The following is a 72,089-nucleotide window of genomic DNA, read 5'->3' on the forward strand; positions in this document are numbered from 1 at the left end:
GTTTTTGAAGCAGAAAGTGTCGCCGAAAGTGACTGATTGGCAGAAAATTGATCGAACATCACAAGAGGGCAAAGAGTCGATACATGCTTATTATGAGAGGCTGTTGAAGGCATTCAAACACTATAGTGTGACTGAGGTCATAGAACCGAATGACATGAATCACCTCGTGTTCAGGTTTGTTGAAGGGTTGAGACCAGAGATTAGCCAGATGATTGAGAATCATTTGATCTGTTGGCAAGCGAAGCCGATTGATGAGGTGTTGCAGTATCCGAAATACTGTAGCGATGAGATTGAATTGAAGCAGAGAAAGCTGAAAGAAACGGTGATGGTGATGCAAATTAAGGCAGCTCAGGCAGGGATGCAGGGACATGGAGTACAGCAGGTGATACAACAACAACCGCAAGGAAACGGATTGTTTCAGATGCAACAAAGAGGCAGAGGTTGAGGAGGTTTTGTGAACCGTGGGCCAGATTTGAATACCGTTGTGGTTCAAAATGATGTGCAAGGGATGAAAAAGGTGTTACCATGTCACACGTGCAGGGGCGTGGGAAACTGGAAGCGGGAGTGACCAATGATGGTGCAGGATGGTGTTGTTCAACAAAGCAACGATGTCGGTACATTTCAAAATGTGAGGGGTCCAAGAATGAGGGGTCAAAATCCAAACTTCCAGAATAACATGGTGCAGATGCAGGGTCTCCAGCCTATGCAACAAATGCAAATGCCACATGTTCAACCAGCACAGATGCAGCAGGTACAACAGCAGATTCCCATGGTACCTAGACAGCAAATGCAGTTACCACTAGCTCCAATGGGACAGCAACAGGTGATGCTTTCTCAACAGGTCACAGGTCAAACAATGAGTCAAAATGATACAGTACAACAGTTCCCATTGCGTGGTGAGGATGGAATAAACGATGAATGGTCGGATGATTGCTCAGATAGTGAGGAGTGCCGGCTTGCAGCGTCCCTAGAAGTAGATCAGAGGGGACCCTATGTTCAGGGAAAGGTGATGGGTCATAAGGTTTTGTTCCTAGTTGATACAGGAGCTACAAGCTCTACAGTCAGAAGTGCAGAGGTTCCAAAATTGCCACTTTCGGGGTGTACCATAAGGGTGGTAGGAGTAGCAAATCAGCTCCTGACAAATCCGATTACAGATCCGGTCCAAGTTGAGATTGGTACCTTCCAGGGATTACATAGATTTGTAGTTTGTGACTCGTATCCTGTATGCCTACTGGGAAGAGACTTACTGTGTAAGACGAGGTGTTCGATTACCTGTTCTAATGGGCAAATGAGGAGTACCCTTTGGTAACCTTCTTCCCGATGTTCATATTGACTGATTTACCAGCCGAATTACAGGGAACAGTGACAGAGAAAGTGTGGGACTTGACAGGAAAGGAAGTGGGATTAATAAGAAGAGTAGAGCCAGTCAAGGTAGAAGTGAAGTCAAAAGCAGTGTTCCCCCAGGTGCCGCAGTACCACATGGCACAAGATGTTCTTATACAGGTGACGCAGATAATTACAGACTTTGTAAAGCAAGGGGTTCTAAAAGAAGTGATGAGCAGCCCGTGTAATTCACCAATAATGGGTCTGAAAAAGCCTTGTGGGAAAGTTTGAATTGTCCAGGACCTGAAAAAAATTAATGGGATTGTGGTAATATGTTGCCCCATAGTGCCAAATCCAGCCGTGATTATGTTTCAGGTTCTGTGTGATGCAGAATGGTTCACAGTCGTGGACCTGTCTCAAGCATTCTTTTCGGTGCCTCTTCATGAGGACAGCCAATTTCTTTTCAGTTTCAAATTCCTGGACAAGGTTTACAGTTGGTGTCGAATTCCTCAAGGGTTTTCTGAATCACCTTCCATCTTCAATCAGATATTGAAGAAGGACTTGGAATAATTAGAATTGCCTGTTAGTTCGACTCTAGTTCAGTACATTGATGATTTGTTAATTGCGTCCAAAACGAAAGATGATTGCAGGTACAATACTATTGCCTTACTGAATAATTTGGGAAAGAACGGACATAAAGTGTCCCCAAAGAAGCTACGGTACTGTCAGAAAGAGGTGAAGTACTTGGGTCACCTGATTGAAAAAGGGTCAAGGAAAATATCTAAGGAAAGGGTGAGAGCCAAATGGCAGATGAATCCCCCAACAACCAAGAGGGACGTTAGGATGTTTCTGGGAATGGTGGGCTACTGTCGTCAGTGGATTCCCAACTTCTCGATTATCTCTACACCCTTGGTGAGGTTGACGATCAAAGAAATTCAGGATGGCCCGGGTGCCATAACCAGGTCAGAGAAAGAGATGAGGACATTCATTGAACTGAGGGAAAGCATGTGCAGGGCACCAGCTTTAGATATGCCTGATTACACAAAGCCTTTCGTACTATTTTGTCATGAACGTGATGCTTGTTCTTTTTTTCTTTTTCTGTCCTGACACAGGTCCAGGGAGATGCAAACCGCCCAGTAGCATATTTTTCAGCTACTTTGGACCCAGTCACAGCAGCCTTACCGGGTTGTTTGCGTGCAGTTGCTGCAGTTGGTCAAAGCCTCACTCAGTGTGAAGGCATAGTGATGGGACATCCCTTAACAGTAATGGTCCCACATTCAGTTGAAATTCTGCTGACCCGAACAAAGACTCAACATATGACAAATGCGAGACTCACTAAGTATGAAACAACTATACTGGGGTCACCTAATGTATCCTTAACCTCTTCTGTGCCTTGGACGAGATGATCTCGTCCAAGGCTACAGTTCCCCTGTGCCTTGGACGAGATCATCTCGTCCTAGGCACAGGGGAACTTGGGGGGGCGCTAGCGCGCCCCCCGTGCACCCCCCCTCCCCCCCCTAGGCGGGGATGGAAGGGGAAGACCTTCCCCTTCCACCCCCGCCCCCCCCCACGGCAATCCGATGACGTCAGCGCACGCACAGCGCGCTGACGTCATCTAGTGTTGCCGGGCGCGCTGGAAGCCATTTGCTTCCAGCACGTCTACCGAGGAGGACACAGAAGGTGAGTCCTCTTCGTTTTTGGGGGTCGGGGGTGGTGGAAACAGACACGGGGGAAAGGAAAGGGTTTTTCCTTTCCCCCGGTGCCTGTTTTCATTAGATTCCTGCTCCACGATCGCGGGCAGAGCCCGCGATCGTGGAGCAGGAATCTCCACTAGCCACCAGGGATTTATTTTTGTCAATATTTTGGGGGCGACCCCTTGGGCAAGGGTCGCCCCCCCCGGGGGCAATTATTTTTAGTATTTCGCCCCCCCCTGGGGGCAGATCCGCCGTTTTTTCGGCGGATCTGCCCCCAGGGGGGGGCGAAAACCACTAGACACCAGGGATACTGTTATTTTGGCAAAATTTTGGGGGTGACCCCTTGGGCAAGGGTCGCTCCCCCGGGGGCAATTTTTTTTTGTATTTCGCCCCCCCCTGGGGGCAGATCTGCCGATTTTCCGGCGGATCTGCCCCCAGGGGGGGACGAAAACCACTAGACACCAGGGAAAATGTATTTTATTTATTATTTTGGGGGCGACCCCTTGGGCAAGGGTCGCCCTCCCCCGGGGGCATTTTTTTATTGTATTTCGCCCCCCCCCTGAGGGCAGATCTGCCGATTTTTCGGCGGATCTGCCCCCAGGGGGGGGCGAAAACCACTAGACACCAGGGATATAGTATTTTATGTTTATTTTGGGGACGACCCCCTTGGGCAAGGGTCGCCCCACCCCGGGGGCAATTTTTTTTTGTATTTCGCCCCCCCCCCTGGGGCAGATCTGCCGAATTTTCGGCGGATCTGCCCCCAGGGGGGGGCGAAAACCACTAGACACCAGGGATTTTATATTTTGGGGGTGGCCCCCCCGGGGAATTTTTATTTGTATTTAGCCCCCCCCCCCGGGGGGCAGATCCGCTGATTTTTTGGCAGATCTGCCCCCGAGGGGGGTTGAAAACCACTAGACACCAGGGATTTATTTTTATTGTAAAGTTTATTTTGGGGGGCGACCCTTTGGGCAAGGGGCGTCCCACTGGGGGACACATTTTTTAGTATTTGCCCCCCCCCCTTCCCCCCCAGGGGCAGATTGCCAATTTTTGGGCTGATCTGCCGCCGGGGGGGGGGGGGCGGGGGGGCAAAATCCACTAGACACCAGGGATTTTGTTTTTGTTGTTTATTTTGAGGGCAACCCCTTGGGCAAGGGTCTCTCCCCTGGGGAGTTTTTTTTTTCTGTTTCGGCCCCCCGATGGCAGACCAGTCATTTTTTGGACGATCTTTGTGTCTCCTCTCAGATTCCAGAACTTTCTGCCACAGAAATGTGAGGAACATGTGTTTTTTTAGCCAAATTTTGAGGTTTGCAAAGGATTCTGGGTAACAGAACCTGGTCCGAGCCACACAAGTCACCCCTCCTTGGATTCCCCTAGGTCTCTAGTTTTCAGAAATGCACAGGTTTGGTAGGTTTCCCTAGGTGGCGGCTGAGCTAGAGGCCAAAATCTACAGGTAGTCACTTTGCTAAAAACAGCTCTGTTTTCTGTGATGAGTCCACTTTGTGTTTTGGGGCATATCCTGTCGCGGGCGCTAGGCCTACCCACACAAGTGAGGTATCATTTTTATCGGGAGACGTGGGGGAACGCTGGGTGGAAGGAAATTTGTGGCTCCTCTCAGATTCCAGAACTTTCTGCCACAGAAATGTGAGGAACATGTGTTTTTTTAGCCAAATTTTGAGGTTTGCAAAGGATTCTGGGTAACAGAACCTGGTCCGAGCCACACAAGTCACCCCTCCTTGGATTCCCCTAGGTCTCTAGTTTTCAGAAATGCACAGGTTTGGTAGGTTTCCCTAGGTGGCGGCTGAGCTAGAGGCCAAAATCTACAGGTAGTCACTTTGCTAAAAACAGCTCTGTTTTCTGTGATATGTCCACGTTGTGTTTTGGGGCATATCCTGTCGCGGGCGCTAGGCCTACCCACACAAGTGAGGTATCATTTTTATCGGGAGACGTGGGGGAACGCTGGGTGGAAGGAAATTTGTGGCTCCTCTCAGATTCCAGAACTTTCTGCCACAGAAATGTGAGGAACATGTGTTTTTTTAGCCAAATTTTGAGGTTTGCAAAGGATTCTGGGTAACAGAACCTGGTCCGAGCCACACAAGTCACCCCTCCTTGGATTCCCCTAGGTCTCTAGTTTTCAGAAATGCACAGGTTTGGTAGGTTTCCCTAGGTGGCGGCTGAGCTAGAGGCCAAAATCTACAGGTAGTCACTTTGCTAAAAACAGCTCTGTTTTCTGTGATATGTCCACGTTGTGTTTTGGGGCATATCCTGTCGCGGGCGCTAGGCCTACCCACACAAGTGAGGTATCATTTTTATCGGGAGACCTGGGGGAACGCTGGGTGGAAGGAAATTTGTGTCTCCTCTCAGATTCCAGAACTTTCTGCCACAGAAATGTGAGGAACATGTGTTTTTTTAGCCAAATTTTGAGGTTTGAAAGGATTCTGGGTAACAGAACCTGGTCCGAGCCACACAAGTCACCCCTCCTTGGATTCCCCTAGGTCTCTAGTTTTCAGAAATGCACAGGTTTGGTAGGTTTCCCTAGGTGGCGGCTGAGCTAGAGGCCAAAATCTACAGGTAGTCACTTTGCTAAAAACAGCTCTGTTTTCTGTGATGTGTCCACGTTGTGTTTTGGGGCATATCCTGTCGCGGGCGCTAGGCCTACCCACACAAGTGAGGTATCATTTTTATCGGGAGACGTGGGGGAACGCTGGGTGGAAGGAAATTTGTGGCTCCTCTCAGATTCCAGAACTTTCTGCCACAGAAATGTGAGGAACATGTGTTTTTTTAGCCAAATTTTGAGGTTTGCAAAGGATTGTGGGTAACAGAACCTGGTCTGAGCCACACAAGTCACCCCTCCTTGGATTCCCCTAGGTCTCTAGTTTTCAGAAATGCACAGGTTTGGTAGGTTTCCCTAGGTGGCGGCTGAGCTAGAGGCCAAAATCTACAGGTAGTCACTTTGCTAAAAACAGCTCTGTTTTCTGTGATATGTCCACGTTGTGTTTTGGGGCATATCCTGTCGCGGGCGCTAGGCCTACCCACACAAGTGAGGTATCATTTTTATCGGGAGACCTGGGGGAACGCTGGGTGGAAGGAAATTTGTGTCTCCTCTCAGATTCCAGAACTTTCTGCCACAGAAATGTGAGGAACATGTGTTTTTTTAGCCAAATTTTGAGGTTTGCAAAGGATTCTGGGTAACAGAACCTGGTCCGAGCCACACAAGTCACCCCTCCTTGGATTCCCCTAGGTCTCTAGTTTTCAGAAATGCACAGGTTTGGTAGGTTTCCCTAGGTGGCGGCTGAGCTAGAGGCCAAAATCTACAGGTAGTCACTTTGCTAAAAACAGCTCTGTTTTCTGTGATGTGTCCACGTTGTGTTTTGGGGCATATCCTGTCGCGGGCGCTAGGCCTACCCACACAAGTGAGGTATCATTTTTATCGGGAGACATGGGGGAATGCTGGGTGGAAGGAAATTTGTGGCTCCTCTCAGATTCCAGAACTTTCTGCCACAGAAATGTGAGGAACATGTGTTTTTTTAGCCAAATTTTGAGGTTTGCAAAGGATTCTGGGTAACAGAACCTGGTCCGAGCCACACAAGTGACCCCTCCTTGGATTCACCTAGGTCTCTAGTTTTCAGAAATGCACAGGTTTGGTAGGTTTCCCTAGGTGGCGGCTGAGCTAGAGGCCAAAATCTACAGGTAGTCACTTTGCTAAAAACAGCTCTGTTTTCTGTGATATGTCCACGTTGTGTTTTGGGGCATATCCTGTCGCGGGCGCTAGGCCTACCCACACAAGTGAGGTATCATTTTTATCGGGAGACATGGGGGAACGCTGGGTGGAAGGAAATTTGTGTCTCCTCTCAGATTCCAGAACTTTCTGCCACAGAAATGTGAGGAACATGTGTTTTTTTAGCCAAATTTTGAGGTTTGCAAAGGATTCTGGGTAACAGAACCTGGTCCGAGCCACACAAGTCACCCCTCCTTGGATTCCCCTAGGTCTTTAGTTTTCAGAAATGCACAGGTTTGGTAGGTTTCCCTAGGTGGCGGCTGAGCTAGAGGCCAAAATCTACAGGTAGTCACTTTGCTAAAAACAGCTCTGTTTTCTGTGATGTGTCCACGTTGTGTTTTGGGGCATATCCTGTCGCGGGCGCTAGGCCTACCCACACAAGTGAGGTATCATTTTTATCGGGAGACGTGGGGGAACGCTGGGTGGAAGGAAATTTGTGGCTCCTCTCAGATTCCAGAACTTTCTGCCACAGAAATGTGAGGAACATGTGTTTTTTTAGCCAAATTTTGAGGTTTGCAAAGGATTCTGGGTAACAGAACCTGGTCAGAGCCACACAAGTCACCCCTCCTTGGATTCCCCTAGGTCTCTAGTTTTCAGAAATGCACAGGTTTGGTAGGTTTCCCTCGGTGGCGGCTGAGCTAGAGGCCAAAATCTACAGGTAGTCACTTTGCTAAAAACAGCTCTGTTTTCTGTGATGTGTCCACGTTGTGTTTTGGGGCATATCCTGTCGCGGGCGCTAGGCCTACCCACACAAGTGAGGTATCATTTTTATCGGGAGACGTGGGGGAACGCTGGGTGGAAGGAAATTTGTGGCTCCTCTCAGATTCCAGAACTTTCTGCCACAGAAATGTGAGGAACATGTGTTTTTTTTAGCCAAATTTTGAGGTTTGCAAAGGATTCTGGGTAACAGAACCTGGTCCGAGCCACACAAGTCACCCCTCCTTGGATTCCCCTAGGTCTCTAGTTTTCAGAACTGCATAGGTTTGGTAGGTTTCCCTAGGTGGCGGCTGAGCTAGAGGCCAAAATCTACAGGTAGTCACTTTGCTAAAAACAGCTCTGTTTTCTGTGATATGTCCACGTTGTGTTTTGGGGCATATCCTGTCGCGGGCGCTAGGCCTACCCACACAAGTGAGGTATCATTTTTATCGGGAGACGTGGGGGAACGCTGGGTGGAAGGAAATTTGTGGCTCCTCTCAGATTCCAGAACTTTCTGCCACAGAAATGTGAGGAACATGTGTTTTTTTAGCCAAATTTTGAGGTTTGCAAAGGATTCTGGGTAACAGAACCTGGTCCGAGCCCCGCAAGTCACCCCTCCTTGGATCCCCCTAGGTCTCTAGTTTTCAGAAATGCACAGGTTTGGTAGGTTTCCCTAGGTGGCGGCTGAGCTAGAGGCCAAAATCTACAGGTAGTCACTTTGCTAAAAACAGCTCTGTTTTCTGTGATGTGTCCAGGTTGTGTTTTGGGGCATATCCTGTCGCGGGCGCTAGGCCTACCCACACAAGTGAGGTATAATTTTTATCGGGAGACGTGGGGGAATGCTGGGTGGAAGGAAATTTGTCGCTCCTCTCAGATTCCAGAACTTTCTGCCACAGAAATGTGAGGAACATGTGTTTTTTTAGCCAAATTTTGAGGTTTGCAAAGGATTCTGGGTAACAGAACCTGGTCAGAGCCACACAAGTCACCCCTCCTTGGATTCCCCTAGGTCTCTAGTTTTCAGAAATGCACAGGTTTGGTAGGTTTCCCTAGGTGGCGGCTGAGCTAGAGGCCAAAATCTACAGGTAGTCACTTTGCTAAAAACACCTCTGTTTTCTGTGATGTGTCCACGTTGTGTTTTGGGGCATATCCTGTCGCGGGCGCTAGGCCTTGCCACACAAGTGAGGTATCATTTTTATCGGGAGACTTGGGGGAACATAGAATAGCAAAACAAGTGTTATTGCCCCTTGTCTTTCTCTACATTTATTCCTTCCAAATATAGGGGTGTGTGTAAAAAAGACATCTATTTGAGAAATTCCATGTAATTCACGTGCTACTATGGTCACCCCGGAATTCAGAGATGTGCAAATAACCACTGCTCCTCAACACCTTATCTTGTGCCCTTTTTGGAAATGCAAAGGTTTTCTTGATAGCTATTTTTTACTCCTTATATTTCAGCAAATGAATTACTGTATACCCGGTATAGAATGAAAACGCACTGCAGGGTGCAGCTCATTTATTGGCTCTGGGTTCCTCGGGTTCTTGATGAACCTACAAACCCTATATATCCCCGCAACCAGAGGAGTCCAGCAGACGTAACGGTATATTGTCTACTTTTCAGAAATGTTTAGGTTTCTGGGATCCAGCATTGGTTTCATGACCATTCCTGTCACTGACTGGAAGGAGGCTGAAAGCACAAAAAATTGCACAAATGGGGTATGCCCCAGTAAAATGCCAAAATTGTGTTGAAAAATTGGGTTTTCGGATTCAAGTCTGCCTGTTCCTGAAAGCTGGGAAGCTGCTGAGTTTAGCACCGCAGACCCTTTGTTGATGCCATTTTCAGGGGGAAAACCACAAGCCTTCTTCTGCAGCCCCTTTTTCCAATTTTTTTGAAAAAAACGAAATTTTCACTGTATTTTGGCCAATTTCTTGGCCTCCTTCAGGGGAACCCACAAAGTCTGGGTACCTTTAGAATCCCTAGGATGTTGGAAAAAAAGGACGCAAATTTGGCTTGGTTAGCTTATGTGGACAAAAAGTTATGAGGGCCTAAGCGCGAACTGCCCCAAATAGGCAAAAAAAGGCCTGGCACAGGAGGGGGAAAAGGCCTGGCAGCGAAGGGGTTAAAAAGATGTACTGTGTTGAACCCGGCAACTTTGCTTCCTATTGAAAATGCAGACATTGATGATGCTGAGGAGGTAGAACATGATTGTCTTGAGTTAACAGATCTGTGCACCAAACCAAGATCCGACATTAAAGATGCCCAATTGGATGAAAATGATTACATTATCTTTGTTGATGGTTCATGCCTGAGAGACTCAGTAGGAGTACTGAGAGCTGGATATGCCGTGTGTACAATCTCTGGTATCCTAGAAGCATCGTGGCTCAAAAGAGTATACTCTGCTCAAGTGGCTGAATTAATTGCTCTTACTAGGGCATGCCATGCTGCTGAGAACCTGAAAGTCACTATTTATACTGACAGCAGATACGGATTTGGAATTGTCCATGACTTTGGCCAGTTGTGGTCACAGAGGGGTTTCCTGACCTCTTCTGGTTCTCCAGTGAAAAATGGTGAAAGAATTAAGGAACTGTTGCATGCGATTCAGTTACCTCTTGAAATTGCCATGGTGAAATGCAGTGCTCATGTTAAATCACAAGACTTTGTGTCAATGGGAAACGGATATGCAGATCAAGTTGCAAGGTTTTGTGTATTGAACTGTATATCATTCCAAGACCAGTGGGAATTGTTACCTGAAACTGAAAATGAAACATGCTTTGGGTATGCATTAAGGGTGCTTGACACACTGGATGAGTTGAGGTCGTTGCAGGGACGTGCCAGCAAAGAGGAGAAACGCTCCTGGGTCAAAATGCAATGCGTACAAAGACCTGATGATCTATGGGTTTCAGAGGAGGGGAAAATGGTTTTGCCAAACAGTCTTTTGTCACAATTTGCAAGGATTTACCATGTTCAAGAACATGTTGGAAGAGACGCAATGATCAGGTTGTTCAAAGTCGATTGGTTCAATCCAAAATTCAGACAAGCGGCAGAGGTTATCAGTCACAGGTGCGTTATCTGTCAGCAGATGAATGCGGGGAAAAGGACTGTGGTGAATCTGAGCCACATTGGGAGAGCAGGAGGTCCATTTAGCAGAATGCAGATGGATTTTATTGAGATGCCTGTATGTGGAGATCTGAGGTACGTGTTGGTGGTTGTGTGCATTTTCAGTCACTGGATTGAAGCCTACCCTACACGTAGAAATGACAGTCTCACGGTAGCAAAGCTACTGCTTAGGGAGTTGAAACCACGTTTCGGGTTTCCGATCTCTTTAGAATCGGATTGGGGAAGTCACTTCAACAATGAGGTGATTAAGCTCTTGTGTACTGCCCTGAATATTGAACAGAAGTTACACTGTAACTACCGCCCTGAAGCATCAGGACTAGTGGAGCAGATGAATGGTACCTTGGAATAGAGAATGGCAAAGATGTGGGCAGCCACAAATTTGAAATGGCCAGATGCCTTGCCCTTAGTGCTGATGTCAATGAGAAACACGCCCGACAAGAAAACAGTACTGTCTCCTCATGAGATTCTTATGGGCCGAGCTATGAGATTGCCCGCAGTGCCTGCAAATGCTCTTGTGAATATCACGGATGATATGGTGTTGGACTACTGCAAGGGTCTGGCTGACGTGGTCCGCTCTTTCTCACACCAGGTGGAAGCCACCACATTTCCACGATAACTGATCCAGGTCACACCCAGAAAGCTGGTGACTGAGTTGTTGTCAAGAAACACGTGAGGAAGTCGTGTTTGGAGCCACGCTGGAAGGGGCCATATCAAGTAATACTGACAACAACTACTGCTGTGAAATGTGCAGGACTTCCAAACTGGATCCATGCCAGTGACACAAAGAAGGTGACGTGTCCAACTGATGAGGAACTTGAATTGTCGAAAATAGCAGCTGCAGAGAAGGAAGTCTCAGGGCCGGAGAGTAATCAAAGGGGAACTGAGACTGAAGGAGAGCCCATTGAGGACGGCTTGGTCACTCAAACAGCAAACGAAATCCAGAGAGGTGACGGTGAGCCTATCTCAACTGAGGCGCCAGGAGGACCGACCCAATGAGAGGTTCTCCCAGAAACAGACGGATACGGGTTCGAAGTTGAGCCCTTGACAGACACTGAAGGCAAAGGAGGTGAGGTAGAAGGAGGTCAAAGTGTTCTGACTCCTCCTAAGCCGCTTGCAGATCCATCAAGAGAAAACACCATAGCACAAGAGGAGGGCACTGTTCAACATCCTGAAAGGCCGAGCGGCAGGAGAACACTTAAAGAAGATAATTGGCCGGAACCGCAAGCTGCAAAGGAGAAAGTGGTCTTTAATGAAACAATAGAAGAAGAAATTGACACAACAAGGAAAGAAGATCTCAGTGAAGGAGAGTTGCAGGGTGACCACAAACTGAGAAGAAAGAGACTTGCAAACAGGAGGAACGCAGGCCCTTAATGGGCTTATGTGATTTCAGCTGAGTGGCAACAAGAATTCTTGGAATTCTGTTTTGATCGAGAGATTCCAGGTCAATACTATGGCACCTGAATTCAACCATAGAAAGAGACTGTGTTAAAGTTGAAATTAAATAGAAAGAGAAACCTGAGAAAGAAAACTGGTAAATTACTGGATGTGACACTGTTAATCTGAATTGACTCTGAAAAACCGATTATGACAAGCTGCTAACCTGATTTGACAAAGGGTCCTGGGAGTGAGTGAAACGTTGTAAATACTTGGCAAGAAAGAGACTTTGCCAAAAAAAAAAAGAGCTTTTTAGATCTTCCTCAAGTTGATTGTTTGCTTTATATTATTCTGCTTTCTGATTCTTTACAGATCATGAATAACACTAGAAGTAATAATAATAGGGGTAGGATTTGTGGATGGTTGAGTGTCATTTTGGGTGTATCGTGTGCAATAATAATTATAGGTGTGATTGTGGGAATACCATTGGTGGATAAGAGTGCGACTAACAATGCTCCAACTCCTGAGACTGCTACACTAACACCATGGGAAAGGTTTGAGCAGGATATGAAGTATTTGCATGAGGGAACTAATACGAAAAAGGAACTATCTACTAATGTCTTCTATCGCTTGCTGAATGAGTATGTTGAAACAATGGATGCAAAGAATTGCTATGTGTGCACAAAGATTCCTTCGTCAGTACAAGAAGGGGTTACTTATAATAGTTTGCCGCTTACGTATGGAATAAGCTGTAGTTTGCTATTAACAAGATTCTATCATCAAGAACATGTTCAATACTTCTATTCTAATCTAGATGTAATGTTTTCTTTTGTGCCTATAATTGAGTTTCTAAATAAAATAGCTAAGGAACATAACATTAAAATAGCTAGGGGTTTCTTTGAGCCAACACTGACATTTGGGACAGCTTATGCGCACTGCAATAATCTAACCTGCTTACTAACGCCTGTAGAGAAGAGCTTCTTAGATCACACTGATGATAGAAGAAAAGCGTTAAAGGAGAAGCTAGAAAATGGATTAGAAAAACGAACGTTTGCAAATGATTATACTTACAGTGCAATAAAGACGCTAGGCAAGCTAGCTATAGATACATTACACGTAGGAAAGGTTTGTATATATAGGCCAAAATCTGAGCATGACACTTTATTTGTGGGAACGAGTGAGTGCAGGCATTTGTTTTTTGTTTCAGAGTAAGTGAACATCATTCATGTTAAATGGACAGGATCCAGTGATCCCTGGGATCTATTACATATGTGGACTTAATGCTTATTACCGTCTTCCAAAGGAATGGTATGGGACATGTTATTTGGGAATAGTTTTCCCAAAGATTTACCAAATTGATGACTTGAATCAACTTCCTAAAATGTCTGAATTACACCATACTAGACAGGCGAGAGAGAGACAGCTGCTGCTGTCGTAGGTGACATATTTGGAGCCATAATTCCTTCAGTGGGGGTTATTTTAAACTCCATAAAGATTCAAAAGTTGTCTACTATAGTGGATAACATGCTGACAAACTTCACAGGGGCTATACTCCTGATGGATACTGAACTTGCTGCGGAGAGAGCTATGACTCTTCAAAACTGGCTTGCCTTAGACATTCTTTTAGCGAAGAGTGGCGGAGTCTGTGGGATGCTTAATGAGTGCCACTGTTGTGCATTTATACCTGACAATAGTAATAAGATTAGGAGTATGCTTACTAACCTAACAAGAGTTAGTACAGATTTGAAGGAGCTGAAGGAACCTGGAGTTTGGGAAAAGATTGGGAAGGGAATTGCTAAAGTAGGGAACTGGTTTAGTAGTATTTGGAATGGGATACTTGCAAAAATAATAGGGGGTATATTGATTGTTCTAACTTGTTTATTAGGACTATGGTTATCATGCAAAATTACCAAAAGAATTAGAGAAATATTCGCAAAACGCAATAAAAGGAAAGAGGAAAAGAAAAAGGAGAAAATATTCAAAGAAACTTATGAAAAACTAAGGAGGGGAAAAGAAATTGAAATGCGTAATTTAAGAAAGTGAAAGGTTGTGAAGGGAAAGGTTTTGTGTGATGACAAGTGTCATCAGAGGAGGGATTGATGGAGCATAGGTCTTATAATCAAAATTAACATGAAATGTTTATGAACTGATGCATAAAAATGCCACATAGGAAATGTATTAATATGCTTTACTAAACGTGAGTTTGAAATGTGCCCACGGGGAGTGGCCACCAATATATACGGGGACTAATAAAATTGACTAAAATTGAGTTATCGATGCACTAATGTATGATTTTGTATTAGTATTAAGAGATATATATTAAGGTTTTGCTAATTGCTCAAGGAAACATTCTTGCTAAATGCAACAGTGTAGACTCGTTACAGGTACAAGGTCGCCTAAACCAGTATAGACAATGGACCTACTGACTGGGGATGCGAGAGGACCATGAGAGTATGAAATCATACCAGACATTCTACCCGTTGAAGACATCAATCACCAGAACCAATAAACTACGTGAGAACTGTTATGAGGTGGCAATTCTGATGGTACCACTGGAAACCCATTGGATGGAGATAGTGGGGTGCCAAACCTACCCAATTAGTAATTAGTTGACTGTACAACAGGAAAGGGATAAAAACCTTTGACACGAGGAGCCATTAGGGAGATGCCATTGCAAACTTTTGCTATGACCCAGACACTTTGGCGGTCATTCTGACCCTGGCGGTCAAAGACCGCCAGGGCGGAGGACCGCGGGAGCACCGCCGACAGGCCGGCGGTGCTCCAATGGGGATTCCGACCGCGGCGGTAAAGCCGCGGTCGGACCGGCAACACTGGCGGGCTCCCGCCAGTGTACCGCCGCCCCATTGAATCCTCCAAGGCGGCCGAGGGGATTCCGACCCCCCCTACCGCCATCCAGATCCCGGCGGTCCGACCGCCGGGATCCGGATGGCGGTAGGGGGGGTCGCGGGGCCCCTGGGGGCCCCTGCAGTGCCCATGCCACTGGCATGGGCATTGCAGGGGCCCCCATAAGAGGGGGGCCCCTAAATGTGCTGCGCAGACAGTGAAATACGCGACGGGTGCAACTGCACCCGTCGCACAGCTTCCACTCCGCCGGCTCGATTCCGAGCCGGCTTCATCGTGGAAGCCTCTTTCCCGCTGGGCTGGCGGGCGGCCTGAAGGCGACCGCCCGCCAGCCCAGCGGGAAAGTCAGAATTACCGCCGCGGTCTTTCGACCGCGGAACGGTAACCTGACGGCGGGACTTTGGCGGGCGGCCTCCGCCGCCCGCCAAGGTCAGAATGAGGGCCTTTGTCACTCTGCCTAGAGACTTTGCTGTTTGGCTCTTCAAACCATCCTCACCCTTATCTTGCCCGTTCTTACTCCTACTCCTTATGAGGGAAGTGTCCCTACGTACCCCGTCTTGCTGAACTTTGCTGTGTTTTATGGCTGATGGTGAATCAACTTATGTCCTGAGGACGAAGACTGACTCTGTATGCTGACCCATTACAGAGAGTAACTATACGATGATGAAATTGTAATTGTCTGTTTGCCTTTCCTTTCTAGGTACCAACTGCTTCTTTTGGCAGAGACCATAGTTAGATGTTTTTCCAAATTTGTGTTGCGAAATTGTTTTGCATGAAGCCCAACATGCCAATGCTAATTCAAGGTTAATTAAGGGATTCACTAGACAGATGCAAATAGACAAATGACTGAATCAATGCTTTGTTGAGTAATGTGCTAATGATACTCTGCTAAGGCTGACCTACGTTGACGTTGTGTTATGTTCTAATGTTCATGATCTTTGCTTTGATTAAATCTTATTCGAGTTGCCATATTATGACAATGCTGATGTGTTTCATGGTTTTGAGACTAAGGGCCAGATGTAGCAAAGGGTTTTTCCCATTCTGTGTCAATGGGAAAATGTGTTCGTACATATGGCCCTAATAAACTTACTCGTAGAATTGTAATCAATAGGAAATAAACATCATGAAACGTACTAAACTGGTGTGGTTATTCATGACTGAAAGGTCATGGTGGTTTCCGAGTCTTATTAAAGTTATTGAGTAAGTTAATTGATTTGTTTTGGTGACTATTGATGACGTTATTGACTTATTGATTGATATGTTGATCAGCTATCTCGTCTTAAGGTGCCTTCAATCAGGGTCAAAAGATTCATCGGCCTAAAACAAGTCCCAAAGTGAGTAAATTATCTAGATTGGGACGCGTTGGCATTAGCTTCTCCTTATTGGTGCATATGCTTTAGGGTAACAGAAGACATTATTTCAAATCTTACATGTAGCTTATCTCAAGTCTCGATGCCATGCATCTCAGAATTCTCTTGCACATCCATATGTGCGCAGATGTCCAAACTCTAATGATCTGTTGATTGTACCAAACTTATCCTCTTGACTGATCTTAATATAAGACGTGGTATGTATCTTGGCCCAATGAATATGCAGTTCGTTGCAACATTTGTAATGATTGTGCAGATCTAATCACGATGCAGAAAAGGGACTTAGCAGATCTTTTCAAACATTTGCAATCTAGACAAGATGCCCATGGTGTCTCTGTTCTTGGATCCCATTTCTTGATCATGCAAGAATAATAAATGTCCTGATTCATTGAGCATGGGCTATGAACTTAGGGAGAGCCAACACTGGTAAATCCATAGGTGGATACAAATGTTATGCTACTGGTAACCTTTTACATCATCTACTATAATGCGTGAAGTGACACTTCCATAGATAACTATGGTTAAGGACCCCAATTTAGCTTGTATATTGCTAGCATGCACTGGTCCTGCAACAGAGCTGAAAGAAATTCAGTTGTCATTCTCTTCAAATGTTTTCTGCTCCACTTTTCAGATCCAGTTCACACCTACTCCTCTTAGGGAAGGTAAGCAAACTGGCTCTCCTATCTACAGGCTGCTTGATGTAGGTAGGGTTTGTGAGGTTGCAAAGTTTTTTTGTCTTGCAAATCTCCACCTTTATTTGTTAAACCTTGTAATTGAGACGAGTGAAGTTTGCAAAATTTAAATAAAGAACACAAAATTGACAGCTTTTGGCTGAAAAAAGAAACTAGCCGCCACTTCCACAACTTAATTCTAAAGGTAATGGGTGGTTTGTTGGCACTTAACAGCCATCACCTGCCCTGAGGTCCAGCTCTCTGGGCAAAGTCCTTTGCTCATTTCCTTGATCCCTCAAGCAACACTTCCTGGAGATATACCCTGCCCCTTTTCTTTACTCATAATCTGATCATCATTGACCCAGTTTTTGTTAGTAACAGAAAATGCCACAATGTGTGGATTCCAGATGTTAATCCCTGATCTTCTACCACTGAATACTGGAAGAACCTGGATTATGTGGGACAGGAGGTTGCCCACCTCCGAAAATAATAACACTAACTTGTCAGGGTGCACACCAATGTCACTAAATTAGTCTGAGCTCAACACCCAATTGGTATGGCACAGAACAGACAGGCTTAATTTAGGGAGATGTGTATATTATTTATTTTGTATCTAACCAGCCATTAAGTCAAAAAAATAATCAATGAAAATCCCAAAATAAATTTTAGAGTATACTTTAATAAACAAAGTTATACCAAAACAACAAACATCCAATAAAGAGAATTGGAGATATTAGTTTAAAAAAATACATAAATAACAATTGAGCCAAAAATTCATTTAAATAGTCTATGTCATGGTAGATTGGACCCTATGTATGTATGCATTGGTATTTATATGGTGCAAACCTAGATAGGAGTCAAGAATGTGGTAGTATACATTACATGGCAGGTGGGGTGGGGTGGGAGAGGATCTACAAGATTGTGTACATGAAGTGGGTCTTTCACAAATAATTTTCATAATTTACAAATCCCATTTTTCTGGGCACAGAGTGATTGAGTGAATTGCTCTAAAACGCATGATGTAGATCCAAGCACCAAGGCTGGGAAACCTGGATCTCTTCATTCCTAAGTCAGCAGCTGTGCCCACCAGGCCACATCTTCTCTCTGACACGGTTGTGATTTCAGGCTGACCAACGTGGTGCACGGGCCAGATACACCAATCAAGTTTGTCCCAGTCAAAGATTTTACTTCTGACTTAGGGCCTGATTTAGAGCTTGGTGGATGAGTTACTCTGTCACAAACGTGATGGATATCCCATCTGCTGTATTACGATCTCCATAGGCTATAAGGGGATGGTAATATGGTGGACGAGATACCTGCCATGTTTATGATAGAGTAACCCCCTCTGCCAAATGCCAAATCAGGCCCTTAGTCTTTCAAGTCTCAGGTTTTCAGGATAGCTGAATCAGTTCTTTTGGGTCACTTCTCAGGCTCCCAGTACCTCAGGGGCAGCATGTTGGGGCTAGGCTAGGATCCACTCTAGCTGAGGCCCCAAGATCCAGTCCAGGATCTCTTGCTACTGGTCAGCTGACCACTCCAGGGAAAAGGTCACTCGAAGTTTGCTATGTCCCTTCAGCCACACAGGTCAGCCAACTGACCCTGAAGTCCACTTTGTACTGAGTACAAGAGGGAGTAGGTCCAGTGTTTCAGGGCTCCTTTAAGATCACATACAGCAGGTACAGCTCTTTTCTGCTCTTCTGCAGGTCCAGAAAGCATTTTGAGTAGGGTACCTTGGGATAATGCGTGTATGGTTGGTACCAACTGGTAAGTGGGGATAACTCCTTACTCCCCTAACCAAAGTATATAAGTTCTAATGATCAACTCTACCCCCTTTTCATCCCTAAGCTAAACTACCCCACAGTGCCCCTCACACCTAAAACCAATGATGTGGAAAACCATACTACCTTGTGCGGAGCTCATATCCACCCAGAGATGTGGTCAGGGAAATAAGTAGTTCCTTTCTATGTCGTCACTCATATCCAGTTCTGGGGTAGCATTCCTTCCACTAGGCCTGGGGCCAGACTGACTGATGGAACAAATGTTGTCTTTTCCAAGTCTTACATTACATTTCCCTGTGATAGGACAGGCCCTTCACAAGATAATTAAATTCCTAGATCCACCCAAACTGGTCTTTCTGCAAGGGGAAGGAAAACACCTTCCCATACCCAAGCCAGCTTTCCTGCTATGGAAGCATTAAGGAGACAAAGAATTGGAGCAGCTTCTGTCTGGCTAATGCAAAGTAGTATTTAGGGACTCCAGTTACATTCTAAAAGTTAACTTTCCGAAATATTTCTTAAAGCTCTAACATCACCAATAAATAGTTGTTTTAATAAACATGAAAATCAGTCTCTGAATGTCTATGTTGGCCGGTTCCTGTCAAAAGTTATAGATTAAAGTCTAAAATCCGTGTTTTGCCATTCTTCAGGATCTAGCCATTGAAACGAGCTTCTAGGGGCTAGATACTCTAGAAACATGTGAACTTCCACATTAACTCGCATGCTCTCCTTTCAAATTGGAAGCACTCTACCTTCTGGGTAACAATGCATGCTTAGGGGTAACTTATTAATATTCAAAAGCAGGGCTACCCTGCAATAAAAAGGGTTATTTTGATATGTTAGACTGCAGGTTTACATTACAGAAGTCAGGCTATGCATGGTAGGCTGAAGCCATGTTAAAAGGCCAACCTTATGGGTAGAACAATAGTAGGTGCTGCTGTTCATGGTGACATTTAACATCCAAGCCCTGAGTGTATTTGCTATAACATGTGCAAGGGCCTTATAGGCAAGTTAAATATGTCAATCAGGGATAGACCATTTGGTCATGTTTGAATGGGGAGCACAGGCACTTTACTCCTGTTTAGTATGGGGAAAGTGCACAAAGTGCTAATGCCAGCAAAACAATTAGGTTCAGAAAAAGGCTAATACCCTGGAGTGACCACGCAGAAAAGGCAGATTTCCTACTAATAACCTGTCAGTGGTCAAACACTAACATGGCATTGCATAAGATGAAAAGAGGGTACATATAATTGTGGTTAGTGGTAGGAGATACATGTGAGCTTCTGACTGGCCAGGGTTCGCTGAACAGACAGTCCTTCTTTAGTTCTCAAAATCAAGGTAATACTGTATAGAGAAAATTCCATCTATAAGTGATTATCATAAAACCATAAATCACATATATAATAATTAACCACCCCAGCCACCAAGGTGATAGGGCCAGATCTACAAAGCTTTTTTCTTGTCACAGACAGCCCGATTTGTAGAATTGGCCCTTTTGAAAAAAGAAAAAAGGCATTTCTCTATGTACAAACCCAATTTTGTGATTCAGTAATCTATTTATAGAATCACAAAAAGGGTTTGCAACTCACAATTAGGAAGGGGCGTTCCAAGGGCGTCTATTCCTAATTGCGAGTTTCAGTGATATGTATGATTGTTTGGTGACCATAAATGCATGTGCAAAACAATCACAGTAAACACCAATTGTAGATTGGAGTTAACCCATTCGCAAACCGGAACGAGTCCCAAAGGGACCACTTCCTACTTGTGAATGAACGGTAAAATAATTTTTCTGAGCAGGTATTGGGCCCACAGACCACTGCTTGCTCTGAAAAAAATGAAAGGAAAACTTTTCATCTTTTTGTTTGAAATGCAGCTCGTTTTTCTTTGAGTAAAATGGGCGGCATTTAAAAAAAAATGTTTTATTTAAAAAGCGGTCACAGACTTGGTGGTCTGCTATCCCCAGCAGGCCACAATCCTGTGATTACCGCCATTCCCAATGGAGTCGCAAATTGCAACCTACCACATGAATATTAATGAGGTAGGTAATTTGCCACCCCCCATTGGGAATCGCAGTGTACTGAATACTGTTGTACATTTTGTTTTGTGACTCGCAATTTGTTATTCCCAAATGGATCACAAACTGTGAGTCCGAAAACAAAAGGTCGTACATCTGGCCCTTAATGTCTTATCTGTATATAAGTGCGCACATGAGACTCGGAACTACTAGGAATCACGCTATCCCCAAGGGAAAAAGATGAACACTGTGGGTTTGAACCATGAAATAAGTAATAATGTATAGAAAGTAAACAGCTTTGGTAGATAATAAATTAATTATCTATAAAACCATAACAAAGGACTGCAACAAGACAGGACAGTGAACAGGTACCCCAAAACACTGATCTGATGCTGCCAGGTACTTAGACCTCCCCATTTGAACTCTTGTATAGCTCAAAAGGAATGGCAGTTTCCAGAGCTTTGCCACACTGCCAATTCCACCGGCACCAAGGGCCAGACAAATTCCTAGGATTACGTTGTTGCCATTGTGCCCCAGTCATGAAGGGCTGATAATACTGCTACAGCCATATGCATACCTCACTCTCTTTTGGTTGTTCTCTGACCGGGAGTCCACCATGTTTGTGGCTGCATCCTTCTGCCTCTAGCCTCATCATAGAGAGTCTGTTGTTTCAACTTACTGTATTTCTATGAGTATCATTTGTAATCCATACATCCATATGCCAGTGACTTGGTGTTCCCGTTGTGGGGTACCGCCTGGACCGCTTACATTACGGTTAACTTCAAAGACTAAGGGCCTGATTACAACTTTGGAGGAGGTGTTAATCCGTCCCAAATGTGACGGATATACCACCAGCCGTATTACGAGTTCCATAGGATATAATGGACTCGTAATACGGCTGGTGGTATATCCGTCACATTTGGGACGGATTAACACCTTCCTCCAGAGTTGTAATCAGGCCCTTAGAATTCATTCCTTGAATCTCTCTTAAATTAGCAATCATCCCTAGGTTATCATAAGTCCTGATGAGACTCTGATTTCCTTGTAAAGGGTTGAAATGCCGTAGACACCTAAAAAGACAGACATCTGCATTTTTTTTCTCACAAATGGAAATACCCTGTGTGACCATTCAGACTGTAAACATTTGTGGCTGTCTAGTTTTGCGTACCAATACCCCAACTACTTCACAATACTTGGAACCTCATCTTGCTTTTGTCTGCTTCACTTGGGGTGCACTTACTACTATCTCACCTTTTTACCACTTAAGAAGTCCTATTTCTTTGGTATTTATGATAAGAAACGTTGGTAAAAACTCATGATTAATACTGGTTGCTTAGTCCATGATGGATTTGTGCCTAATAGAATGTATACTAATTTGATGGAAAAGTTCTACTTTTGATTGACTCGATGCAGAATGTTCTGCTTCATTCTTTAAGATTATAAATGAGTTTCAAAAGTTTCACAAGAGCAGTTGTGTATGTTGCAGTGTTTATACCCATGTACATGTGACTATTTGGGTTGCTCTTGTTTTGACCTTTGAGCCCTAGCAGACACGCGCTTGGTTTATATCGGCATCATACCACAGATAAATATTCAAAGCATCAGTCTAGTATTTCCTGAAGAATGCTTGAATGAAGGGCTGCAGACATGCTTACTGAATGGGGCAGGAAATCATCACTACTGGTGACCAGATGTGATAAACTTCACCACAAGGGAAGTCAGAAAACTTTGTCAACCTTCTCGAGGGCTTAAGTTTCTTTTCAACCTGTCTGTAGCAGTATAAAATTAATCTGACTCTGATGGTAGACCTAAACTTACATTCATATTATTAAGGTAGCTCTGACATCACGATATTCAGATGGATTTTGTTTAAAACAGGTTTTCCTCTTTTAGGGGATTTCATATAGGAGACCTTTACTCCCCTACAGAGAGACAATGTTACACATGTAGAAATGCTCGGACACATCCCCATTCATTTAAATAGTTTCTAATGCACTTACGTGGCTTTGGTTTAGGAAGGCAGCCACTCTTGTCATATGTATTGTTTGTATAATTCCGAAACCAATGGAATGGCTGATAATCAAACAATTCACATATCACATATCACATCCAAGCTAAAAAAAGGCCAGGTGCTGGTTTATGGTATAGCCCTACATCTTAAACAATTTGGAGATTCTTAGAAAGAAGTGTAGGTTTGAGCGTGCTTAGATTTCTATAATATTTGACTCTTTGCCATCAGTACAAATATTTCCTTTTCATGTGTACTAACAGAAATGTGGGTAATTGGCGAAATGTAATATATTTTGCTCAATAGTTATGCCATTGTCGTATGACATGTTTGAAGTATGACAGTGCTGTCAGTCTTTTGCAGATTGCAGGGACCACTTAGCAATGCCAAATGTATGATGTATGATGTTATAGTTACCCTTATGATCAGGATGCTGTACATCGTACATGGTAAGAGATGGAAAGTTAAACTCTAAGGCCTTCTTGACTTCCAGTGCTCGTCAAGCCACCAACTAGGTTGCAATTGAAAAAAAGCCAAAGTTACTTCTGTTTTAAAGGAACAACACTTCAAAAACACCTAAAATAAGAACACAGTAAACAGTATAACAAAAGAACAGATGTCCTGCAGTGCAATAAATGTAATATTTACAACCAGTGATTGGAAAGTCGCAATAATGTGCAGTCGGTTCGCAAATAAAATGTACTCCTTTAACATGACAAAAAATACCATAATTGCTGAATGGTTCCTATTCAGACCTTCAGAGCAGAAGTATTGCAATACTCTTTTCCACTGTACCACATGTGAAGAGAGGCTAATATTGAACATTCTTACAAAAATTATCACTCTCACAAATTGCAATGTAATGATTTCAACCTTCGTGGATGTTCAACAAGATATTATCATGCCAGCATCACCGTTTTCCGTGTTCATTTTTAAGAGTTTTGGAAAGAGAAACTGCTTTTTTTCCTGAAGTGCAGGGGGGGGGGGAGGCTCACCCACCCATTCATCCCACAGCTATCCTTGGATCCATCAAGAGAGTCCAGCTGGAAATTCCAGTCACTGTCTTCCTACCATGGTAGGGAAAGTTCTTCCCCTAGGAGACCTGATAATGTCTGCTTGACTTCTGAACCCCACCCAGCATAGGGGATGAACATATCTTTCCTGGAGGCAACAGAGGGCCTGCAGCAGTGAATACAAAATGTGGGTGTGCCAAAATTAAAAGCCATTGCTAGAGGGAAAGACATTATCGCCATTCACAGGTGAGAGAATTTGAATGGATGTGGCAGAAGAGAAAAACTGTCACTATGAAGATTCTTGATGTGGTGTGGTACCATTTGGGGGAGATGAGGCTTAAAAGAGGCCCAGATTTTGAGAGATCCTGTGAAGAGTGCTAGGTTTGTTGGTAAGAGCCTGGGGCTAATAAGAAAGGAGAAAGATTATTTAAGTGGTGATGCTGTGGTTCTGAGTCACGTAGTGGCTTTGGAGTAATAAGGATTGTAGAGAGATTTTCTGTAACAGGATTGCTTCCACAGATTTGGGTACGCATTACTCCTGCAACTTGGTCTTGGTATCTGGAATGGCGTTCAGTGTAACTCTTGTCATGAGTTTATCTGTAGCAAAAAAAAAGGACAGGTTACCCTCTAGAGTATGCTCTCAGTTGTCATGCTGCCCGACAGTGTGGGTCTGCTCTGCATCTCTATGCTGAGTGTCAAATTCAGTGCATTTGATCTCAGGGTGAGGTGATGATAGTAAACAACTTAAACAAAGGAGCATGTCCAGTCTTGTACCATCTGTAAAAAGATAAGCTGTAGCTCTAAATTATGTTAGACATCAGGTTTAGACCAAGACGAGCTAACAGTATAAAACCTCATGTTCAACTAATGAAGAAAGCAGTGCAAAATATCATAAGCAGACATTGCAGGAGCTATTGCTACGATGCAGGCATCCTTCACCAATCTCAGTGCACAAAGACGCTTGGAGGTGAAAATGGTACCAATGTAAGTGTATGAGAAATAGTCCTAAAAAATGTCCAGATTCAGAGTTTCAAGCACATAGCAGATGAGGACGAGGCTGGTGCATGGGCAGCTAGGGATTCATGAAAGATCCCTGTCTCAGCATATGATAATGGCAAATGGGCACACCTATCCCAGGCAGAAAAGACATTCTAAATTTTTGTGAACCTACTGCTCACATTAAGTGAGATAGGCTTCTGGATTCTTTTCTCCAGTAAGAATAAGGGCCATGACCACAAGTTAAGGGAGTGTCATTAGAGCCCTCAATGGGAGGTGGGTTGTTTGACTCTGGAGGATACTTCATGCTTGGACCTGTCCTTAGGCAGGGAAATGATGAGAACTAGGTGCTTTGAAGGAGTTCCCGCGGCTCCTATCTGCTCAATCTCTTATCTAACCAAATTCTGAGACTTCACCGACTAAGACGGTCATTACAACATTGGCGGTAAAAGCCGCTTACCGCCGTGCAGAAGACCGCCAACACACCGCCGTGGCCGGGGAATTCCACCACAGCTATTATGACCCACATTTCGGAATCCGCCAAAATTCAGACACCCACACAAGTCCGCCACACCAAAGGTCAGTGATAAACTGGTGAAAACAAAACCTCCACGTCACGCCAACAGAAATACGCCCACACTATCACGACACACAAATCCACGCAGCAGTCTTTCAACCGCGGTATTCCATTGGCGGTACACACCGCCACGCTCAAAATACACACACTCGTACAAAACACAGCCACATTGGACAGTTCGAAATACACACACCTGATACACATACACACACCACTCCCACACACCCATTACAATATAAAACACACACCCACATCACCCACAAACCCCCACGACCCAAATATTCCAAAAGAAGGCCAGAGAGAGAGCACCAGCAAAAACCACAGCATCCACAGGCACACAACACCATCACCCACAGAACTTCCACGCACCTCACACAACACACCACTACATATCAGCACACTTATCACCACACACTCCACCCCACACATCACCTACACCACCCCATGGCACGGCAAAGACACCCCAGGTTCTCGGAGGAGAAGCTCAGGGTCATGGTGGAGGAAATCGTCCAGGTAGAGCCACAGCTATTCGGAGCTCAGGTGCAGCACAACTCAATTACAAGGAAGATGGAGCTATGGCGAAGAATAGTGGAGAGGGTCAACGCAGTGGGACAGCACCCAAGAAATCGGGAAGACATCAGGAAGAGGTGGAACGACCTACGGGGGAAGGTGCGTTCCGTGGTCTCGAGACACCACCTGACGGTTCAGAGGACTGGCGGCGGACCCCCACCTCCTCACCCACAACTAACAACATGGGAGGAGCAGGTCTTGGCAATTCTGCATCCTGAGGGCCTCGCAGGAGTAGGTTGAGGAATGGACTCTGGTAAGACAAATCTTAATTATTACATCCCCCACCCTACCTGCATGCCAGCACATACCCCCACCCTCACCCCCAGCACCCCAACTCCTCACATATGTACCCAACATCACAAACCACCCATCCCAACACCAAGCCCTGCATGCAACAACAAAGCATGGACACCATCACTAAAGCATGCCCACTGCACATACCTGTACAACCCCCTAAACCATCCTGACACAAGGTCCCACACAGGAATGCAAGCACTGGGGTACATGGTACCCACCCATTGCACACCATGACACACACAGATGTAATAACCATCCTTTTATACCCCTGCAGGACCCCTACCCAACATCACCGGACAGGAGGGTCCACACATGTCCACACCACCAACAGAAGAGGCCCACAGTGATGACAGCACCTCTGTCCAACTGGATCTAGATGACCAGCCCAGCCCATTGGGGACCTCTGGACAGTCAGTTCCCCTCACCAAGCCACAGACCACCACAGACCTTCCCCCCAGCACAGCACCCACCCAGTGGGCCCATGCCTCCGTCCCCAGGACACGTCAATCCGCTGTGTGTCCACCACTACAGGGAACCCAGGATAACCCACCACCCCAACAACAACAGGGACCTGGGGGCAGTGGTTGTGGGCACACGGGCCAGGGGACGGAGGCCCAGGAATACAGGGGAACTGGGAGGGCTGCTGTGCGACAGGGGGCAGACAGGCCAAGGGAACACACTCTCCATGAGGCCCTCTCCTCCATCATGGGAGCATACCACCACTCCCAGGAGACAATGGCAACGGTACTGGCCAAGTTTCAGGAGACCCAGTGCCTGCAGGAGGAACAGTATATGGGTTTCAGGGAGGAACTCAGACCCATCAGCTCCACCCTGGGCACCATCGTAGGGGTGCTGAAGGAAGTACTCAACACCAGGAGGGACACTGTGCCACTACAAAGGGCCCCTGACACTAGCATGGATGATGAACTGCCCACCACCTCTGCCGGCGCTAGTGGACAGGACGCCCTGCCACAGGACCACCACACCAGCACCCCACCCCCTGCAGAGGGAGAACCACCCCGCAAACGGTCCCTGGGATCCAGGACAAAGACAGAGCCCGATGCCAAGACCCCTGCCAAGAAATGAGACCACCCTGATTGTCATCCTACTGTCCCACTTTGTCACCCTGTCCATAGTTTAACTGCCCCAGCTCCACTTCCTATGCCCATTTGGGCAATGCACCTGTGAGACTAATAGACTGGACTCTGCCATGAACATTCCTCCACCATCACCCCTCATCATTTCACTACCCCCTCCAATATTGAGGACTTAAATAAACACACTTAAAGCACAAAACAATCTGGAGTCTGTCTGTGATTTCTAAATAGTGTATTAGCAATTACAGTGACAAAATGCTCTCTCAATTTCATGTCACACAGCTCTAGTCCATGAGGAATCTAAGCAGATGTCACACAGTGGGACCCACATCTGTGAAATCGTAAGGGAAAGTGACATCTCAGTGACCATACACTGGTGAAAACGACACACAGTAGAGAGGTAGTAGTGTTTAAGTACATGTAGTAGGGAGGTCTGTACTCTTACCTGTGTCTCGATGGAAATATTGCTGGATCACTGAGTCCCTGTTGTTCATGTCTTCTTCCTCTGCTTCCTCCTCTTCACTGTCCACAGGCTCCACAGCTGCAACAATACCGCCATTTGGACCATCCTCCTGCAGAAAAAGCACCTGTTGTCGCAAAGCCAAGTTAGGAAGCATACAGCAGGCCATGATGATCTGGCACACCTTCTTTGGCGAGTAGAATAGGGATCCACCTGTCATATGGAGGCACCTGAACCTGGCCTTCAGCTCGATCACCCTCCTAGTTCACCCATGGGCCTCATTGTAGCAATCCTCTGCCCTTGTCCTGGGATTCCTCACTGGGGTCAGTAGCCATGACAGGTTGGGGGTAACCAGAGTCACCTGCAAATGTTGAGGGACAACTGTTAGAAACGCACTAACCTGGAGGGATATCCCCAAACCCAGACAACCATTCCCACTGACTTGCCTCCAGGTGCTCACCTAATAGCCACACACGGTGCCTCTGGAGTTGACCCATCACATAAGGGATGCTGCTATTCCGCAGGATGTAGGCGTCATGCACTGAGCCAGGGAACATGGCATTCACATGGGAGATGTACTGGTCTGCCGAGCATTCCATCTGTACATTCATAGAATGACAACGCTTCCGGTTTCTGTACACCTGTTCACTCCTGTGGGGGGGGACCAAAGCCACATGGGTCCCATCAATGGCACCTATGATGTTGGGGATGTGTCCCAGGGCATAGAAATCACCTTTCACTGTAAGCAAATCCTCCACCTGAGGGAAAACGATGTAGCTCCGCATGTGTTTCAGAAGGGCAGACAACACTCTGGACAATACGTTGGAAAACATAGTCTGGGACATCCCTAATGCTATGGCCACTGTTGTTTGAAAAGACCCACTTGCAAGGAAATGGAGCACTGACAGCACCTGCACTTGAGGGGGGATTCCTGTGGGATGGCGGATTGCTGACATCAGGTCTGGCTCCAACTGGGTACACAGTTCCTGTATTGTGGCACGGTCAAGCCAGTATGTGATAATCAAATGTCGCTCCTCCATTGTCGACAGGTCCACCAACGGTTGGTAAACCGGAGGATGCCGCCATCTCCTCACATGTCCCAGCGGACGGTGCCTATAAAGGACAACAGTGAGCACAGAGTCAAACAACTCAGAGGTACGTACCCACAGGTTACCCAGAACACCAAACATACACAAAATGTGGCCTGTGTGTGTGTTGAGTCTAGGCCTAGGTATGTGTGACGCAGTTGGAAATTAAGCCATGTGTGCCCCTGAAATGGCGGCTGCCTGACCTCTAAAGTGGGACAATGGGATGTGAGGTAACTGCGCTGGCGTTGTACATCGTTGCGGTATTCGGTCGAAGACCGCGGCGCAATTCTGCATTGGTTAACATTGGACCCTATGGGTCCCAGGAGCCAATGACGATGTACGCCGGCGGTGACGGTACATACCGCCACGGACGTGACCGCCATTTTCTATCTGTTCAATCACTCGATACCTGATCTTCGACAGGAGAGGACCTACACTGCAAGTGGTGCTCTGACCTCGGTCTGGAAGAGACAATGGCTCGAGTGTCTGGGGAAAGGGCCCCTGCCTTCACATCGGAGAAGCTCGTGGATGGGGTCCTCCCCCAGTACACGCTAATCTACGGTCCTCCAGACAAACAGGTAAGTACACTGGGAGCATGTTGTAAGGGATATGCCTGTGTGGAGAGGGCTGATGTAAGAAGGAAGGGGGAGAGTGCTGCGTGCATGAAAGACAGTGAATGCATGTGCCACATGGCAAGGGTAGGGATGGGGGCCAATCACTTAGACGGTGCAGTTGGTAATAACATCTCTTTTTCCCATGTACATTTCATGTAGGTCAGCGCCCACCAGAAAAAATATATTTGGCGTGTCATTGCCAAGGACGCCCGGACCCTGGGGGTCTACCACAGACGGAGCACCCACTACCAGAAAAGATGGGAGGACATTCGCCATTGGAGCAAGAAGACGGCGGAGGCTCAGCTGGGGATGGCCTCCCAACGTGGGAGGGGTGCCCGTCGCACCATGACCCCCCTGATGTTCAGGATCCTGGCGGTGGCCTACCCGGAGTCGGATGGGCATTTGAGGGCATCACAGCAGCCACAAGGGGGGGAGTACACTCTCATTCTGCTGACTTTGCGCGCAGTGGAGGGGTCTGGGTGGGGGAGGTGGGCTGTGGGTTTCCCTAGGCCAGGGCGAGTTCTGTAGGCAAGGCACCTCCGTAAGGCAGGCCATGTGGCACCCCAGCCCACCTCTGTAGAGTGCCAAGTACATCTAGTCATGTCCCTGTGTCATCTATGTGTGCAGAAGTCGTCCATAGCCTTGTAGGCCATTTCCCAGGAATTGAACAGTGGAGTCCAAGAGCGCGGCATAGTGCAGGGGGCTTCTGTGTCTGTCTTGTCCGCCAACGGTAGCGGTAATGCATGCACTCAACATTTCTTTCTTCTGTCTCCCCCCCCTTTTTGTGGTCTCCCTGTTCTTGTGTGCATTAGCATCATCAGGCGGAGGAGCAGTGGCACCGGAGCATGAGGGAGCTGCATCCCACATGGCCCTGGAGGGCGACACTACGGAGTCTGAATTCACCAGTGGGACGGAGGGCGAGGGGAGCTCCACGGCGGGGACAGGAGCTGACACCAGCAACACGGATTCGTCCTCTGATGGAAGCTCCCTTGTGGTGGCGGCAACATCTGAGCCCCCCCACATCTACAGATACAGCTGCCACCCCACTACCAGCACCACCCTCCCAGCAGCCCCTCAGCCTTTGCCCCATGCCCGCTCACCCAGGAGGGTGGGCATCACCTTCGCCCCAGGCACCTCAGGCCCTGCCCCAGTCACACCTGCTGCACTCAGTGAGGAGGCCATAAACCTCCTCAGGTCCCTCACTGTTGGGCAGTCTACCATTTGAATGCCATCCAGGGTGTAGAGAGGCAGTTGCAACAGACAAATGCATTCCTGGAGGGCATTCATTCTGGTCAGGCGGCCCTTCAGCAAGCTTTTCAGACTCTGGCCTCAGCACTGATGGCAGCCATTGTCCCCGTCTCTAGCCTCTCCCCTCCAACTTTCTCCACCCAATCCAATCCCCTGTACCTCAGCCTATCCCAAACACACCTACAGACCACCATGCACACACCTGAACATCCAAGGGAAGCTCAGGCAAACATAAGCACCACACATCCCACAGGCACTCACGCAAGCATCACATACATGCAGACACCTCCTCATCTCCCTCCTTCCTCCCAGTCTCGTCTACACTCACACCTGCATGCACTACTTCTACAGCCACTATGTCCCTCTCCAGCACACCCACCCCCACAACCCGCTCACGTGCAGTCACCACCCCCACTACCATTCACACGTCCCCTGTGTCCTCTCCCAGTGTGTCTGTGACGTCCCCTCCCAAGATACACAAACGCAGGTACACACCCACCCAACAGTCATCCACCTCACAACAGCCTCCAGCGTATGCACCTTCACCCAAAGTCACCAAACGTACACCTCCTACAACCACCACCTCTTCCTCCACTCCCAAACCCCCTCTAGCTACCCATCCCAGTGTGTCCCAAAAATTTTTCCTGTCCAACCTTGACCTCTTTCCCACACCTCCCCCACCCAGTCCGTCTCATAGGTCCCGAACTAGCACCTCAGCCACAACATCTCCGGGACCAGTGGTGCCTGTAGTCACTGGAATGTGGAGTGCACCGGCCACCAGGGCAGCCAGTGTGGCACAGAGCCACAGACAGTCCGACACCTGTGAAGCATCAGAAGTTGGCAGGCGGGAGAGGGGGAAGACTCCAGCCACCAAAGCTGCTCCCAGGGATCCCGTTGGGAGTGTGGAGTCAGCTGTGACACCTTCCAAGGTGGGGAAGGGCCACAAGAAACCCGGCAAGTCTGGGAAGAGCAGCACGGCGGAGAAGACCGCGATCATCCCCGATGCGCAGGAGGCCACCGCCAGCATCAGCCCAGCTGCCCAGGAGGCCACCGCCAGCACCAGCCCAGCTGCCCAGGAGGCCACCGTCAGCACCAGCCCCGCTGGGCCATGAAGGACAGCCAGCAAAAGCCCCGCTGGGCCATGAAGGACCACCAGCAAAAGCCCCGCTGGGCCATGAAGGACTGCCAGCAAAAGCCCAGCTGGGCCATGAAGGACCACCAGCAAAAGCCCCACTGGGCCATGAAGGACAGCCAGCAGCTGAGACCCTGCACAGGGCACCGCCATCTCAAGCACCGTTGCACAGGGCACCCCCATCTCAAGCACCGCTTAACAGGGCACCGCCGTCTCAAGCACCGCTGCACAGGGCACCGCCATCTCAAGCACAGCTGAACAGCGCACTGCCATCTCAAGCACCACTGAACAGGGCACGGCCGTCTCAAGCACCGCTGCACAGGGCACCGCCATCTCAAGCACCACTGAAGCGGGCACCGCCATCTCACGCACCGCTAGCCCATGAGCAGCAGGGGCACTGACACAACTGAGTCCGTCACGGGGTGAATGATGCACTCTGGGCACCATGCCCCCTCCAGAACCAGTGGAGACTGTCATCCACTACCTCTGTCCTTAGCAGGATGAAGCACTCTGGGCACCATGCCCCCTCCAGAACCAGTGGAGACTGTCATCCACAACCTCTTTCCTTAGCAGGATGAAGCACTCTGGGCACCATGCCCCCTCCAGAACCAGTGGAGACTGTCATCCACTACCTCTGTCCTTAGCAGGATGAAGCACTCTGGGCACCATGCCCCCTCCAGAACCAGTGGAGACTGTCATCCACTACCTCTGTCCTTAGCAGGATGAAGCACTCTGGGCACCATGCCCCCTCCAGAACCAGTGGAAACTGTCATCCACTACCTTTGTCCTTAGCAGGATGAAGCACTCTGGGCACCATGCCCCCTCCAGAACCAGTGGAGACTGTCATCCACTACCTCTGTCCTTAGCAGGATGAAGGACTCTGCGTCTTCCACTTGTGAGACTATGGCTTTGCACTCCCCAGGATGGAACAGTGGGCAACCCACTCACTGTACAGACTTGAGAGACTGTGGCTTAGCACTCCCCAGGATTGAACAGTGGGCAAGTGGCCCCCTCGTGTATTTGGCGTCGTGCACTCAAGCGGCTGAGGTGCCCCCCCTTTCCCTCCCCCTGAGGTGCCTGTTTAGTTGCTCTCTGATGCCCCTGCAGTGTTCTCTCCGTCATGGTCGGGGATCTTGTGTGGGCCTCACCCATACCGTGTGGTCCCAGTGTTCAACTGACTTTCTTAGTGCACTACCTGGACTACTATGCTTGGTATATATTTTGTCAATGGTGTATATATATATTTCTGCCTACTTGCTTTTAATATATTACAATGGTTACACTCATTTTCTATTGTCTTTGCATTCTGCCAGAGGGTTTGGGGGGGTGTAACTGTGATGTATTGATATGCATTAGGGTATGTGTTGTAGTAGGTGAGGGTGAAGGTGGGGGTGTTGCGTGTGTGTGTCCCTGTTTTTTGCCTCCCCCCTACCCTGTGTCGTAGATGCAGTGCCCGCCGTGGTCTTCGCCGCCGGCGTTGTGCTCCTGGTAGAGGAGCAGGAAGACTATTGCCAGTAGAATTTGGAGTCCCGGGTCCATGGCGTCCTCATTCCTCGTGGGGTGTGTAGAGGTGAGCGTTTTCCCTTCGGGATTCCTGTTTCCGCCGTTTTTTATCTGCGGTGAATCTGCCCCGGAAAAGGTGGCGGATTGGTAGGTTTGATACTGTGGGTGGTACATTGTCTACCGCCTGTCTGTTGGCGGTGACCGCCGTGCTGTTTGTTTGTACCGCCGTAGCGGCCGGAGTGTTAAAGTGGCTGTCTTTGTTGGCGGTTTCCGCCACAGTCGTAATTTCAATTTTTTTACCGCTGGCCTGTTGGTGGTCTTACCGCCGCTTTAACACTGACCGCCAGGGTTGTAATGATCACCTAAGGGTCACAGACCTGGCGGAGGAATAATACCAGACACAGGAAAATTATTGGTCTGAGATTGATGAGGCATCTTGTGGCCAGTGGAAGGCTCATGCTCGTATGGCCTCTAAGCTAAAAATGTCAGTGACAGTAAGCTTAATTTATTTTCTTGCTACAATCCTACAGTAGGTACTGTCCATTCAGGGAGTGGGCGGAGCCACTGGTGAAGGGGATGTTGCAAATGAGGAAAGTGAGAACTAACAATCCCACAATACATCAACATACACAAACTAAGGTGGCAGGGCAACAGCAACGATAGAGGGGAAGCTAGGGATGAACAATATGTCACAGGCATGAAGCATCATACATCACTTACATCCCCACAGGTGCCCCAGCCAATGTCAGAGGAGAGGAGGTGCCACAACTATCCAGTCCCCCAACAGAAGATGCTCCCAGTGATGACAGTAATCTAGACTTCAGGATCTGGATCAACAACCTGGCCCATCTGGGACCACTGGACAGTTGGTCACCCCAGCCCACTCACAGACCACCACAGAGCCTCCCCCATCAGTATCCAACACCACAGCACCCACCCAGCGTCCCCACCTCTCTGTCCCCAGGACACATCAATCAGCAGTGTGCCCACCTGTACAGGGACCCCAGTCCACACCTCACCCCCAAGGCAATCAGGGACCTGGGGTCAGTGGCAGTGGGCACACCATTCAGGGGATAGGGGCACAGGGGAACAGGGACACCGGGAGGACCGCTGTGCGCCAGGGGGAGGACAGGTTCAGGGAACCAACTCTCCAGGAGGCACTCACCAAGATCCTAGGGGCCAACCAACAATCCCAGAACATGATGGGCCAGATCCTTGAAAACATGCTTGAGAACAAGCGGCTGCAGGAGGAACACCATCAGGAGATCAGGGAGGACTTGCAGGCCCTCAACACCACCATGATCTTCAAAGCAGGGGTATTGGCAGACATGGCCAACATCATGAGGGAATCAACAGCACACCAACGGGTCCCTACCACTAGCCAGTCTATTGACCAGCCCACCACTTCCGCTGCAACTAGTGGGCAGGAGGCCCCACCACAGGACCCACAGGCCACCAGCACCCCTCCCCCTGCAGAAGGTGAACCACCCCGTAAACATTCCCTGCAACCCAGATAGAAGCCAAAGACACTTGCCAAGTCTCAGACCACTGCCAGGAAATGAGAGTCTCCCAATTGTCCACCTGTGTCCCACCCTCTTCACCTTGTCCACTTTGAAATGCCTTTGCTCCCCTTCCTATGGCCACTTGGACACTGTACCTGTGCTACAAACAGACTGGAACAATATCCTGGACTTTGCTCTACCATCACCCCATTCCATTGCACTTTTCCCTCAATTTTATAGCACTACAATAAACATCCTTGAACTCAACTTGACTGATAGTATGACAGTGACATGGGAGATGTACTGGTCCGCCAGGCACACCATTTGCACAATCATTGAGTAGAAGCACTTCTGATTCCTGAACACCTGTTCATTCTGGCGGGGGGGGGCAAACGTAATAGGTGTTGAGTCAATCGCCCCAATAATATTGGAGATATGCCACATTGCATAGAATCCAGCCTTCACAGTGGCCAAATCTTCCACCTGGGGGAAAGCAATGTAGCTGCACATGTGTTTCACCACGGCAGACAATACCCTTGCCAGCACAATTGAGAACATTGGCTGTGACATTCCTGCTGCCAAGCCCACTGTCACTTAGAAAGAACCAGTTGCCAGGAAATGGAGCACTGATTTCCCAGTGGGATCCCAGTGGGATGACAGATAGCTGATATCAGGTCAGGCTCCAATTGGGCACACAGCTCTGTGACTGTGGCACTGTCCATTCTATAGGTGAGTATAATGTTCCTGCCCTCCAGTGTAGCCAAGTCCACAAAGGGTTTGTACAAGGGGGGTTGTCTCCTCCTCCTATTCATCCACAGCAATAGGTATCTAAGGGACACAAGAGTGAGTAGGCTGTCACAATTTGAACAATGGAACCACAACCTCAGTGTACATACAGCATCAATGTGATGGGACAATGGGAATGGCAATGTATGTGCTATTCTAGGCAATAATGCAGTTAAGGATAATCTGATCATTGTCCACCACCATGAAATGGCGACCGTCTATCCTGTATCTTGGGACAGGTAGAAGTGAGGTAACTCCGCCAACGTTAGACGTTGTGGCGTAAGGCGGTCTTGAACCACAGTGCAACTCCTCAGTGGCTAATATGAGGCTCTATGGAGTACAGTGGCCAATGGGGATCTGCGCCAGTGGTGACCGTGTACACAGTTGCGGACGTGACCGCCATTTTGTATCTAAATCCTCACTTGTCTCCTGAGTTTCCGCTGGACAACATCTACACTGCATGTGCTGCTGTGACCTGTGTCTTGAACCTACCATGGCCCGTGTGATCGGGGAAAGGGCCCCTGCTTTCACTTCGGAGGAGTTGGAGCAACTGGTGGATGGGGTCCTACCCCAGTATGGACTGCTGTATGAGGCTCCAGACCAACAGGTGAGTACATCTTGGGCACGAAGCATGTGGAAAGGATGCAAGGAGATGGGTGGGCAAGCATCGTGTCATCGGGGGTAATGTCTGGTAGTAGTTTACATGGTGGGCGCCGGGAGATGTCTGCGCCAATGGTGATGGAAACATGGATTGTATGTGTAATGGTGTCCTCCCGTCTGTATCACCTCTGTAGATCAGCACCCATCAAAAGAAGGGATTGTGGCATGCCATTGCCAAAGACGTGCGGACCTTGGTGGTCTACAGCAGGGGGAGAACCCACTGTCTGAAAAGGTGGGAGGACCTGAGGCGCTGGGCATGGAAGACCATGGAGGCACAGCTGGGGATGAACTCCGAACGAGGAAGTGGTGCCTGTCGGAACCTGACCCACCTGATGGCCCGCTTACTGGCAGTGGCCTACTTAGAGCTGAATGGGTGCTTGAGGGCATCACAGCAACCACAAGGGGGTGAGTACGGTGGGCGTTACAACAATAATTGGTAGGTGGTATTGAATGCAGGTGGTGGGTGTGAGCTAGTGGGTGCCCCTTAATGCCAGGTCAGACATTGCAGCGTGATCCAGCTCAAGGGTAATGGCTGTATAGAAAATCCTGGTAGCCTAGCTAGGTTGCATTACATGTCAGACAGGGCTTAGTGGGTCCCAGGAGGGGTGCAGTTGGCGGTGGTTGGCCCTCATCATGGTGTGGCATCTAGCCAATTGAATGTCAGTGCAATGCATTGTACTCAATCCTGATCTCTGTGTTTGACGGTACTGTGTATGCCAACTGTGGCGTTGGTGCTGTTATTGACCCAGTGCTCCCTTTCTCTCCCTCCCCCCTTTCTCCTTTCGCCTTCTGTCATCTTGTTCATGTGTGCATTAGCCTCATCTGGCAGAGGAGCAGGGGCACCGGCGACAGAGGGAGCAGCATCCCACAGGACCCAGGAGGCAGAGTCCACTGATGCTGAGGGTACCAGTGGGACAGAGGGCGAGGGGAGCACCATGGAGGCGACAGGAGGTTACAACACTGACTCAGATACCTCCTCCGATGGAAGCTCCCTGGTGGTGGCGGACACCTCTGTGACCACCCCAACTGCAGGTCCGGCCCTAGCCCCGTACCAGCACCACCCTCCCAGTAGCCCCTCAGTGAGTTGCCCGTGCCTGCTCACCCAGGACGGTGGGCATCTCCTTAGCCCCAGGCACCTCAGGCCCCGCCCCCAGTGAGCCCTGCTGCCCTGAGTGAGGAGGCTATTGACCTCCTGAGATCCATCTCTGGAGGGCAATCAACCATTGTGAATGCCATCCAGGGGCTGGCATCCCAGATGCAGCAGTGCAATGCATTCCTGGAGGGCATCCAGGGTGGATTGGCGGCCCAACAGAGATCGATTCAGGCTCTGGCCTCCTCTCTAATGACATTTTCCCTGTTCCTATTGTCACCATCCAACTACCACTTCCCAGTCCCAGTCTCCTCAACCCCAACCCATCCCTTGCACACATACAGACAAGCATGCACACAAAACATCACGCAAGAGTGGCACAGTCAAACACAGGCACCACACTTCAGTCCACAAGCACTCACACAAACACCAGACACTTGCACACACAACCACATCCACTGCCTCCACTGTCTCCCCCTCCTCCTCCTCCTCCTCCACCTCCCTCACAGTCATGTCCACACTCACAGCTGCATGTACTGCTTCAACATCCACCACCAGCATCACCACACCAAGCAGCACACACACCTCACTAGCAGACATCTCCACAGCATCCATCCACATCCCTTTGTCCCCTCCCACCCTGTCTGTCCCCCCTTCTAAAGGACACAAACGGAGACACTCAGACACCCAACAGTAATCTACCTCACATCAGCACACTGCCCATGCACCTGCACCCAAGTCCAGCAGACGTGCTCCTCCAACAACCACTCCCTCAACCTCCACTCCCATCCCTCATCCCTCATCGCTCATCCAACCCTACCATCCGTAAGAAGCTTTTCCTTGCCTAACCTGACCTCTTCCCTCCCTATCCCATCCTGCCCTTGAGAGTAGGGCCCCAACGACCCAGCCCAGCACCTCAGCCAAACAGTCCATGGGGACAATGGAGGCACATCCTAGTTGTGGAGGCAAGACAGTGAAGGATCCAACTCCACCAGCCAGGAAGGGGAAGGACCCCACTCCATCAGCCAGGAAGGGGAAGGACCTTTGACCCTGTCACCAGGCAGGTCGCTCCCCCCATCTGCCACGCAGCCCCCTGTGGGTTGAACCTCCGTTGCCACTTTTGCCGCCTGATTACTCGCTTCCTTTTTTCTATTCCCCTGAGCTTGTGCTTCTGTGCCACTTGTTTTTTCCATTCTGTGCCCCTGTGTTTTGTTTTCTGTACCCCTGTGCTCTGTTGTCCCTCTCCCGCCGTCTTTTCCCGACGTTTTTTCCCCGGGTTTTCCCCTGGGTTTTTCCCCGGGTTTTTCCCTTGCTGCTGAGCCCCTGCTGCCCCGCCCCCTTCACTCCCATTGATCGCCCCGCTCCCACCTCCCAGCTGCTCCTCCCTCCCTCTGCCCTCATATGGAAGCCGCGAAGCGGTGGTAGAGAGCGACCTTTGACCCTGTCACCAGGCAGGTCGCCCCCCCCATCTGCCACGCAGCCCCCTGTGGGTTGAACCTCCGTTGCCACTTTTGCCACCTGACTACTCGCTCCCTTTTTCTATTCCCCTGAGCTTGTGCTTCTGTGCCACTTGTTTTTTCCATTCTGTGCCCCTATGTTTTGCTTTCTGTACCCCTGTGCTCTGTTGTCCCTCTCCCGCCGTTTTTTCCCCGGGTTTTCCCCTGGGTTTTTCCCCGGGTTTTTCCCTTGCTGCTGAGCCCCTGCTGCCCCACCCCCTTCACTCCCATTGGCCGCCCCGCTCCCACCTCCCAGCTGCTCCTCCCTCCCTCTACCCTCATATGGAGGCCGCGAAGCGGGCGCGCCGCTGGCGCGCCGAAGGCACGCCTAAGGCACACCCGTCTGCGCCCGTCCGCGCCTGGACCGCACCCAGCACCAGAACCCCTGGAACCCGCACCCCCGCGACGCCAGACTGCACTACGACGTAAGCACCCTCCACGCACTCAACACCAGACGAGACCACCCCTGCTACCGGGCCACCCCGAAACGCACCCAGGGGCCTTTCACCTGCCGGAACTGCAGATTCACCAGCATCCAACCCTCCACACCACCAGCCAGAGAACCGAACCACCTCCGCTGCATCCTCCTCAACACCCGCTCGCAAGCACGCCATTGAACTTTGGGACCTCATAGACTCCACTGCCCCTGACGTTGCCTTCCTGACGGAGACCTGGCTGAACGCCACCTCAGCACCAGACATTGCCATAGCCATCCCACAGGGCTACAAGATCTCCCGCAGAGACCGCACCAACGGAGTGGGAGGAGGAATCGCCATCATCCACAAAGACTCCATCAAAATCTCAACGAACACCGATGACACCCTTACCACCGCCGAGCACATGCACTTCCAGATCCACACCGACCCCAACACCACCCTCAGAGGAACTCTCATCTACAGACCTCCCGGACCCCGCCCACTGTTCAGTGACACCATCACTGACCTCATCAGCACCCACGCCCTCGCTTCCACGGACTACATCCTCCTCGGGGACCTGAACTTCCACCTCGAGAACAACAACGACGCCAACTCCACCGCCCTGATCGACAACCTTGCCAACCTCGGACTCAAACAGCTAGTAACGACACCCACTCACGCCGCTGGACACACGCTTGACCCCATCTTCTCCGCAAGCCCCCACGTCTCCTTCAACCACACCACCGAACCACACTGGACCGACCACAGATGCGTCCACTTCAACTTCAGAAAACCCACTACACACCACCGCACCCAACAGCTACCACGCCGCTGCTGGGGCAAGGTCACCGGGGACCAACTGACTACCGCCCTCGCCCTGAGACCACCCACCGACCCCACCGACCCAGACACTGCTGCGACTAAACTCACACAGTGGATCAACGACTGCGCCAACACCCTCGCCCCTCTCAAGACCTTTACAACCAACCACACCAACAAGAAAGCCGCCTGGTTCACCGAGGACCTCCGGATCTCCAAGCACACCTGTCGGAAGCTGGAGAAGAAATGGCTCCACGACCGAACACCAGACAACCACACAGTCCTCAAGAGTGCCACCCACAGACATCACCAACTCATCAGGACCGCCAAGAAGACCGCCTTCAAGGACCGCCTAGACAACAACGCACACAACACTAAAGAGCTCTTCAGCATTGTGAAAGAACTCTCCAACCCCAGCTCCATCACCAACGACATCCCGCCATCTCAAGACCTGTGCGACTCCCTGGCCACCTTCTTCCACCGCAAGATCACCGACATCCACGACAGCTTCAACCCAGACCCCCCCTCACCCACCACCGAGTCCACCACCCCTGCGACTACCACTCGCACCAGTCGCCTGACCGTCTGGTCCAGCGTCAGCGACGAAGACACTATCAAAACCATGAACTCCATCCACTCCGGATCCCCATCGGACCCCTGCCCTCACCACGTCTTCAACAAAGCCAGCGCAGCCATCGCTCCCCACCTCCGGAAAACAATCAACTGTTCCTTCGAGACAGCAACCTTCCCAGAAAGCTGGAAGCACGCCGAGATCAACGCCCTTCTGAAGAAGCCCAAGGCAGACCCCAAGGACCTCAAGAACTTCCGTCCCATCTCCCTGCTCCCTTTCCTGGCAAAAGTGACCGAGAAGATTGTCAACAAACAGCTGACCTGCTACCTCGAAGTCAACAACATCCTGGACCCATCCCAATCTGGTTTTCGCAGTAACCACAGCACCGAGACCGCCCTTATCGCCGCCACTGACGACATCCGGACCCTGATGGACAAAGGAGAAACAGCTGCCCTCATCCTTCTGGACCTAACAGCAGCCTTTGACACGGTCTGCCACCGCACCCTATCAGCACGCCTCCATGACACCGGAATCCAAGAGAAGGCCCTGGCCTGGACCACATCCTTCCTCTCCGGCAGAACCCAGAGCGTCCGCCTCCCACTCTTCCGCTCCAAAACCACTGAGATCATCTGCGGCGTCCCACAGGGATCCTCCCTCAGCCCGACACTGTTCAATATCTACCTGGCCCCCCTCGCCCACGTCGCACGACAACAAAACCTCAACATCATCTCCTACGCCGACGACACCCAGCTGATCATATCCCTCACCGAAGATCCCGACACCGCCAAAGCTAACCTCCACCGAGGAATGAAGGCCATAGCCGACTGGATGAAGGACAGCAGACTGAAGCTGAACTCTGACAAGACGGAGGTCCTCATTCTCGGACCCACCCCATCAGCCTGGGACGACTCTTGGTGGCCCACGTCACTAGGCACAGCCCCGGAACCCACGGACCACGCACGCAACCTGGGGGTCATCCTCGACTCCACTCTCTCCATGACTAGGCAAGTCAACGCCGTCTCCGCGTCCTGCTTCAACACCCTCCGTATGCTCCGCAGGATCTTCAAATGGATCCCCCTCGACACGAGAAAAAACGTTACCCAGGCCCTCATCACCAACAGACTCGACTACGGGAACACCCTCTACTCAGGAACTACAAACAAGCTCCTGAGACGACTCCAACGCATCCAGAACACCTCTGCCCGACTCATCCTCGATGTCCCCCGCCGCAGCCACATCACACTCCATCTGAGAGGCCTGCACTGGCTCCCCATCAACAAAAGGATCACCTTCAAGCTCCTGATCCACGCACATAAAGCACTGCACAACACCGGACCCACCTACCTCAACAACCGACTCAGCTTCCACACCCCCACCCGAAGCCTCCGCTCAGCCAACCTCGCCCTCGCCACAGTCCCCCGCATCCGAAAAACCATCGCCGGCGGCAGATCCTTCTCCTACCTCGCCGCCAAGACCTGAAACACTCTCCCCACCATCCTACGACAGACCCAGGATCTGCTGGCCTTCAGAAGACTCCTCAAGACCTGGCTCTTCGACCAGTAGCACCCCCCCTCCCCAGCGCCTTGAGACCCTTGCGGGTATGTAGCGCGCTTTACAAATGCAGTGATTGATTGATTGATTGACTCCACCAGCCAGGAAAGGGAAGAATCCCTTACCTCCTGCCATGAAAGGGAAGAAGCCCTCACCCCCTGCCATGAAAGGGAAGAAGCCCTCACCTCCAGCTGAGACACAGCCGCCCTTGCCTCCAACAGAGGCTGCCCAGGAGGCCCTTTCCCCTGCTGAGACACAGCAGCCCTCACCTCCTGCAGAGGCTGGCAGGGTACCAACACCACCACTACCAGTGGGCATGGGGCCCTCATCCCCTGCTGAGACACAGCAGCCCTTGCCTCCAGCAGAGGCTGGCCAGGAGGCACCTTCCCCAGCTAAGTCAACAGCTCTCACCTCCTACAGAGGCTGCCCAGGAGGCACCTTCCCCAGCTGAGACACTACAGCCCTCACCTCCAGCAGAGGCTGGCAGGGTAATAACACCACCACCACCACAACCACCACCAGTGGTCACGGAGCCCTCACCTCCAGCTGAGACAATACATCTCTCACCTCCAGCAGAGGGCATGTAGGCCACTCTCCAGGGACTGCTGTACGAAGAGTCCCCTCCAGAACCAGTGGGCAAGTGCCCCACCTGAGAGACTGTGGCCTTGCACTCCGAAGCAAAGGGTAGAAGGCATGGAGCCCCATCCAGAACCTGTGGGCAAGTACCCCACCGGAGAGACTGTGACCTTGCACTCCCCAGCAAAGGATAAAGGGGATGGAGCCCCCCTCCAGAACCAGTGGACAAGTTCCCGATTTCAGCTGAGGTGCCCCTCACCCCCCTTCCCGCTGAGGTGTCTGCCCACTACCGAAATGATGCCCCTGCACAGTTCTGTGCTGATGTTGTCAGGAAACAAGTTGAGCTTTGGACTGTGCTCTGTAGCCATGTGGGCCCTTAGTACTTTGCACTAGGCATTGGCGGCCCTTTGTGGACAATTATACATATCTCTTTGTTATTCAATTGGTTCATTTGGTGGCTGTTCCCATTCAATAAATTCTCAGTTCTGCTTTACTGTAGTCCTTGCATTATTATGACATGTGTTGTGTGCCATTGTTTTTCCTGTGCAGCTGGTTGTGTGTATGGTGTGTGTGGGTCTAGTGTGTGTTGTGCGTGTGTGTGTCACTCTCCTTTTCCTCCCTCCCTCCCTTGTGTGCTAGGCGGTTGTACTCACCGTCTTCGTCGGCTTTCAGGTGGAGCATGGCATAGAAGAGCATCAGAAGACTTGCAGTTCGGGTTCCATGGCAACGTTGTTCTTCTCTGTGTCTCTGATGGTGAGTCTTTCGTCTTCTGTGCAGTGTTTCTGCCAGGCTTTTGATGGCATTGGTACCACCCCAGAAATTGTGACAGATTGCAGTGTCATGATATGGTGGGTAGTACCTTGTCTTCCGCCTGACTGTTGGTGGCTACCGCTGTGGTGCGTGGTGTTAACGCCCAGGCGTATAGTGTGGTACATTGGCTGTCTATGGGAGTTCTTAAGACCATGTTCTTAACTTGGCAGTATTACAGCCACTTTAACTGTCACCGCCAATGTTATAATGACCACCTATATCTCCCTGGACATCAATATGTAAATCTGTGTAATGAATTGTACATTTTGGTCTCAATGTAAGTGATGTATAAAATGTATACTATATTGCCTACAGCAGTCTCAATAATATGTCAGCATATTTAAATCCTGGTGTTTGTGATCTGGTTTCAAGAGGACGGTACACTTAATACAGTACTAAGGACTGTATTGTTTTACAGTGGCATTTGTATAGCTTCTTCAAGACAAGACAAAAGCTCTTGGATTGGTAGCAAGCTGCTTTGTTCTTGATCGGTTAGTAGAGAGTGGATCTTTACTGTTGCCTATTTGGGAAGGGTTTGTTGTGCCGTGCTCCTGCTTCAAAAATATTTTCTACGAAGAATGTGTCACTGCTGCTGGGAGCTACGTTTACACTATACCAGCGATTCATTATCTGGTCATGGTCCATAAATGTTTAGAAAATTAAATCATATTAGCAGATTGATAAATTATATATACATAACATAGCAAAACTGTGAATTTAAAATGGTCTGTAAATGTAAAGGAATTTGAAACTGGAGGCTAAAAATGTGGTGTCCTTATATTGATTAATAGCAGCAGCAATATTACACTACGCAATATTTAGTATGGACACATGGTGGTCTCAGCTGAAGCACTAGTATGCACTGGCAAAAACAAAGCATGCATTAGTTAGAGAAAATACATAGGGCCAGATGTATGATGGCCAGTTTTTGTGACTCACAAATTGTGATTTTTAGATGCTTGCAATATTTGAGTCGCAAAAGATGATGTACAACAGTATCTCAGACACTGTTTGCGATTCAAAAATGGTTCACAAGGAACATTGGAATATTCATGAGGCAGGTTTCAATTTGCAACCCATTTGGGAATGCCCGCACTCACAGATGTGGTGGCCTCCTGGGGTCAGCAGACCACCTTTTTAAATAAAGCAGTCTTTTTAGGGTCCACCGCTCAAAGCACTCTGTCCCTAGTGCAATCTCTCTGTGGGCTTTTCACCACGCCCATGTCATGCCCATCAGTTTGGTTGGTTCGTGGGCTTGCCTTTTAAAATTCGCTTAAAGTAATTAGTGAAAGGCATGCATAAGTCATGCCTTTTCTGGTATTTAGCCTGCCTCGAGCACAATGGCCCACTACTGAAAACATATGAGGCTCCATGTTTTCAGTATGGTTTCTAGACTACTTTTTTTCTTTATTTCATTGGCAGCGCAACCTCGCTGGGCAGCAGTCAAGTGCTTTGCATGACATCGACCCCGTGACATCAACCCTGTTACATGGATAATTGTACTTTTGCCGGTTACATGGACAATTGCACTTTTGCCGATACGTTTCATTGGGAGCAAACTTCTGTTTCCTTTTGTGTGTCTGCTTTGCACTCATTTCAGCCATCAGCTCACTTAAGTGAAACTGTTTTACTTTTCATTTTCAGTCTACGTGACAAGAAAAGTCCATTTATGAGTTTACAACGCTAATAGCTTCAACTTGAGTAAAAGCGAGACTCAATGCATTGCAAAGGCTTGTTTTTTTAAAGCAGCCCATTTTTTGTAAAGGAAATGAGATTTCAAAAATAAAAATGAAACATTTCAGTAAAAAAATTTTAAGAGTAGACAGTGGTCCTTGGCACCACTGCCTGCTCTGAAAATATGTTGGTGCCTCCATTCACAAAGTGGAAGGGGAACTTAGCTCAATGCGAGACCTTTTGGATAAAATACCTGAACAGCTTTTTGCCCCATGCCCTAAATGACAAATTAGAAATGTTTTGTTTTCTTTAGTGTCTCCTGTATTTGTATGTACTAAGGGCCAGATGTACGAAAAAAACAAATTGCGAGTTGCAATTTGCGAGTCCTTCCGACTCGCAAATTGCAACTCGCAATTTGGTATGCAGTACGGTGTCTCAGACACCGACTGCAACTCACAATGGGGTCGCAATGACCCACCTCATGAATATTCATGAGGTGGGTCGCAAATTGCGGCCCCATTGCGAGTATAGGCACTCGCTAACATGGAGGCCTGCTGACGTCAGCAGGCCTCCATGTTAGCGACCTGCTTTTAAATAAAGCAGGTTTTTTTTTTTTAAATGTAGCCCGTTTTCCCTAAGGGAAAACGAGCTGCATTTTAAAAAAATCCGAAACCATTTGTTTCGTTTTTTTCAGGGCAGGGAGTGGTCCCTTGGACCACTCCCTGCCCTGAAAAAATATTTTGGGGTCCAGTCACAAAGGGGAAGGGGTCCCATGGGGACCCCTTCCCGTTTGCGAGTGGGTTACCATCCACTTCAAGTGGATGGTAACTGCGACTCCATTTGCGACCGCGTACGCGGTCGCAAATGGAGTTGCATACCACTGCGACTCGCAAATAGGAAGGGAACACCCCTTCCTATTTGCGATTCGGAAATGCATTTTGCGAGTCGGTAACGACTCGCAAAATGCATTTCAACATAGCAAAGTGGCTTTTGCGAGTCGCAAACTGCGTTTTTCGCTGTTTGCGACTCGCAAAACCATTGCTACATCTGGCCCAAAGTCATTATGCTGTAATAACATTTGTATCCTGTCTGGGGGTTACTATCTCAAGGATGATTGTTTTGTCATGTATAAAAGCATTTAAGTTCATTTCATTGTCTAAAGTGGAAGACATGCATCCCATTTGCTTTACATCACAGCAGGGTTACATCCCTGTTTTACAATGTACATAGTTATCATGATGTTATAACATTTGTATCCTGTGGGGGAGTTTCACTGTCTGATGCGTGTTTTGTTACGCATAACAGTATTTATGTGTGTTTTACTGTTTAAATTATAAGACATGTATCCCATTTGCTTTATTTTATAGCAGAGTCACATTGGTTGTACATCTTGCATGTTGAATACTATCTGGATTTTCAAGCACTTTTGGTTTATTTCCACTCACTCGCACAGGGATTTTTTTTGGTATTCATTTTGTTTCTTAGCACGTTATTAAAATATTGTTTGGAGTCATAGGGGGTTGTCTCAGTGGGACTGATAGTTCAGCGTTTGGGCATTGGCAGCATGTTTAGTAGTCTGTTTTCAGTATCACTCATGTTATCCAGTATTAATATGCATCTCCCAATGGCAGCACATATCTGTGGGATCTGTTCACTCTTGGATTTCGGCAGTTGCAGTCACCTTAGCAGGTACACGTTTGATTTTACCTTAGGCATCAGTGTGGTAGTTTCAACACCCGGCTGCACGTTGTGCTCACAAGATTATTGTCTTGTTTGTTTTATGCAGGGAATCTGCCTGTTTCTTATCGTTATGCTTACAGCATGCCCGCCTTAGATTTTGTACAGCGTGGTTTGTGTAAATGTTGTTGGACTGTGTGAGTGCCTCTCATTTGGTTGATACTCGGCAGGAGCACATTTATTGGGACACTGAGCGCATGGGCATGGACACAGCATGTCATGGGGTGTTATTCAGCAGAGGTTTTATAACATTGGGTTCATGTTAAGGCAGTGACTTACTGTTATGTCATGGGACCACTCCAACTATGGAGGGGTGAAGTCCCACTGAAGTAGGTGTCACCCCTAGTGGGGACGGCACAATGGTTTGCCCCTGATGCAAAGGGCTGAGGAAATAAAAGGACCGGCGTGCCAGGGTGATCATTCTATACACACACCAAAGTACGGTGGGAGGCCTACCTAAGTCTGAAGGACTCAACAAACTGGCGACAAGGGTCAAGGCAACAACCCACATCCATGGTACTTCGAGCAGAGACTCTCTGTGTCCGCTCCGGCGACCTCCCTCCTAGTCACAGCCCAAAGTGAGCCAGACTACGCCGACTCGTCACTTTACCACCGATCGAGTGCGCTGGCCTCAGGAATCCCTGGAGACTCGAGGCTATGTCTAATGCATCTCCTCATCCAGGGTGGAGGCAACATAGCGACATTAACGATGACAAGGACATGAAGAGGGACATTCATGTCATCCACCTCACATGACCTGGTGACCTCCCACGGTAAAGGATCCTGAGATGCAGCGTCAGGCTCGCAGGTCAGCCAGTTTCTGCCCTCATCGACATGGGGGCCTTCATCAACATTCTGGCACAATCGGTGCTCCAAACACTGTCCATTCACCTGACACTTCGCTCCATAGCTGACCAAGTATATGCGTTTGGGTCCTCAACACCACTCCCACTGGCGGGAGTCTTCACAACGGAAATCACACACAACACCAAGACCACCCGGGCCAAGGTCTATGTCACCAAGGCCGGGTCAGGAATGCTATTGAGCTGCTGTACTGCGGAGGAACTCAACCTAGTGTCATTTGCCTTCAGTGTTCATCTAGGGGGTCTTGAAGAACTGGTAAGCGAATACTCATTGCTGTTTGAGGGCATTGGGTGTCTCAAGGGACAGCTCGTGAATTTGCACATTGACAACTCCATCCAACACGTGGCTCAAAAGCATTGGCGCATCGCCTTCCACTTACGGCCTAAGGTGGAGGCTGAGCTGCCAAGCTGGAAGAAGTAGGCATCATCGAGAGAGTATAGGGACCAACACCGTGGGTGTCACCTATTATTGTGACTGGCAAGCCAAAGCAACCTGGCGAGGTGAGAATCTGTATGGACATGCGCCTGCCCAATCTGACCATCCGGTGGGAGCGTCACCTCACGCCAACTATGGATGACATCGTAGCAGAGGTCAGTGGGTCCCGCTGGTTCTCCAAGATGGACCTCCGGGTGGGGTATCAACAGCTGCTGCTAGCGCCGGAATAGAGAGCCATCACGTCATTCTCGACACACGTAGGACTGCGGAGGTATAAACGTCTTAGCTTTGGAGTGTCGAGCGCTGAAGAAGTGTTCCAGGAGACCATAAGCGGTGTGATGGGCGGGCAAAAAGGGGTCAGAAACGTGTGCGTTGATATCTTGGTGTATGCGCCTACCATTGAGGAGCACCTCAAAAGGCTACAGGCCATAATCTAACATCTGCATGAGAGTGGACTGGCCCTACCCAGAGATAAGCGTGTTTTCTGCAATCAGTCATTGCATTTTTGGGGTACCACTTTTCTGGAGATGGAGTCAGACCTGACCCTGAAAAAGTAACAGACATTCAAGCAGCACCCGCTCCCACCTTTGTCACGGGGATCCGTAGCTTCTTAGGAATGGTAACCTATTGCAGGAAGTTTATTCAAAAATTGACCAGTCTTACCACCCCACTGAGAGATCTGACCAAAGCTACTGCAACATAGGAGTGGGGCCCCTCTCAAGAAGCTGCCTTCTAGATGACCAAACAAGCACTGTCTCTGAGCATCACCCTCGTATATTTCAATCCAACAAAAGAAACAGAACTGTCGGTGGACACCAGTCCGGTGGGCTGGGGGCTGTGCTGTCACAACGAGGACAGGGAGGTGAGTGGGCCCTGGTTCATTTGCTAGCTGTGCACTAATGGATACCGAGCAATGGTATTTACACGTTGAAAAGGAGACGATAGTCGTACACTGGGGCTGTCGTCTTTTTCTCCTCTACCTGTATGGCCAGCCATTCATGGTGCATACCGACAATAAGCCCCTCATCCCTCTGTTTAATGGGTCGTCCTCGAAACCACCTCCCCGGATCGAAAAGTGCATCCTCCAACTACAGGAGTATCAGTATCAGACCACAATCCGGCAGACTACCTCTCGAGGCATGCCAGGCCTGTGACGGCCAAGGAAGAAGCCAATGCTGCGGATGTGGAGGAATATGTGAGGATGGTTGTGGAGAGGTCACGACCCCTTCCCATGTCAGTGAACGAAATCAGGACAGCCATGCAAACGGATGAGCACCTGCAACCGCCCATTTCAAGTGTCCTCACGGGCCACTGGCACATGATGATGCACTGTCTGTCACAGAGGACGTCGGAAGCCCAATCCACGCTGTCCTCTTTGCATAATGTTCAAGAGGAACTGGGAGTGTGTCAGGAAGGGTGCTTGTTGCGAGGGCCAAGGTTGGTTATCCCTTCGTCCCTGCAGCAACAAGTGGTTGACATGGCCCATGCGGCTCACCAAGGCATAGTGAAAACCAAGGCCAGACTATGATGAAAAGTGTGGTTCCTTGTTTGGACCAACGAGTGGGGCAAACTATACAACACTGCCACATCTGTGAAACAGTGGGGCCGGCTGATCCCCCGGCTCCCATCATCACAGAGCACATTCCTCTGATCCCCTGGCACTGCACCATTGCGGACTTGGGAAGCATGCCAGACGGGCATCACATGCTTGTCATCATTGACAACTTCTTGAAGTATCCGGAAGTGGAGATTCTGGGATCCACCACCACCGAACTGACAATGGTCCCCCGTTCTAGAGCAAGGAGTTTGCAGCTTATCTGGCATTCACCACTGTAAGATTGCTCCTCGATTTCCTCAGGCCAATGGAGAGGCTGAGCTTTTCATAAGGACCCTCAACAAGGGCCTCCGTATTGCTGTGGCTCAAGGAAAAAACCTTGGCTTTGCTCTGTTTGCATTCCCATGGGAATACCAGCTCATCCCCCATGCTACGACCTAAGCCACCCCTAGCTCTGTATGCATGCAGTGGCGTGTAGGGGACACCATTACACACCTCGAAGGATTCACCGGGCTCCAGGACCAGGTGGCGAAGGAACTGCACAAAAAACATGTTAGTAACGATCGGATGTCCAGGAAGAGATGCTCCTGTGTCAGGAGTCTACATGTGGGTGACCTGGTGCTGGTGAAGAATAGACTTCCGGGAGGAAAATTCAAACTTCCTTTGAACTCAAGCAGTGGACAATCATCAAGATGAGAGGAACTCTGGTCACAGTTCAGAGGGTTTCTGATCTCTTGACAAGGAATATGTTGTTTTTCAAGCAATACTGCCAACCCCTCGCCGAAATCATTGAGGACACGGAGCCAGACTCTCTAACAGGAAGTACTGGGTTGGATACAGTTTCACCTTCCCCCGCTAAGACGGAAGGTTCTCCAAGCAAAGGGTTCGTGCTGAGGTGGCCCGGTCTGGGATCTGATGTGTCGCTTGAGGCAAAGAATTCCGAAGGAGAAGCTACCTCTGAAGATGTGACGCTCCCTGGTGCGTTGAGTGCTGACTCTCCAATGAAAGGACGGTAAAGGGACAACCTATGCCATTATCCTCTGGTATCCACGAAGCTGAAAGGCTTTGCATTGATCTAAGCCAGCCTGGTGAGCGTTTTCAGTATCTGGTTGTTGCCAGACCCTTGGTATATTACCAAAGGGGGTTCCCTGATTAGATGAGTGTAGCTCGTGCAGGGAAGTAAATAATAGAGAAAATCTAAGAGACGAGCTACAACAATTAACCTATAGGAATAATAATCCTCAGGTACCAATCACTATAGATGCAGATAACTATAATGTTGTATGTCTAGAACTGTCAGTGACACAAGGATAAACAGTACGGCTGAACATAGATTAGGAATAACAGGTTAGAGTATTGTACCACCAAAGTATAATTTTATTTAATGATTTTACAAAATGCTAAAAAACATGAAAAACATAAACCTGAATATAAGAAAACAGTAAATAAAGTACCTGACTCAGTCATCCCACATTCATACTGACCTAAAGACAGATGGAACAAAATATACAAGGATAAAAACTACACAAAATATACTTTGATTTACATAATAACAAAAAGGAGCCTAATGCGGCAAAATAAATAGTGGAAGAAAATATACTAATCTAAGAAAATACACAGAAATCTATGCTCTAATATTAACAGGATCTCTAATTGGAAAAGAACAGTGATGAAGTAGTCCTACCAAAGAGGTGCAGTAGGGACCGAAGGTCTACGCGCGTTTCGGTGTTCCTCGATTGTTAAGGTCACCTTCATCAGGGCCGTTCCCAATATTCCAATCCAATAATAACCTAATCTTAGCAGCTGAGCATCCTGGTCATTTCTTATAGTAATTTCTGGATATATATGAATGATGTAATCATATTATCTGATAAAAGAAAAAAGATATAGAGCTAGTGTCCTGGAGATCACCAATTCTGATTTTAATAAGACAGAAAAGGAATATTTATTTATGCATAATGCTTATGGACCTATAATCGGTCCTTGCTTTATCATGCGATAGACCAATTGTAGATAAGTTATAGGTCAATCAAACGAGAGAAAGACACATGGTTCCCTGGTAGGAAACATATTGTGACAATAAATGTTGGCATTTAACTATAGAGACAATAGAGAGATCGAAGATAAACAATAAAAAGATTATTAAAATGATTAGTTTAGTGTAAGAATAGAAGGTCTGGTAATTAATAGACTAATATATGGAAATGCCTTATTTAGTGCTGTTTCTATTACCTTTCCCAAGATTATAATCAGAGCACCCAAGTGAGTTGTGAAATTAGTTATGGTAAAATGGTATTCTTTATTATTCTTTATGGTACCTGTTATATGCGTCTATTAGATCCGACTGACATAAAGTTGATCCTTTCTCACGAAAATACGTGAAGATACCTTTTGTTGTCAATAGGGGTAAACGCACTGGAGAGAAGAAAAAACTCTAGTAAATAATGAAAGTCTTAGGCGCAGGGTAACAGTATAGCTATATGCTGTTATTGCTAATGATAGATTAAGAAATTAGCCGGCATGTATAAAATTCTTTATATATAGACACTAAAGATCACCTGAAAGTCAATTAGATGGAAAAAGTTTGCAAGGTCCGTTCTGTGGTCTTTCACATCTCCTCGAATTCAGGTTAAGCCCAATAGAGATTCCTAGATATGAGCTTTAAAGTGGAAGCTAAACAGGATTAAAGGAAATATCACAGATAGTTTTTAGAAGGGAAACTCATTCTATTGTAAAAGGATTTGGAAATGTGGAAAATTATCGGGTGGTCTCTCAGGTTAGAAGAATGAGCCCAATATGCTTACCTGTGAGCAGGGCGGCTAGGCATTTGACAATTATTGGCGGCGGCCGCCAGCCACGTTCTATTTTATACTCACTCTAATTGATGGGCTCAGAGGAGCTCTAGACTGCGCATAAAGATGTAGGCATGGCGGTCCACGGCGGCTGCCATATTGGGCTTACCGGAACAAACAACCCCTTGCTGGCAGGGGAAAGCAAATGGCCATAAAATTATCAACTGGGCCAGACGCGGACCGACAATATAGAAATAAAAGACATTAAGGCTACCATTAATGTCCTGCAACTCAATATACTATATTTGGCAGGGCATTTGGAATGACGTAATATATTCAACGGCATAAGAGGAGCAATCTAATGGAGGCCAGATGGTTGCCATGTTAAAGTGGACAGGATTACATATTACTTACTGGGTTAAGGAATTTCTGTGTAAAAAAGGAAGGTATACAGGGAAAATGGAGATCATAATTAGCCAATTAATATCTGATTCAAAATTTCAAAGACTAAAAAATGAACTTTGAGAAATATTGGAAATAATATAGATATGGGCTACCCTTGATGTCAACTAAATAATTAATCTAGTTTCTTCATAGTGTAATAACTAAAGGGTAAAAAGGTGTCTCATAAAGTGACTACAAAAAGATGATTAAATGAGGAAACACCATAACTCACCAAAAGAGAATAAAAAATATGAGACCGATTATATAATGGCATTTTCCCAAGGAATGTATTCATTAAGTCCCTTTTCGCAACTGTCCAAAGTAAAGATCCAATAGACCTCCCGCTTCTTCCTGATTTTATTATCCTCAGTCTGTCCTGATTTCTTAATCTTTTTCAATATGGTCCAAGTAAGGTCATCAACCTTATGTCCATGTTTTTTCCAATGTTGGACTAATGGGGCACTCTCCTTGTCGTTGCATATGTTGGACATGTGTTCCAGCATTCTTATTTTGACTTGTCTCCCTGTTTCGCCAACATATAGTAGGGGACAGGGGCAGCAGATCAGATAGATACAGTTAGCGGTTCTGCAATTAGTCATATCAGTTAATTTATAGTTTTTGTGTTTCCATTGGAAAGAGTCTCCCACTATCGCTCTAGGGTAAGCTTTACAATTGCCACACCTATGGTTACCCTTGATTGGTAGGTTCCCACAGATGGATTTCTGACAGAAATTCTAATTTCTCGGTGGAGAAGCTCTCACTAGTTTATTGGAGATGTTTTGATTTTTCCTAAAAGCCAGGAGAGGGCGTTCCAATGGTACCTGGTTGGGGTTACTGTTAAGAATGTTCCAACTGGAGAGAATTATTCTTCTGATTTTTTCATTCAAGTTGGAATGTTGAATTAAACAAACCAACTGAGATTTGGATTTTTTATTCTGTTTCTCAAATATACTGGTCCTGTTGTAATACTTGGCTCTTTTGTAGGAATCCCTAACGAGTCTTCTTGGATACCCTCGCAAAAGAAAGTTTTGCTGTAAGATGTTAGCGTGATACTCAAAGTCATGCAAATTGGAACAGTTTCTACGAACACGTAGAAACTGGCTAAAGGGTATCCCTTGTTTTTGGCTGTTAGGATGAAAGCTGTAAAAATGGAGTATGGTATTTCTGGCTGTCGGTTTAGTGAATAGCGACATCTCGAGTTGGAAACTATTATGGCCAATCCAGATGTCTAGGAATTCTACTTTTTCTCGACTAGTGCGAATAGTAAATTTGAGATTCGGATCACATACATTAATCCACTGACTAAATTCTTTAAGGTATTCTTCTTCTCCTGTCCAAATAAAGAAGATGTCATCTATATATCGTGACCAGGAGTGGATATTTTCAAAGAAAGGCGCCACTTCAGTGTAGATGTGGATTTCCTCAAAGGAACCTACATAGATGTTAGCTACACTGGGAGCACAAGCGGCCCCCATACTGACTCCTTTCTTTTGTTGGTACAGCTGTCCATCAAATAAAATAAAAAAATCTCGTAGGACAATATCTAAGCACTGTAAAATGAAGGCAGAATGTTCTGTCATACCTTCTTTTTCGAATAGGCGGGCAACTGAATGCCAAGCTTCTTTCTGTGGGATGTTCGTATATAGTGCTTCGATATGCATCGTGACTAGTATCTGAGTAGTCGGGTTGAAGGGAATACCTTCTAATTTGGTGATGATATGGCTAGTGACTCGAATATATGCAGGGAGTTGAGCTACTCTAGGGTTCAAGAATTTTTCAACATACTTAGACAAAGGTTCTGTCAATGCCCCTACAGTAGAGACTATAGGTCACATCGGAGGATCTACCTTGTTTTTATGTATTTTAGGTACTCCATAGAAGACTGGGGTCCTAATTTTCTGGGGGTTCAAATACTGAAATTATTGTTGGCAAATAAGACCCTTGTCTAATGCTTCGTTGCTTATTTGTGTTATCTCTCTTTTCACTCGTTGTTGCCAGCTACTCCCTGCTTTTTGATAATAATCAGGTTCATTAAGCATAGTCTGAATTTTCGCTTTGTATGTTTCGGAATCTAGTAACACAATGCCACCTCCCTTATCACACGGTTTGACTGTAATGTGCTTATCTTTTTGCAGCTTTTGAAGGGCCTGTTGTTCACCTTTGCTTAGATTGAAATGGGGTTTAGGGATAAATTTCAACAGAGTCTGGATCTTTGCTGATACAATATTTTCAAAGATTTTGACTTCAGGGCCTACCATGTCTAGATATGGAGTAAAGGTGGAAACTGGTTTTAGACCTGATAGATTCAACTCTCTACTATCAGTTATATCTTCAAAAAATCTTTTGAGTCTAATTCTCCGGAAAAAAGCATGGAGGTCCGAAAGGAGGTCAAACCTATGAATAGGGGTAGTAGGGATAAATGAAAGTCCTTTCTTGAGTAGGGAATCAGTATCAATGTCTATGGGAGTAGATCTAAGGTTGAAAACTGGTACTGCTTTTCATCCCTCCCATATTGTTGTCTCCGTGTTTGCAAAGTGTGCGGTGTGTTGTCCACATTCTGAAATCTCCCTCTCTGATAGTTCCTGAATCTCGCTCTGGATCTTCCTCCCCTGGATAAAAAATGATTAGAGCGGCTGGGGCCTTCATTAGAGCCTGACCTTCCACTATATTGACCAAACTGGTTGGAGTTACCTTCTCCTTCAGACTCGGAAGTATCGGAGAAGGTGACAATCTTTTTATTAGTCCAGAACTGTCTATCCTGTTCTGGCACATTCTGTTGTTGATTCAGATAATATTTATCCGATAAATGAGGATAGGCTCGTTCTTTAGTTAACCGCCTGATATCCTTCCTTAGTTTATCTGTCTTTCTCTTGCCTAGATATAGGTTGAAGGACTCAAGTTCTTGGTTAATAGCCTCTATTTGTTTCTTTGCTTCTTGTAACGAGTCTTGTATTTTCAGTTTGTCCTCTAGGGCTTGAATTTCTTTCATAAGTACCTCCATCAGTTCTCTCGCCGTCTCTACTATGAGGATCATCCAGTCCTGTGAGCAGCGATTGCCAGACCCCCCTAAGGAGTCCTATGTGATTTTGTTTGAGAGTGCAAGTTAGTTATATATATATTTTTTTTTTATGGGTGGAGGAGGAATGTTATGTGGTGGGATCACTCCAACTATGGAGGGGCAAAGTCCTACTGAAGTAGGGTCACACCCCTAGTGGGGACAGCGCAATGGTTTTCCCCTGACATAAGGGGCTGAGGAAATAAAAGGGCTGGCGACTTCGCGCCGAAGAGCTGATAACACCTACCACACTAAGTGTCAGTGTAACAATTCTACACACACACACCAAAGTACGGGGGTGGCCTACCTGAGTCCGTAGGACCCAACAACTTACATCATGTTTTCACTCATATAGAGCACTAGTGTTTCTGGTTGCACGTTGGCAATTCATGTATTGAATTTCTCACATTAAGGAAAAGCACGCTAGTATGAAGTATGTCATTTATACTTGGGACATTACATTTCTGTTGCATTTTTGTATATGTTTTTTGTTACTGAAGTAGTGTTTTCTGAGTTTTTCAGAGTTTTTTACACATTCCATGTCTGACTTTCCTGTATGATTCATTTTTTACAGTTCCCCTGTGGTTCAATACCCAAAATGCACTGGGATTCGACTAAAGATGTTTGTGAGTCATCATGGCGATATTCAAGTGTGAAGCAACATTTGGATTCATCATTGGAAAGCATATTTTGTTAAATAGATTAAATTGAAGATTTGCGCATGTAGGAAAGTACCACCTTTCTTGGCATGTTACCCCAATTTTTACCTGTATGTTAGTATGTTTTTGCCTGTCTCACTGGGATCCTGCTGGTCTGGACTCCAGTGCTCGTAGTTTATGGCCTAATGTATGTGTTGTGTATAGGGCCTGACTGTGTCACTGAGGCTCTGCTAACCAGAACCTCAGTGCTTATGCTCTCTCTGCTTTTAAATTTGTCACTATTGGCAAGTGACTTCATTTACCAATTTCAATTGGCACCCTAGACCCCCCATAATAAGTCCCTAGTAAATGGTACCTAGGTACCCAGGGCATTGGGGTTCCAGGAGATCCTTATGGGTTGCAGCATTTCTTTTGCCACCTATAAGGAGCTCAGACAAACCCTTCCACAGGCCTGCCATTGCAGCCTGCGTGAAATAGTGCACACACTATTTCACACCATTTTTCACTGCACTTAAGTAACTAATAAGTCACCTTTATATCTAACCTTCACTTGCTAAAGGTTAGGTGCAAAGTTACTAAGTGTGAGGGCACCATTGCACTAGCAAAGGTGCCCCCACATAGTTCAGGGCCAATTCCCAGGACTTTGTGAGTGCGGGGACGCCATTACATGCGTGCACTACATATAGGTCAATACCTATATGTAGCTTCACAATGGTAACTCTGAATATGGCCATGTAAGGTGTCTAAGATCATGGAATTGCCCGCCCATTCCAAATATGATATTGGGGAGCCAATTCCATGCATCCTGGGGGTCCCACTATAGACCCCTGGTACTGCCAAACCAGATCTCTGAGGCTTGCAATGCAGCTACAGCTGCTGCCACCTCACAGACAGGGTTCTGCCCTCCTGGGGTCTGAGCAGCTCAGTTCCAGGAAGGCAGAACAAAGCATTTCGTTTGGGAGGAGGGTGTTACACCCTCTACCTTTGGAAATAGGTGTAATAGGCTGGGGAGGGGTAGCCTCCCCCAGCCTCTGGAAATGTTTTGAATGGCACAGATGGTGCCATCCTTGCATAAAGCCAGTCTACACTGGTTCAGGGACCTGCAGTCTCTGCTCTGGCGTAATACTGGACAAAGGAAAGAGGAATGACCACTCCCTTGTCCATCACCACCCCAGGAGTGGTGCCCAGGGCTCCTCCAGACTTCAGCCATCTTGTTTTTCAAGGTGTGGTGACACTTTGGAGGCCTCTGAGTGGCCAGTGCCAGCAGGTGACATCAGAGACCCCTCCTGATAGGTCCCTACCTGATAAAGTAGCCAATGCCCCTCTCATGGCGTTTTAAGGTCTCTCCGGTGGGTTTCTCTTCAGATTCTGCTTGCAAGTTTCCATCAGGGATTCCCTGCAACTGCTACTCCATCCTCTGACCTCGGATCGACCGCAGACTGCTCCAGGAACTGCTGTAACAGCAACAAAGTATCCAGAAGGGCTACTTTTCCTCTGCAACTTCAGCTCCAGCAAGAAACTGCAACAGTTTCCATGGTGTGAACACTCTGGGGACTCACTGTCATCACCCTGCACCAGATGGACAGAAGAAATCTCCAGTGCAGTGATGGAGTCACTTCCCTGCTGAAGCAGGCACCTTCTAAGTTGACGACCGGTTCTCTTGGACTCCTCTCCTGGTGACGAGAGTGCTCCCTGGAACACAGAGCGTGGACCCCATCGACACAGACTGTCCTGAGGTCCTGCTGTCCCAATTTGGAGGAGGTAAGACTTTGCCTTCCCCGAGAACGACAATAGCCCTGTGCACTGCGTCTTCCTCACCTCCTGTGGCCTCTGTGCACTATTTGCAAAATTCCTTGCACAACCTGGCCCAGGTCCCCAGCACTCTATCCTGCGATGCTCAACTCACTGAGTTGTTCTTCGGTGGCTTGGGACCTTCCTTTGTAGTGCTGCACCAACCGCATTTTGCACTTCCTTTGTCCCTGTGTCCTGGGACTCCCGTGGGTGCTATCTGGTGTTCTGAGGGCTCTCTAAAGTGCTGAGAGCCCCCTTTTCCCCCTCACACAGATTTGAGGCCCCCAGATCTTTCCTGGGTCCAGATAGCGCAACTTTAACACAAAATGCGACTTTGCCGGAACCAAAGCTTGTTGAAGGAATCCAGCCCCAAAACTCACCTGCCTCCAACTTCTCTTTGTGGGAGTTCCAGTGCATCATGCAGGAACCCGCTGACATCTTCCTTGGATGCATTTCTGCAGTCTTTGTCCAACCGGGGACTCTTCCTTTGCACCCTCTTCTAGGTTGGCAGGGGCTACTGTCCTTCCTGGAACTTCTTTTGACTTCTGGACTTGGTCTCCTTCCTTTGTAGGTCTTTAGGTCCAGGAATCCACCATTTTTAGTTTTCAGTCTTGCTTGGTTCTTGCAATAACTCTAATCACAACTTGTAGTGTGTAGTACTTAACTCCTGCTGGGTTCTGGGGTGGGGTAATTTACTTACCTTTACTGTATTCTTACTCTCCCAGCAATTTGCTACACACTACACTTGTCTAGGGGGAATTTGTGATTCACATTCCACTTTCTTAGTATATGGTTTGTGTTGCTCCTAGACCTATTTTATCCCATTGCATTCTATGGAATTTCCTATTGTTTGCACTATCCTATGTCTAATTACGTACCTTATTTTGGTGTCTAGTGTATATATTCTGTATAATACTTACCTCCAGAAGGAGTATTGCCTCTAAGATATTTTTGGCCTTGTGTCACCCAAATAAACTACGTTTATTTTTGGTAACACTGAGCATTGTCTTTACTTGTGTATAAGTACTGTGTAACTGTAAATGGTATTGCAGGAGTGTTGCATTTCTCGTAGTTCAGCCTATACTGCTCTGCTATAGCTACCTCTAACAGCCTAACCTGCTAGAACATTACTACATTTCACTAATAACGGATAATTGGACCTCGTGTAAGGTATAAGTACCCGAGGTACCCAATACAAACCAGGCCAGCCTCCTACAGCGCACTTCTGCATTTGAAGCATTGGTGAACTGTTGAACTGTTAAATGCAAGCGTCTCATTGGTTTGAGGCCTTGGGCACTCGAGTTGTGTGTGCTGGGACTAGCGCACATGGGTTGGCTCTAGCTCATACAAACAGTTATTATTGACATTTGGGCAGGATCCTATGCGGCACAGCATACTTTTAAAATGTTTTCTACTGTTTAAAACTGTGTTATTGATAGGTGAAATTGTGTGTACGATATTTGTTTTTTGTTTGAAATTTTTATTTTGCCAGGTGGAAATGACACTTGAAAACGGCAGACCCAAGCTGCAGTAATCAGTATGGAGACATGTTTTACAGTGCTCTTTTAGTTGGTTGCGCAATGAGTGCTGCAGCCCACTAGTAGCATTTGATATGCAGACCCGAGTACAAGTAGTACCATATATTAGAAACTTATAGGTAAATTGAATGTGCCAAATAGGTCTATAGCAATTTTACCATGCTTAACAGGGAGAGCACAAGTATTCTACTGCTGGTTAGCAGGGATAAAGTGTACAGATTTCTACAGCCAACAGAAATACTTTAGTAAAAGGGCAAAAAGTCCCTGGTGACCCTTCCAGAATGGCAAAATTCCAGCAAATGCACCCCCAGACAAATGCTACTGAAGACTAATCAATCCCTTGATGGGCTTCGCTGCTCAGCTTATAGAACATGGAAAATGTGCCTTCTCTGTACAAGTCACATGTCTGTTCTGTGCCCCTCTGAAGCTTTCTGTGTTCTTCTGCCTCCATCTATCTGGGCCTGTGGGCTGGCCCAGGCAGAATTCTATTCTTCTTCTGCAAATTCAATCTGTGAGGCACCTAAACATAGGTTGTCCAGAAATGTATCCCTGTAGGCACACAGTACCATAATGGTCAACAAGGTGATGTGGCCCATCTTGCGCCCCAAGTCAAGCCTCTATCTCCAACCCAGGAAAACATTGCTCATAAGGATAACATCCAAGTAAGGCCAATGACATCTATGAGCATCAGGAGCCAGGCCGCTGACCATGTGGGCTGGTAATAACTCCACCATCTGCCCCTGAAGACTCTCTTGCCTGTTACATTCCTCATGTGAAAAACAACCTCAAGCAATAGGCACCCTACTTTCACTCTCTCTTCTGCTATCTCAGGGACAGTATCCTGAAATTGGCATCTCAGTCCGCAGTCTGTACCCTTAGGTGGAACAGGTCCTGGCAAGCCAGAACGGCCGGGGGAAACCACAAGCTCCCTCATGGATGACACCCTGTTTCTTGCAATGGTTTGCCTGGTGCAGTTATCCTGTCTTCTGTCTCTGTGACAGCACAGGCAGCATCCCTATATCAGAAGTGGCCTCACTAGGGTCAGTCTTTGAGTGCTCTTCTCTGATCCACTGGACCTCTCTCTTTATATTTACTCTACTTTCTACTGCTAGCTCTCCATTTGACCTCCATACCCTCTGGGTCTTGAGCTTTTGGGGGACATGATTGGCCATCCTACCCAGTTCTTTGTTCACTTGGTAGGAATTAATTTCCCAGAAGGCAGTCAATGGGCCTCTGGGGACTGACAATGAACCTTCTCTGGGCAACCGCCATCCCCACCCCCACCCCAATTCCAGGGAGGCCATAATCACAGGACAGATGATGATTTGCCCATGTGCATGAGTTATCCTGCATACCTAGCCTCGCAGATACTGCTCTGGGGAAACCAGTCTTTCTGCCACCATGGTTTGACTGGCATAGGTGTCCCTTAGAGCAGTGGCAAGGACACCATCCACTGAGATCTGGTGGAAGTGGTGACTCACATCCTCAGGAATTGCAAGCTTACCTTCTATGTCCACCTCCCAACTAAGGGATAGTAGGATGTGCTCTACATTCTGCTGCTGGGGGAAGGCTACATTGGCAAACCCTGTGGAGTACCCACCTGTGTGTGCTTCCGAGAAGAGACAGGCCCCCCTACTTGTGCCCTAACTAGAAACAGTCAAAGCACTGGGTTGGAAAAGGAACACTGGATTTTGCCCATGAGAACCTTCCTTCTTCTTTGTGTGAGAAGGTGCATGGGAATCCTTTCCGTTGGCCTGCCTACTGGTCTTTTGGCTGCTGCCTTGGCAAGGAAGGATCATCCACCCAATGATCAGGAGGAGCGATAACAGCTGGAGAGAGTCACCCAACACTGGTCTTTGGATGGGGGCAAGCATCTTCGCAATTTGGTGGGTGGGCCAAGTAACAAACCTTGGTTACCTCTTAAGTACCAGGATGTTTGCTATTCTGTTCCATGACTCCATGGATTGCCTGCAACCTTTCTACCCCTTACCTTTTCCCTAATGATCTTGGGGGGATGCTTTCTTCAGTACTGTTGGTGCCACCCAGCTGTGGCTGCCTGTCCAGCGCTAGGTAGGATGATGTGGGGCCCAGCAGCTGCCTGCCAATCTTCTCACACACATGATATCTATGGGAACTGGCGGTTGGACTTCTGTGCTGAGCCTAACTGAGACTGCCCATATGGTGCCAATTGACACCTGCTAGCAGTAAAGTATATTAGGCACTTGGTTCCTTTCAATATGTATTCTCATTTTTCATAGTTCTTACTTCCAATGCTAGATCTCTGGGCTGATTGTTGTACCTTACCTGTTCTGTTTTGGATGGGGTGGCCAGTGGCTGGGTTTCTGGGCTTAGGGTCGTCCTTAACCCGGTCGGCCACTATGCTGGTGTGGGACCGCCTCTGTCTACACACAGTCATTTTATGGACCAGGGCCTGTAGCCGAATGTGGGTTAATTTCCCCATCCCAGAGCTACAGCTTTTGTTGTTCCCACTCCTCAGAGATACGGTTATAAAAAGCAGTGGTCACACACATCCCTGGGTTCTAGTTTAGTCCTACTCCTCTTTGCCAGGGGTTTTGGCGCAGGCATCTAGGATAGTAACTAGTTCTCCCTCTGTACCTGACTTCCGGTCCACCCTTCCTCTCCTCCCCTTGAAATCCCCCAAAGCCCTACACATGTCCTCCTCACAACCTGGACCAACCTGTCCATTGCGGATAGCCCCCCTTATAGTGTTTGGTCTGATCTATATTATAAGGCAGAAAATCCTCTCTTTTTGGTAAGACACCACCCAGATGTGGCATTACTTTTGGAAATGCTCCTGGCAACAAAGCCTGACAAACTTAAACGGGATTTGGAAGGTGTGGTGGTACACAACAGTAGGACACAGGTCCCCCCAACACCTGACTACCCCTATGGATCACAGGAACTGTGGGTTGGCCATCCTGCTTCATAAGTCCCCGGTGGTCTACACACTGCGGATATGGAGAGACTAGCTAGGTAGATTTATATTTTCAAAGGTCTGCATCTGCAATGAGGTCTTGATCGTGGCCTACTTCAGTGCCCCGGAAGGTGACAAGCCAGATCTCTTTGCCATACTAAAAATCCTACTGCTTTCTTTTGGAATGTCCAGGGTACTTATGGGGGGGGCCTGGAACCTGCCCTTGGATTTGTACCTTGACAAGTCTGGGAATCACGCAATCTGACAGCCCCGAGACAGATTAATTATATCTGACATTATAGTGGACCATGCCTTGACAAATCCCTGGTGCTTGACGCACCCAAGGGAGAGGGATTACACATTGGCCTCATGCATCCATGACACCCGTTCCCATATTGACTTATTTTTGCTCTTTGTCAGACTGCTTGGAAATCTAGTGGCTGTCTCAATTCTCCCAAACAGTACCTCTGATCATGATCTTATGTTGCTCTACCTTGATCTTTATTTCCTGCAACCCCTCAAGGTGCGCTGGCATATGAACACTGTATGGTACAAAGCTCCTGAGGACAAACATGTTTGTGCCACTATCTGAGTAAATATTTGGAAAAGGCTGGATTGGTCTCCTCCACACAAGTGCTCTGTCCAGCCAGAAATGCCTCCCTGAGAGGTGATATGATGAGCAACTCGGCGGCCTTCAAGCTCCATTGTGAGGTGAAATGCAGGTGCTTGACAGACCTCACCCTTCGCCTGACTCCTATTGAACAAAACTCTTCTTAACGAACTGTTTGGGGCCAAGTGCGTTCTGGTCTCTCATTACACTCTGGAAGCAAAGCCCACACTTTTCCACTTGTGGCACTATGAGAGGGGAAAGAAAGGCTGGATCATTATTGGCTGCAAAGTTGCATCAGGGGCTATCACTGGCAATGATACCGGCCATCAGGTTTGAACTTGATGTGCTCCTCACTGACCCCCCCCCAACATATTGTGGGAATTGAGACCCTTTACTCCTCTACCACACCTGACCATGCTGCCAAGAAACAGGTGTTTACAGTGGGTCTTACCCTGCCCGGCCCTTCACATGATCAGGCACAGTCACTCGGTGCTGACATTAGCAACTAAGAAATTACAAAGGCTATTAATGGAATGGCAACTATAAAGGAGATGACAGACCTAAGACTGAATTCTATAAAATCAATAAACCCCTGGTAGTGCCTTTTTTGGGCAAACTGTTCAGGGAGATCTCTGCCATCACAGCTCCTCTCCTGGAATTCAATAGGGCACGTATTTCCTTAATCCCCAAACCTGGCTGAGACTCTCTTCACTGTGCCAAATATCACCTGATATCCCTCATCAACATGGATATGAAGATCATGGTGAAGATTTTGACCAATAGACTCAGGGGTAATATCCCAAACTGATCCACCTCTCACAGGCTGAGTCTGTACCTGGCTGCACTTTTGCAAATCACCTGAGGATGTTCTCCCATCTATTGTGTCAGGTGTGGCAGGTTGAAGATGAGAAAGTACTTGACTACCTTGACACTGAGAAGGCATTCAACCGCGTGGAGTGGCCATACCTGTTCCCAGTGATGGAGGCATGGGTTTAGGTTTCACATAAATTGCTAAAGTTTGGTGGCTCTACAGTGCTGTTATGGCCTCTGTGACCTATGGAGACTTTTTGTCACCCTTTTATTCTGTCTATCGTGTCACAAGTCTGGAATGTCTGCTCACTCCACTGTTATTTGTGCTCACACTGAAACCCCTTGCAGCTAAGATATACAGCGCAACAGGTATACATGGGATAGCTACACCAGTGGGCATGAGAAAAGCATTTTATTATGCGGATGATATATTTGCGGTCCTATCCAGCCCGTGTGAATCAATCCCAGTTCTTATGCAGATGATAGAGTCCTTCTCTGCGTTCTTGGGATACCATATAATTTGGTCAAACTGTGAGGCCCTGCCTAAGACTCCACCAAATATAGTTGCATCGCTGGGGGCAGTGCCATTCGCATGGCAGACAGAACATCTCAAATGCCTCTGCGTGTACCTGAGTAGTGATCTGTCTCGGGTGAGGTGTGATAAAATCGTCCCATCATAGACAAGGTTCAGGCAGAATTCACAACACGGATGGTGTTGCATCTATTTCAAATTATTAACCTAATATAATAATTATTAATCAGCAGACATGCTTAACATGATGCCATTATTTAATTACATATTCAGGATGCCTCCCCTGAAAATCCCCAGCAGTATGTTTGGGGATTTTGGGGAGAGTAACCTGACGATATGGACTTTTGTGTAGGACAGGCGCTAAACTACATGCTAACAGTACTGCAGGGGAATTGTGAAGTCACCACGTGGAGACTAACTGGTTAGCCTCACAGTTGTCACATGTGGTCAGATACTGAGGCCCGCTAATGAGATGCCTCTGTGAGACTTTCTGGAGTGCCATCTGCTACATTTGATGGGGGAACTTGCAGCTCTTTACACGGGTCAATATTTATCCACCCACCTGGGTAACCTGATTATACATGACATGCACTATGCGTGGTGTCGTGCCCAGCATTTGCTTCATTTGCCGTGCACACTCCATGTTAAGGCACTGCTATGGCTGGGCAGGAATATTAAGATAGAGGAGAGGAGTTTGACTGGTTGCAATGGAGGAACGAGGGGATTTGTCAAGTAAATGACCTGGTTCAGGACAGCCTCTTGGTCCCCCCTGCAGACCTCAAGCATGATCACAGGCTACCTCAATCACAACACTTGGTGGTATTGACAGCTCACACACAGCCTCCAGCACATGCTGGGTGTCCTCCTCCTACAATATAGTGCCTGACCCACTGTTCCGATACATTCTGACCTGGAAAGGTTTTAATGGCACGATAGTGGGACTGCATGAACCCTTGATGGATGACCTCTTCTCGCACCCTAGTGCTTATAATTTGCACTCTTGTTGGGAACAGAGGCATGACCTCTCCATTTCTGAGGATGATTGCCATGACCTTTTGGAAGAGCACGAGGCCTCCTCAGAGAAGCCAGATTGAAATGTAGTTGTTTCAAGGTCTTACACCACTGGCACTGGACACTGAAACAACTGTGTAGAGCACAAATGATAGGGGACTCCAAGTGCTGGAGGTGTGATGCACTGGGCTCTGATATAGTACATGGTTTTTGGGGATTCTATTTGGATACCTTAATGACACACCTGGGGGTGGCCCCTCGTCTAATGGCCCACCTAGTTTTACTCCACTACATGACTATATTCCTGACTTGACACATCATGGCAAACTCTAGTTGGCTACGGCTCTGGCAGTGGCAAAGGCAGAAATATTGTACCACTGAATATTGGCTATACCACCTTCTCATAACACATGGCTTGCTGACATGCAAAACATGGCCTCTCATGAGAAACTTATCTATAAACTCAATATCAACTGCAGAGGTTTGAGGAGGTCTGCGGCCCCTTACTTCATCGTTAGCTGTGGGCATCACTATTACTTAGCCAGGTTCCTCACTTTGCACCTGATCCTTGGCTGTTCTGGGGTGGGTGAAGGCTTCACAGGAGTTGCCTGGGGGTCCTTCTAACTATTTAAGTGTCCCCCTTGCTTCTTTTACTCTTCACTATGGCCCTTTCCCTCACCCTCCCTTTTTGCACCCCCAAGGGGACTTCCTGGTTTACTTCCTTTTTGCTGGTGTGGGCTTGTTTGTGTTCTAGGTCAGTGGTTCCCAACCTGTGGTCCGCGGACCCCCAGGGGTCCGTGACACATTCCCAGGGGGTCCGCAGGCCTGGGCTGGGAGAAAGGAACTTCTCCAGCTGGGGCCTCTGACAAACACGAGCGTGCGTGTTTTCATATTTATTACTTCCTTTGTTGAGCATTTTTAAAAGCACTGCAAAGCTCCTTGTACTACAAAAATAAAACCGTCAAGCTAACTCAAGTGATTAATGTATCCGCTGGAGAGAGATGGGAGTTTTGACTCAAAGGTAGCGCAGATGGTTAATATGCCTACTGCAAAGAACATGTATCATGCAAAGAACAGTATTTTATGTGCATGGCACAGTGTGTTACTGCTTTTGTCACAGAGATTCTTTTGTTACTGTGCAGTTCATAATTGTAATCAAGCACAGTGAGCTGTGAACTGCCATTAAAGAACTGCATGCAAACCGCATGGCACGAATTAGAAAGTTGTTTTTTTCCTAGTATTTAATTTTCCTTATGCTGCTAAAAAGGTTTGCTTTGTAGAAATACATTCTTATTGCTAACGCAGTGCTTCAGTTGTGCTTCTTGTTTCCGGTGCTGAGCACCGGCACTTATTTTAGGGCGGAGGCTTATTCTTCTGCTTCAAGCATTTGCTGCGAGCAAAAGACACATATGGGAAAGACGGAGGAAGGGAAATACGAAAAAGCATCACAAAGGGAGAAAGTAGAGAGCTGCAAGAGTGAGCTGAAGGGGCAGGGAGTGGCTTTAAATGGATCGAAGAGGCCCGAGATGGCTTCAGGATCATGCTGCCTCAGTATTCCGTCTTTGCACATTTAATTGCAGCAGCCGCATGTTTAAAAGGAGGGCTTTGGGCACTGGCACGTTTTATTTACAAATTAAGCACTGCGCTAATGTCATCTCTAATCACTGTGCTGAGTTCTGAATCCTACGTTTGTGCTTCTCCGGACCAAGCACTCTTAGAAAATGCCTACTAGTGTGGATGAGATGTGAATCCTACACCTTGTAGTCCCCTGTAAAGTGCCCTGACACCCTACAGTGGTATGAGAGGTGCAATCAAACAAATGAAGTACATGTGACAGAGAGGCTAGGGAGAGATGAGAGGCCCTTATGGTTTACTTCCTTTCCCCTTCACTTATTTATGTGAAAAAGCTTTCTCAGATCTTGCATACCTAAAAAATAAAAACAGAAATTGCTCCGGAAATGTAGAATCTGACCTGAGGATTCACCTTTCCTAAATAAAACCAAACATTAAAAAGGTAGTTGCCGAAATGCAGCGCCAACCTTCCCAATGAAATGTTTAGATTTTTTTGCCTATTTTTCCAATATAAAAGAATTTTATCTTTAGTAATTTGAGTATTTGTTTGGTGTGTACTTGTTATATTTTTTATGAATTACTGTTTTAATGTTTGAAAATTAAATCGAACAAATTGCTGGGTGTCCTCAGCTTCCAGTAATGATTCATTGGGGATCCTCAGGAGTCAAAAGGTTGGGAACCACTGTTCTAGGTTGTGAGTTGTTTTTCAAATTCTCACTTTCTTTTCAGATGTTTTCACTCACATGATGTCTTGCACTTGCCTGATTTACCATATCTGCATCACTGATGCATGATGTCTGTATTTAAATGATGTGCAACTTTAATTAAAAAAAAGAATCCCAGGTCAGGCCCAGGTCTTCCTGATGGGCATTCTTCCACTGTGGAAATCATTAATCAAAGAGTTTATATGGGCCCTATATGTTTCCTAAGAAAGTGTGTCATTGTATTCACTCCTCCTTGTAAGAACTTGTGTCAAAGGCCCCGTGGTCCCAAATGTTCCATTTATGGTTGTCGCTAGCCTCTGCACTATGGGTGAATTAAAAGATATAATTTAACCAATATTAAACATAGAAATGTATGCCATGTGTATGTCAATACACTTTGCCAAAGGAATCAGTCAGTTTATTTAATCCAGACAAATTATTGGGGCGAGGCCTCAGTATGATCTGGTTCCACATATAAATTTAGAATGGGTGCCCACAGTTAAAAGGCTTATCTGTGCAAAGCTAGCAGGCTAATTCACACAAAATTCATGATTTCTCAGCCTACACTTATACATCTATGTCCAAGTGTCCAAAGACAGATGACCTTGTCATGAAAGGTCATAACTGTGGATTGGTGCACTAAAACCAATTTAAAGAGACTCCCGTATGAAGTCATGCCACTATCATCCCCTAACTGCACATCAGCATTCACAAACACAACAATATCTCCACTACCCCCTGAAATGACTGAAAAGGTCCCCCTTGAGTTTGCAGTGTGCCAATAATTAGTGAAACTCAAGTACAAGCTGCACTTGATTAAATGGCCATTTAGTCCCAGACTGAGCTGTAACATCAACAACTCAACAATACATCAATAGCAATTAAGCACATTAGGCCCCACAATGATGACAGAGAGTAGTAGATCGGCAAACCTTAAAGGTTAAATAACAGTTTAGCAAAGTTGAAAACTTAAAACCTCTAAGGTCATAATAAGCTCTAGTTCTGTCCTTCAAGTTCTCCTGAGAAGGCATCATCCCTCATACTTGAGCAAAGGCCTGAAGTCTGTATAAGCTGCTGTAGCGAAGCGTTCAGCAATCAGCATACAGTTCTGGTCATCTGGCTGGATTCTCCCTCTAACGTGTATGGGACAAGTGTTTTTAAAATGAACTGATGTTCTGAGAAAATGTCCCTACGTAACGATGTGTGTTTTCTATGAATACCAGAGACAAAACTTTTATCATGTTTACCGGCAACCTATCTTACTGCAGCCTTGAAAGAAGCACGGAGTGAACAAAAATGTCTTGTTTAAGAACGTAGTGCTGGCCTAAGCAAGAACAGCTAGATAGAGAGGAATAAAACAAGATTGCAAAAGTGGCTATTGTTAAACTAATAAACAAAGCTGAATAAAATATATCTAGGTTAAAGTGACCAGTGGCAGGCCTAGTGTGCTAAAATAATGTGCATGTAGCTAAAACTAAAATGGCTACACAACAGTCTGAAGCCAGGGAAGGAAGGGCAGGGACCTTGAGCACTTTAAAAACCTGTCTCTGAAGTCTCCCCCACTTTAAAGGCTCTATTGGGTATAAGTACCAGACCCAAAACCCCACCAAATAAGAACTCTACTGGAACCCATAATACTCTGCTAGGAAGAAGGACTGCTGTGCTGCCAGGAGGGACTGCTACTCTGCAACTGCATTGCTGTGTTGTTCTACTGCTTGCTGTGTGCTGTAGGAGGGACTGGCACTTTGCTACTTGCTTTTCAGTGTTAGCCTGCTGCCTGCTGCTTCTTGCTATGAGTGAATGTTCTCTACATCCTTGAAGCACAATTCTCCAAGAGCTTGTTGGCTTGACTCTTATTCCCCAAAGTCTCAGGGCCATAAATTACTTCTCTTTCACCAAATAGGCTGTCCCGGGTTAAGCTGTTTTTAGCCACATCGCCCGCAGGCTTCAGCATCGCTAAATACCTCTCACCTATGATGCCGAAAGGAGAAGAACCAACACAGCACAGATCCCAGCAAGGAGAGACTGCAGTGCCAGCCCCTTTTACATACACAAAAGATACTGTGCATCGCTTAGACCCTCAAGGCCATGTGACACACTTTATACAATCTCACAAAGTTTTGGGTTTGCCCAAGAAACTCCATTCTCAAGGGCACGGCTGTAAGCTTGTCTGCTGTGGACTGTGGAAGCACTTCTTAGTTGTCGATCCACTATGGAGAGCATTGCTGAGTCTCTAGGGTGGCACTATATCCCGCAATAGAAGCACAAGTGCTCATCTACAATTCTTTCTGCATCACTTAAAAAGTAAGATTTTTTTCGTTATGACCTTGAGTTCTTCAGGATAAAATGCGTTATCTTTAAAATTGCATATCTCAGGATCTATTTATTGGATGTTTGTCATTTTGGTCTTGTTTCATTGAGATAAGCCTGTGCATTGTTTCTGTGGTGCCTTCACTGTGTTATAGTAAAAAAGTGTTGCACAAATACTTTTCACATTGCCTCTTAAGTTAAGTGTGACTGCTTGGTGCCAAAATACTTGAGGAGGAGCACATGTTATTTTAGGGTGTGTATCTGACTTACCCTGACTAAGATTGTGGTTCCTACTTGTACAGGGTGCATACCTCTGCCAACTAGAGACCCAATATCTAAAAGTAAGCATAATTCTGTATGATTCCTATGAAGGGACAACCCCATCGGCATTGTGCATTTCACAATTTCAGGAGACAACCTTCTGTCCAGACATCAGGCAATGGAATTATTTTCTGAACAGTTATCAAGAGATATCTTTTAGCAGAATGGTACATCAAAGACAGCTTGTCCTTACTGCAAGTGTAGAGATTCATTATTCAGCTCCCCTTGAATTCCACATAGACAAACATTCACCCAGAAGGTTTAAACAAGAGAATACATTTTAATTGAAATTTTGTAGCAAGAGCCTGTTAGAAATGGGGTCTTTGGTTGACAGTCACTTTGCACTCTGTCCAAGCAGGGCCCCTCACTCTAGTCAGGGCAATGCAAATACACTTAAGATAACCCCTCATCACCCCCTTGGTATATAGACAGAAGCAGTCAGGCTTATCTCAAAGGCAATGTGTAAAGTATTTGTACCAAAACACACAGTCCTACGGTGCAAATAATAGACAATGGACACCACACCAGTTTAGAAGAATAGGCAATATTTATCTAAATCAAGACCAAAATGACAAAAATCCAACATACACAAGTAAAGTTATGAATTTTCAAAATAATGGAGCCTTACTCTATACAAAACAATGGAAACATTATGGTTACTCAAAGTACCTGGTTTGCATCAAAAATAAAGCCGCACGGGCCAGCGTGCGTTAGAAAAGTCAGCAATGCGTTGATTCCTTAATCGTAAGTGAGGCTGTGCGTTGTTTCTTATTTGGTCGGGTAAGCGATGTGTCATTTTCAACTCCTGCAAGAGAGCAATGCGTAGATTTCCGGATGGGGCACCTTGGATCCACGCAGGTTCATGATGACTGACTCCCAGTGATGATGTGTGGTAAATCCAGTTGCATCGTGTTCAAAAACCACACAATGTGGAGTTTTGAGCAGCTGCAAGCGGGTGTTGCGTCGTTTCTCCAGTTGCAATGCAGGAAATGTGCCCATTTCTCAGCCACAATGCAGGTAGTGTGTTGATTTCAGCCATGAGGTTGGTGGCGCGTCGTTTTTACAGGTGGTGTGATGAAATGTTTCCCGCACGGCTTGCTGTGCGTGGATTTCTGTCCTTGTTCTACCAGCTTCACCCTTCAAGGGCCCAAGGATAGGACTCCATTTGGCAGGGCAGGAGTCTCAGCAGAG

The sequence above is a fragment of the Pleurodeles waltl genome, chromosome 8 (assembly GCF_031143425.1).
Source record: "Pleurodeles waltl isolate 20211129_DDA chromosome 8, aPleWal1.hap1.20221129, whole genome shotgun sequence".
NCBI lineage: Eukaryota > Metazoa > Chordata > Amphibia > Caudata > Salamandridae > Pleurodeles > Pleurodeles waltl.